Source organism: Melospiza melodia, unplaced genomic scaffold, assembly GCF_035770615.1.
Source record: "Melospiza melodia melodia isolate bMelMel2 unplaced genomic scaffold, bMelMel2.pri scaffold_54, whole genome shotgun sequence".
NCBI lineage: Eukaryota > Metazoa > Chordata > Aves > Passeriformes > Passerellidae > Melospiza > Melospiza melodia.
The window spans coordinates 1835331-1907030 of record NW_026948798.1 but is presented as its reverse complement, the minus strand read 5'-3'; the positions used below and the strand labels follow the sequence as shown (position 1 = coordinate 1907030).

The 71700-nt window shown below is 48.7% G+C and overlaps 1 protein-coding gene across 1 annotated transcript; it reads right to left on the bottom strand.

The window, feature by feature from the left end:
- Positions 1-43110: 43110 nt before the first annotated feature.
- LOC134413837 (serine/threonine-protein kinase pim-1-like) lies at positions 43111-67914 on the bottom strand. Its single transcript, XM_063147879.1, is given in 6 exon segments — positions 43111-43254; positions 43256-43395; positions 43679-43840; positions 44066-44429; positions 44674-44739; positions 67693-67914. Coding segments are annotated over 6 exon segments (1098 nt in total).
- Between the last annotated feature and the right edge of the window lie 3786 nt (positions 67915-71700).

Below are 71700 nucleotides of genomic sequence, written 5' to 3'. Positions count from 1 at the left end.
GAAGGAAGACAGGGCTGAGAGAGGGAGTTCCACCAAAAGGAAAGCAGCTCCAGTTGCCCATAACCAAACTGCCAGGTATGATGATGATGATGACATGTCTGACCCCCTTGAAGGAACATCTAAGACATATGCCCAGGGAAAGAAGGATAATCAGGCTTAGAGGGGCCCTGCCTCAAGCCAGGTAGAGGTTAGGGAAAATCGTGTTTTCTGGTCTGTGTGGATTCGTTGGCCTGGCACATCGGAACCACAAGAGTATAAAGCTTTGATTGATACTGGTGCAAAATATACATTAATCCCATTGAGGTATGTGGGGGACAGAGTCTGTTTCTATTGCTGGTGTGACAGGGGGATCCCAGGATTTCACTTTGCTGGAAGCTGACGTGAGCCTGACTGGAAATGAGTGGAAAAAACACTCTATTGTGACTGGCCCAGAGGCCCCATGTATTTTGGGCATAGACTACCTTCAAAGTGGCTATTTCAAAGACCCAAAGGACTCAGGTGGGCATTTGAGATAGCAGCTGTAGTGACAGAGGGCATCCAGCATTTGAACACCTTGCCTGGGCTGTCTGAGAATTCACCTGCATCCTACATGCCTGACGGGAGAAGAGCAACGAGTGCCAATACCCACTTCCACAGTGCATCGATGACAGTAGAGAACCACTCGAGATGCTGTGATCCCCATCCATAGGATGATCTGAGAGCTTGAGAGCCAAGGGGTGGTCAGCAAGACCCACTAACCCTTCAACAGCCCCATTTGGTCTGTGTGAAAATCTGAAGGAGAATGGAGATAGACTGTAGAGTATCGTACATTGAACGAAGTGACTCCACTACTGAGCGCCACCATGCCAGACATATTAGAGGTCCAGTATGAGCTTGAGTCCGAGGCAGCAAAGTGGTATGCCACTATAGATATTGCCAATGTGTTTTTGTCCTTTCCTGTGGCAGCAGAATGCAGGCCTGTCCTGGTTTAGGGCAAATTTGGTAAAGAATCTCAAAAGTAGGGCCCCTCCAGAAAGCAAACCCACACTGCCCCTCCCTGCAACCGGTTCGGGAAGGGTTTCTCGGAGGGAAGTGGAAAGAACCTGTTTATTTAACAGGCATAGCACCCCTCAGCACACAAAATGAACAACAGCAGATGACACCACTCTGAAAAAGATGACAAATTCAGAAAGTCTCTCTTGGGGGTTGTCGCTCTGTTATCAGTCCCTCCAGCACTGGGGCAGCTGCTGCAGGCCACAAGGCGCGAACTCCTGCAGTTTCCCAGGTCCCAGTCTGGAGCAGGTTTGACTAGTTCCAAAAAAGGGAAAGGAAAAACAGTCTAGGGAAAAATTCGGACTGTTTAGCTAAACTAACTAATGAGTAGAAGCAAAACCAAAGAGCAAAGCAGGAGCAAAGCAGAGCATGAGCAAGAGCAAAGCAAAAAGCCAAGCAAAAAGCAAAAGCAGCACTATGTACTGCCCTGTCTCTGTCTCCCACCAGCTGTGGGGGAGCAGGCTGATAGCAAAACAAAACTATCACTCTTCAGAGCCAGTCGTAAAGGCACAGAGCATAATATTCAGCATAAACCAAACACAGAAATGGGGATACAAGTATCATAACGTCACCCTAGGACATTCCACCCCATATCCCCATATCGTCAACATTCTACCACACATCATGCCTTTTATTCACTTAAAACTTCCATCTGTTCCCCCCAAAAATGACAAGCAATACCCATCATGCCCTCATCGCATCCCCACATCAGACCACTGAATCCAGGCCCCATACTATAGAGCTGCAGGATTCCCCCCTTTCACTTTACTCACTCAAAACACCATCTTTCACTTGCTCAGACTTTCGACACTTGCACATTTCCTTCTATCTCATGTCTGTATTGTTTAATGTACAGACAATGGCAATAACATCCAACGAACAGTGATATTGCATATCATTCTTACCCCACAATCAGATCTCCCGAGGTACACATCGTGTTGTTCCATCTCTTTGCATTATCCACCACGTGCAACCTGGTCCCTGAGCAAAGACAACCCCACAAATGGGTTTGTCTGTACTCAAGGCAGAATTGATCCACACAGTCTTCCCTAACAAGCCTCTGATATGTACCATTGGGACTTTATCTCCATCTATTACATTCAAGGACTCAGACTCGGCAGGACCTGCTCAGTTGGTGGAACCTCGGGTGTTAACTAACCAGGTGGCCTTTGCTAAATGCTGCTCCCAAATTTTGAAAGATCCCCCACCCGAAGATTTCCACAGGGTTTTTAGTAGTCCATTGTACCTCTCTACTTTTCCTGCAGCTGGTGCATGGTAGGGGATATGGTACACCCACTCAATGCCATGTTCCCTAGCCCACGTGCTGATAAGGCTGTTCTTGAAATGAGTCCCATTGTCTGACTCAATCCTCTCAGGGGTACCATGCCTCCAAAGGACCTCCAAAGGATCTCCAAAGGCCCAGGATGGTGTTTTGGGCCGTAGCATGAGACACAGGGTAGGTTTCCAGCCATCCAGTGGGGGCTTCCACCATGGTCAGCACGTAGCGCTTGCCCTGGAGTGTCTGGGGCAGTGTGATGGAGTCAATCTGCCAGGCCTCCCCATACTTTTACTTGGACCACTGTCCACCATACCACAGGGGCTTCACTCGCTTGGCCTGCTTGATGGCAGCACACGTCTCACAGTCATGGATAACCTGAGAAATACTCTCCATGGTTAAATCCACCCCTTGGTTTTGTGCCCACTTATAGGTGGCATCTCTGCCCTGATGGCCTGAGGCAATCATGGGCCCATTGAGCTAGGAATACCTCTCCCTTATGTTCCCAATCTAGGTCTATCTTGAACACCCCTATCTTTGCAGCCTGGTCTACCTGCTCATTGTTTTGGTGCTCCTCATTAGCTCTACTCTTCGGGACATGGGCATCTACATGGTGGACTTTCACAGAAAGCCTCCCTACCCTAATAGCAATGTCTTTCCACTCGTCGGCAGCCCAGATTGGTTTTTCTCTATGCTGCCAGTTAGCCTTTTTCCACCTCTCCAGTCATCCCCACAGAGCACTGGCTACCATCCATGAATCAGTATAAAGGTAGAGCTTTGGCCACTTCTCTCTTTCAGCAATGTCCAGGGCCAGTTGAATGGCTTTGAGTTCAGCAAGTTGACTTGATCGACCTTCCCCTTTGGTAACTTGTGCAACCTGTCGTGTGGGGCTCCATACGGCTGCTTTCCATTTCCAGTTCATCCCTACGATGCGCCAGGAACCGTCAGTGAAAAGAGTGTAGCGTGTTTCCTCTGGTGGCAGTTGGTTATAGGGAGGAGCCTCTTCAGCCCGTGTCACTGGTTCTTGTTCCTCTTCATCTGTGACACCAGAATTCTCACCTTCGGGCCAATTTGTAATTACCTTCAAAATCCCAGGGCAATTCAGTTTACCTATATGGGCGTGCTGAGTGATAAGAGTTATGCAATTGCTCCATGTAGCACTAGTGGCATGGTGGGTGGAAGGAGCCTTGCCTTTAAACATCCACCCCAGCACCGGTAGTCGGGGTGCCAGGAGGAGTTGTGCTTCCATGCCTATTACCTCCGAGGCAGCCTGGACTCCTTCATAGGCAGCCAAGATTTCCTTCTCTGTTGGAGTGTAGTTGGCTTCGGACCCTCTGTAGCTTCGACTCCAGAATCCCAGTGGTCGGCCTCGAGTCTCCTCAGTCACCTTCTGCCAAAGGCTCCAGGACAAACCATTGTTCCTGTATGCAGAGTAGAGGATCTAGTCCCGTCCTGACCTGGCCAAGGGCTACTGCATGAGCAATCATCTGCTTGATCTGGGCAAAAGATTGTTGCTGCTCAGGGCCCTACTGGAAGTTGTTCTTTTTGCAGGTGACCTGGTGAAGAGGGCTCACGATCCGACTGTACTCAGGAATATGCATCCTCCAAAAACCTATTGCACCTAGGAAAGCTTGTGTCTCTTATTGGTGGGTGGAGACATTGCTGTGATCATGTTGATGACATCTATAGGAATCTGGTGCTGTCCATCTTGCCCATTCACTCCCAGGAACTAAATCTCACGAGCTGGTCCCTTTATTTTGCTCTTTTTAATGACAAAACCAGCTCCCAGGAAGATTTGAATGATTTTCTTTCCTTTCTCAAACACCTCTGCAGCTGTGTTCCCCCGCACCATGACGTCATAAATATATTGCAGATGTTCTAGAGCCTCACCCTTTTCCAGTGCAGTGTGGATCAGTACATGGCAGATGGTGGGGCTGTGCTTCCACCCCTGGGGCAGTCGGTTCCAGGTGTACTGCACGCCCCTCCATGTGAAAGCAAACTGAGGCCTACATTCTGCGGCCAGAGGAATGGAGAAAAATGCATTGGCAATGTCAACAGTGGTGTACCACTCTGCTGCCTTGGACTCAAGCTCGTACTGGAGCTCTAATATGTCTGGCATGGTGGCGCTCAGTAGTGGAGTCACTTCATTCAATGTACGATACTCTACAGTCTATCTCCATTTTCCTTCAGATTTTCACACAGGCCAGATGAGGCTGTTGAAGGGTGAGGGGAGATGGTTTTGTCATTAAAAAGAGCAAAATAAAGGGGTCAGCTCATGGGATTCAGTTCCTAGGAGTGAAGTGGCAAGATGGATGGCATCAGATTCCTACAGATGTGAACTCTGTAACCTTTTAAAAAAATGGGCAACTTTTCTGCTCATAACAGTATAACATCACAGAGAGTGTTTTGTGACATCACTGAGAGAGTTGTGCTATCACACAGCTTCTGTGACATCATAGAGTAGGGTGTGTGGCCATAGAGGAGATCCTGCCATTAGGAGAGTGGCTCTGTGACATCAGAGACTGGGTTGTGACATCACTGGCTGGCTGTGTAACATCATAGAGCAGGTTGTGACATCACATTGTGGATTTCTGATATCATAGAGTCTTTTGTGACATCACAGTGCAACTGCATGTCATTCCAGGCTGACATCCCAGAGTTGGCTCTGTGACATCACAAGGGTGCTGTGTGACATTGCAAAAAAGCTGTGTGGCATTCCTGGGGCCTCTGTGAAATCACAGGATGCTGTGTGAGATCACAGGGGCTGTGTGAGGTGACTGAGGAGGTCACTCTGCCCTGGCCCTCCCCACAGTTCCCCCCAGAGCAGTCCAACCCTGCTCGTGCACAGCGGGGTCTCCTGTCCCCCCGGGTCCCCCCGCCCCCGGCCCCACAGCCTCCCCCAGAGGATGTTCCACGAGATCAACCCCAGAGCCTGACACGGGGATGGGAGCCGGGGTCCTGGGGGTGGCACAGGGGGACAGGGACCCCCCAGCAGCGTCTCCGTGTCCCCCAGGGCCAGAGCCTGGGCCTGGGCTCCTTCACCCTGTTACAAACAAGGCCTTGAGAGAGCAGAAAAGATCCCCAGCAAGGGATCAGCAAAAACCGGATTTAATATTAAGGGACAGCAGTACAAAGTTCCTTGGCAAGAGTCATTCTGCCCCTGGCTGGACACTTGAGGCACACCAAGGAAACCAAGCAACAACAAAACCAAACCAAATCCAGGCAATCAAATCAGAAATGAACTGAGAACTGTCCCTGTGTCTGTGTGAGACACAAGGACAGTGAGATCAAGGATAAAAGGAATACAGCCTAATAGGTTAACAGAGCTCAACCTTAGCAGGACTTAACCTTAACAGATACCTTCAATTTCACAATTTAGCCAAAAACAACAGCTAACAGTATTTAAGCTAACTTATAACCTATGACTTTGCAATTCAACAGAGAATTAACATTTAACAGTATTTAACTCAGCTTAAAACTTATATTAAATATATCAACTTAACAAAAGAACAACTCTTAGAAGTGTCTAACTTCACTTGGACTATGTGACTTAACCATACCAACAGGCAATGTTTCATCCTAGCCACACTTGGCATCAACAGCTTTCTTTGGCAGTGTGAGAACAGGGATGTTGTGCCACGGAGGGAACAAAAACAGTTCCCAGGGCTGCTCCTAGAGAAACCAGGAGCTGGTTGGGCAGCAGCAATGCCTGGAGCAGACAGTGTTTGTGATGAGCTGCAGAGGAGCTGAGCCCAGGGGCTGTTGGCCAAGGCCAAGGCCCAAGGAGCATTTCTCAGCTGGCAGGGCTGCCTGAGAAGGGCAGGGGGGAATGCAGCAGCACAGGGCCCATGGAACCAAGGGACAATTATGGCACTGTGGGGCCCTGTGACACCAAGGGACCAATGTGACACTGTGGGGCCCTGTTACACCAAGGGACCATTGTGACACTGTGGGGTCTCATGGAGTCATGGAGAGCACTGTGACATTGCTGGGCCTCATGGAACCAAGGGGACCGTACTGACACTGTGTGGCTCCATGGAATGCAGGGATCATTGTGACACCGAGATGCGCCATCAAGCCAAGGGACCATTGTGACACAGTGGGCCCTCATGGAACCTTGGAGACCACTGTGACACTTTGGGGTGTCATGGGACCAAGGGTGCATTGTGACAGTGCAAGACCCCATGGAGTCAAAGGTCTATTGTGACATTGCAGGGCCTCATGGAACCATGGAGACACCATTAGGACACTTTACATCTTCATGGACCCAAGGGGCCTTTGTGACACTTTGGGGCCTCATGGAACCAAGGAGATCTTTAACGTGAAAGGGACTAATGGAATCATGAAGACCCTTGTGAGACTTCGGGGCCTTGGGAAACCAAGACGATGTTCTGGGGCCCCACAGAAGCAGTGAGACCATTGTGAAACAATGAGGTCCAATGGCACCAAGTAGAGGATTCTGACACTGTGTGGCACCATGGAACCAATGATCCATTGTGACACCATGGGGCCTCATGGAACCCAGGGCACCACAGTGACACTCGGAGGCTCCGTGAGACCAAGGGCCCATTGAGACATTGTGGGGCCTGTGGAACGACAGAGACCATTGTGACACTGCAGGGCCCGATGGAACCAGGAGAACACAGGACAGGTCTGGCAGCGTTGGCATCCCAGGGGCTGCCTGAATGGTCCAGCTGACCTTGGCATGTGGAGGTCTCTTCTGATCTTCTTCTGAAACACTGGGTCTCTGTGTTTTCCTTCCTATAGAAAAGAACTGTCCTTCTCAGCCATGTGCTCATGGCTGGAATTCAGAGTTCCACCTCCCCCATTCCCGATTGTGATAGACTGGAGGAGATTCTTGGCTCAAAACATTTCATGTGTGGGGGAGGAAGGGGCAGGTCCAGCCTTGCCCTGCCCTGGAACTCCAGCCCTGCCCTGGATCCCCAATCCCCCCAGAGCCTCTATCCCAGCCCAGCATTGGCTGCCAGTCCCTGGCACAGCACAGGCAATGCTCCACAGCCACCTCTGCAGCCCCAGCCCAGCTCCTGAGTGACCAGATGAGCCCAAGTCTCACCTGGGGGAAGGGCCCAGGAAGACCCAGGGGTATTGAAGGCTGACCACAAGGCAAGCACACATCTCGACCCCACCTCCTCTTGGAATTACCATCTGAACACTGCTGAAATGCAGGAGTTGGTAGCTGTGTGTGCCTCTCTCTATCTTTTTTGTCTTTCTCTCTTTCTTCACCTTCTTTTTCTGTTTCTGTGCTCCTGAAAAATTTTATTAACATTAAATTGAACAGGCTTTGAGTCTACCAAGTTGAATGGGCCAAGTCAATGCTTTGTGAAGTGTTTTTTGTTGATGGAAAGTCTGTCATAGTTTGACATGAGAAGAATTTTCAAAAGTAATACAAAACTTTTTGTGTAACTGACAATCTGTTAAACCACTAAGATACTGAACACACCTCTGTGAAACAAATATATTAAGGATGAAAAAACCCAGGAACCTCCTCTTTCTTTTCCAGCCAACAAAGAAGTAGCGGGCCCTGGGCCCTGTGATGGTGTTCACAGGGGTCTTAGGATGAGGGAAGAGATGAGGATCTGACTCCATGTTTCAGAAGGCTTGATTTATTATTTTATGATATACATTTTATTGAAACTATACTAAAAGCCTACATCAGAAGGCTACCTAAGAGTAGAAAAAGAAAGAATGATAACAAAGGCTTGTGGCTTGGACTCTCTGTCCAAGACAGCTCACTGTGATTGGCAATATTTAGAAACAACCAACATGGGCCAATCAAAGATCCACCTGTTGCATTCTAGAGCAGCAGATAACCATTGTTTACATTTTGTTCCTAAGGCCTCTCAGCTTCTCAGGAGGAAAAATCCTAAGGAAAGGATTTTCATAGAAGATGTCTGTGACAGACCCTGGCCCCTTCTCAACTGAACAAACTCAACCAAACCAAACCAAACCAAGCAACCGTCCCATGGGCTGAGCCCCTTCCCCCCTCCCCAAGCTGCCTGCCCCCCTCAGCCCCATTCTAACCAAACCAAACCCTAACAACTACCAAACAGGAAAACAAAAGAGGCTACAAAACCCCAACCAGAATAAACCTAGCCACAGCTATTAAAATCTTACCATCAAGTCCCCTCATAAAGTCCCCTCCCCTCAACACAACTTAAACCTAAAACCCCTACAACCTACAATCCATACAAAATAACCCTATAACTAAAATTGAGCACCAAAAATACCCAAAACCAACCATAAAACTAATACTAACACAACCCAACCACAACTTCCACCAAAAGTTACTGGCAGGTCAAGTGTTAATCCTTTCAATACTTCAATCCTCCCCTAAGTAAAAGAAAAAAACAAAACACAAACATTTAAAAGAAACCATAAAACCACCAAAGACAGTAAAGAAGTTAAATCCCAAATAAAAAAGAAATAAAAAATGCTTAATCCTAAAATTAAATCCTCTAATAAACTATAAAGAAAAAACTCTTTTTCTTTATAACACATAAAAGTATAAAAAATTTAAATATTCAAAATAATGTCAAACAAAAACCTCCATACTAAAATAAACAAATGTTAAAATAACTGCAATTTCATCAAAATTTTAAACAGAAACAAAAAAAAGTCCCCTATCCCCAAGAGAAGATCTCTATTCTTAGAGATAAAAAATAATTCTAAAAGTAAACAATAAAAACTTTACTTTTAAAAAATTAATTTTTGAAACAATACTCCAAAAGTCAATGTGGCCTCTCAACAAGCTGTAAAAAAGCTTGTAGCAATAAAAACAACTTCATAATAACAAAGTTCTCCAGGCAATTGTTATCCATGACAAAATTAACAACCACACAAAACCTGTTTTTTCCTCTTGTAAAAAACATCTCCATAGCCTTAACAACAAAAGTTACTCTCCCTAAGTAAACTAAAAAAAAAAAAATATTCTAGAAATAGTAAACTAACTAGAAATTTTAAGTTTACTTTCTTTACATTGTCAGTTAAAAAAAGGTTGCAAAGGGAAAAAAAGTGTTCTAAAGAGTTTATTTTATTTCTTACCTCCTTTTATCTTTTATTTAGTTTTAATAAAGTTTGATTTATACTCTTTCAAAATTTTAAGCCTCCTTTACTTTTCTCGCAATACTATCTCACAACAAAATAAATACATAAATAATTAACCAACACTAAAACTCACCACACTCATCAATACATAAATTAAGAAATCTCAAGATTCAGATAATCTTAAATTAACAAAACAAAACCACTACAATATCATATTAAACCTTTTGCCAAAGTTTCTCTGATTTTCTAATGCTCCCAGTAAAGGCTGTTTTGTTCTTTTGAGTTCCTGAGAAGCTCTTGTTGCTATTTCCCCAGGGAGTCCAACTCAGGGTACAGAAACAACTGCAATTCCTTTTAAACGTCTTCTTGTTTGAGAGAATTGTTTGGGGGACGGGGGTCAGGGCTTTTGTGTCCTGCTTGGCACAGCCCAGGCAGGGCTTTCCCAGCCACATTCCACACTCCATTTCCCAGCTGGAGCCGCTGGTGCCTCTGAGTTGTGCTGCCCCAGCCCCAGGGACGCTCTCCTTGTCTGCCCATTCCCCCACGGTCTCTGGGCAGGGATGGCCTCAGTGGGGGCTGCTGACATCCTCAGCACCTTGGAGGCTGCTGCTGAATTTTCCTGCTCCAGAGGCTTGTTCAGCCTTCAGCTCTTCAGTGCAGGAATTAAGTGTCCCAGGGCTCATTAACATCCAGAACACCTTAACAAGCCAAGCCTGTGGGAACAATTTGATTTTAATTTTCAAATTTATTGTGGTTAATTTGACAGATTTCAGTAGTGTGTTCAAACTCAATAGATTCTCTCTAAAAAGAAAGAGTAGAATTTTTTTTGGTCCTGTTGAGGTTTTTTAATCTGTTCATAAAATGATATGTGCAGTTTCCAATTGACACTGAATCCAAGTACCTCCTCATGCAGTTGGAATAGATATGAAAATCAAGACCCTTCATGGCTGACAATCAATCAGACTCTGTCTCTACCCCCACCCCACCATTTCCCCCATCCCAGCCTGGCACTCAGAGCAGCCTTGTGCAAATCTGAGCTCCCTCCAGCCCAGGCTGCATCTGCAGCTTTCAGCTCCTTGGCTCCAACTCCCATCTGCTTTCCTTGGAGAAGGAGCTGCCCGAGGCACAGAGGGATGTTCATTTATTTTCAGCCAACAAAGCCAAATGCAAAAGTCATTATTCTCCCTGGCTCCACCTTGCCCCTTATCCCCACAGCCTGTCCTGTTTCCTTCATCCCTCCTTTGCCAGGGACTTTCTGGGACAAGAGAGCTCTGCTCTGGGGATGGAGGGAGATGCAAGTGCCACCACTGGGGTTGGAGCCACAACTCATCAGGTTTGTGTCCTTTGGGGGTCAGGAACTGATGGGACTCAGAGGCACAGAAAGTTTCTCTTCATGGCCAACAGGCTATAGTTGAACAGGACACAATTTAATAACAACCACATCTCTTCCCTGAGCAATGTGCAACATCCCAGTAGTCTGATGAGTCCACACTCTACAAGTGATTTCCATACTAAAACTACTTTCAGACAAACATGGTTCTATGATAGATATAAACACAATTAGTTCTTGTATCAGGATTCTCGTCCTAGAGTGGGGGCAAAACAGCTCCAACAATTCCTGATTTGCAAATCTATCAGTGGTGGATGGAGAAGGGAGGTCAGGCTGCTCTTGGTGTTGAGGAAATGCTGAAACTAGCCTGACTCACTTCATCTCCTGTCCTGGCTGATCTCCCCTCTTTCCCCTTTCATCCACTGGCTTTTGTCTCCCACCAAGCCCTGGTGAAGAGCTTGGCCCTGTGTTCTCCATCCCCTCCTGGCTGGCACTGCCAGGCTGGGATGAGGAGCCCCTCAGCCTTCCCTGCTCCAGATTGGACAAGCCCAGCTCCCTCAGCCTCTGCTCACAGCCCAGGGGCTCCAGCCCCACCTTGGAGGCCCTTCCCAGACCCTGCTCCAGCTGCCAGACATCTTTCCTGCCCTGGAAAACCCAAATCAGGCCACAGTGACCTGGGTAATCCCTGTCCTTGATGTCCTGGTCACACAGCCCTGGCCCCTTGTCCCCTGTCAGGCTCTGGGGTGGATCCTGTGGAACATCCTTTGGTGGAGGCTGTGGCTCCAGGTGGGCCAGGGGGATACCAGGGGATAGGGGACCCTGCTGGGCATGAACAGCATTGGACTTGTTGGGAGAAACTGTGAGGGGGAGCTGGGGCAGAGTGACCAACCCAGTGACCTGACACAGCCCTGCTGGGATGTCACACAGCCCCTCTGGGGGATGTCACAGCTGCTCTGTGGTGTCACAGCCCATTCTCTAATGTCACACAGCTGGTCTCTGATGTCACAGCCAAATCTGTGATGTCACAGTCGGCTCTGGAATGTCAGACCTCTGCCCTGTCACAGCTGGCTCTGTGATGTCATAGAGGCAGTCTATGATGTCATAGTTGCTCAATGACCCCACATTACCCACTCTGTGATGTCATAGCCCACTCTGTGACCTCATGTTACCAGATGATCAATTGTCTCCACCAGGTGAGCATACACAATGTTGGTTCTCCAAAACCCCAGGCCTATGGAAACCACACAATGCCCATTGTGTGAGAATGGGAACTGAAATTCACCAGCCTCAGTGTCCTGCCAGCTCAGCCAGGCCCACAGGAACATTGGGGTCCACAAGCACCAGGGACCACCAGAGACCCCCAGGACAGAAGAATGCATGGGTAAAGGGGAGGGGAAATATGTTAATGATTTTGGGGAAATGATTATCATATGTGTGTTTAGTCCAGGACAACCAATGAATATGTGTGCAAAATACAGAATATAAGCAGAAACTTTCCTGTACTCAGCATGCACAGCTTTGGGAGGAGTATCCTCCTGTGCATGTGGCCAAATAAAGAATGCTGCTTCTTAATGCTACATTGGGGTTATGGAGTTTTCTCTTTTACTGAATTTTTGGTAACAATCCCATTCCCAAACAAAGCTCTGTCTCTTGCTGGTCACAAACAGAGAAGGGCTGGTGGGAGATGTGGTGGTTGGAGGCTGCCTTGGGCACAGTGACCATGAAATTCTTGAGTTTCCAATACTCTGTAAAAGAAGGAGGGGCATCAACAAAACTTCTATGCTGGACTTGAAGAGAGTAGAGCTTGGCCTACTTATGATGCAGATTTGGGGAATATCGTATCAGGTACTGTTTTTTTTGAAGGGAAACAGCCCGTAAAAACAAAGGGATCAAGGAAGGATGGACACATCTTAAGAAAGTAATCTCAAAGGGGAAGGAGCAGCCTGTGCCTCTGTGACAAAAGATGAGAGCAGGAAAATGACTGGCCCAGCTGGGCATGGAGCTTTTGTGGGAACTTGGGGAAAAAAGAGAGTGCATCACCTTTGTACAGAATGTCGGGCAACTAAGGAAGTGTTTAAGGATGTTGTTAGGTCATGGAGAAAAAAAAGTAGAGTGATGAAAGCTCAATTAGGACTTGACCTGGCCACATCTCTGAAAAAGAAAGAAACTTCTTCAGAAATAAATTAATAGCGAAAGGAGGGATAAGGAGAATATCTGCTCTCTATTGGATGCAGTTGGGAATGAGAGTAACTAAATATAAGGAAAAGGCTGAGGTGCTTAACACCTTGTTTGTCCAATTTTCAACAATAAGACAGGTATTCCTCAAGTGCTCTCCTGAGCTGGTGGATGGCCACAGGGAGCAGAACAGCCCCCTGCAATCCAGGAGGAAGCAGCTGGTGACCTGCTGAGCCACTCAGATGATCACAGGTGGCTCTGGGAGCAGATGGGATAGATCCTAGGGGCTTGAGGGAGCTGGTGGATGAGCTCCCCAGGCTGCTCTCCATCATTTACCATCAGTCCTGGCTCAGCAGGGAGGTCCCAGAGGACTGGAGGTGCCAGTGTGAGCCCATCCCCAAGAAGGGCTGGAAGGAGGATCTGGGGAACTCCAGGCCTGTCAGCCTGAGCTGGGTGCCCAGCAAGGTTATGGAACAGATCACCTTGAATGCCATCGCAGGGCACCCACAGGATGGCCGAGGGATCAGAGCCAGCCAGCATGGATTTCAACATCTGCACGGATGATCTGCATGAGGAGATTGAGTCCAGCAACAGCAAATTTGCAGATGACACCAAGCTGGGTGTGAGTGTGGATCTGCTGGAGGGTAGGAGGGCTCGGCACAGGGCCTTGGACAGGCTGCATCCAGGGCCCAAATCCAGTAAGGTGAGGATGAACAAGACCAAATGCAGGGTCCTGCACTTTGGGCACAACAACCCCTGCAGTGCTACAGGCTGGGGACAGAGTGGCTGGACAGCAGCCTGGCAGAAAGGGACTTGCAGGGACTGATGTACAGCAGTCTGGACATGAGCCAGCAGTGTGCCCAGGTAGCCAAGAAGGCCAATGGCTCCTGGGCTGGATCAGGAATGGTGTGGCCAGCAGGAGCTGGGCAGTGATTCTTCCCCTGCACTCAGCACTGGTGAGGCCACACTTCAAGTACTGTGTCCAGTTCTGAGCCCCCAGTTGAGGAAGGCCATGAAGGGGCTGGAGCATGTCCAGAGAAGGGCAACAAGGCTGGGGAGGGGTCTGGAACACAAATCCTGTGAGGAGTGCCTGAGGGAGCTGGGGTGGTTTATCCTGGAGAAGAGGAGGCTCAGGTAGACAAGGCAACATCAGGGCACAGGTTGGACTTGATGATCTCCAAGATCTTTTCCAACCTTCCTGATTCTGAGATTCTCTGAAACCACCCTTGGAGCAGTTGCAGGATGTGCCCTGGGCCTCCTCTTCTGATGCTCCAGCAGCCCAGGTCCCTCAGCTTCTCCTGCCAGCCCCAAAGCCCATCCTGTCAGTCCTGCAGAGCCTCTGCAGCTCCTCCTCACTGCCCAGAACAGGGAGCACCAGAGCAAGACACAGCAGCCCAGATGTGCCCCCTTGACCTGGGGTGCCTCTGGCAAGGGAGCAGCACCAGCCACTGCAGGAGCCTGCAGACAATTCCTGCAGCACTTGCAGGATGATCCTGCTGCCCAAGGGACGTTCCCATGGTGCCAAGTCAGGAACTGCAATGGGGAGTGGGGCCAGAGAGGAAAGGGCAAACAGGGATGGGCTGTTTGCAGGGGAAGGAATAGGGATGGGCAATAGGAAGAAATCTGGATCAGGAAAGAGGAAAGAAAGCAAAGATAAGGCCAAGGAAATGCTGATGGCAGTTTGGGGGTGGCTGCCAGGCAGCCCTGGCTCTGAGCAACAGCATCTGCAGTGGGACAGGAAACTCCCATCTGATGGGAACAAACTTTCTGGCTGACTGCAGAGGCCAGGACAAAGCTGAGTGGTTTCCCTGGTGTCCTCCAGCCCTTGCTGGCCCCAGGGGTTGATGGCATTTGTGCTCCCTCAGGTTCATGTCCCGACAGCAACAGCATGGGGGTGCTCCTGCCTGCTGTGTGCAATGCAAACAGGGGCTGCTTAGCCAGTGCTGCCGTGTCTGTGCCTGCAAGGATGGGGCACCTGTGTGAGCTGGGGGAGAAGCCAGGCCTGCAGAGGGGGGATGTTGTTGGCAGCTCCATGAGGACGCTCTGGGACGCTGCCCTGGGCTGTGCAGCGCACTGGGGACGGATCAGCCCCTGCTCTGCTGCTCCTTCCCCTCTGCCCCAGGGCCCTTGCAGAGCCCCAGCCATGCTGTTTGCCCCCAGCCTGCCCACGGCCAGCCTGGGGCTGCTCACGGGGCTTTTCTGTGCTGAGCATTGGCCTAGGTGTGTTTTTGAGAGAGCCTTGGCAAGGAGCCTGAAGCCCCCAGGGCCTGGCCTGAGGCATCAGTGCTGCCCCAGCAGTGCCCATGGCCTGTCCCTGCTGCAGCCCTGGCACTGCCACCCCCAGGGCTGTGCCCGGCCCTGAGAGCACTCAGGACCTGCAGCAACACCAGGGCCACCAGGGCAGCAGGGCAGGGCCACAGCAGCAGCACTGGCAACACCAAGTGCTGCTGCTGCTGGGCACAGCTGCTGTGCCAGCACTGCTCTGCCCCCAGCTCTGCACATAGGCATTGCTGCTGCAGCTCCAGAGAAGGCAACACAAGGGCATCTCTGCAGAAAACTTTGCTGGCAGATCCTTTATTTCATTTAAAGTCACCGAGTGCACAGCTCCTCATTGACACAGCCTGCAACCACAGTGAAATTGGAGAGAAACAAAATGAGAAATGGCACAAACACTGACCTTCCTTTGTTTTAAATAATAAAAAAATAAAACAAAAGACAGAGAAGAATAAATCAACCACCAAAACCAAATACTATCAAGGATGACTTTTATTACAAGTGATTTGCAGAAATTGGCCAGCACTTTAATGTTCCTGAAAGCATCCTCTCCTCAGTGTCCACAGTGCAGCCTTGAGCTCCAGGTTCCGCGAGCTGTAGATGAGGGGGTTCAGGGCTGGAGGCACCACTGAGTACAGAACTGTAAGTGCAAGATCAAGGGATAGGGAGGACATGAAGGAGGGCTTCAGGTAGGAAAAAATGAGGTGCTGATAAACAGAGAGACCACAGCCAGGTGAGGGAGGCAGGTGGAAAAGGCTTTGTGCCTTCCCTGCTCAGATGGGATCCTCAGCACAGCCCTGAAGATCTGCACATAGGAGAAAACAAAGAACACAAAACAACCAAATCCCAAATATGCACTTAGAGCAATGAGCCCAAGTTCCCTGAGGTCTGAGTGTGAGCAGGAGAGCTTGAGGATCTGAGGGATTTCACAGAAGAACTGGCCCAGGGCATTGCCATGGCACAGGGGCAGGGAAAATGTATTGACTGTGTGTAGCAGAGCATTGAGAAAGGCACTGGCCCAGGCAGCTGCTACCATGTGGGCACGAGCTCTGCTGCTCAGGAGGGTCCCATAATGCAGGGGTTTGCAGATGGACATGTAGCAATCATAGCCCCTGATGGTCAGGAGGCAAAATTCTGCTGAGATGAAGAACATGAAGAAAAAGAGTTGTGCAACACATCCTGTGTAGGAGATGTTCCTGGTGTCCCAGAGGGAATTGTGCATGGCTTTGGGGACAGTGGTGCAGATGGAGCCCAGGTCGCTGAGGGCCAGGTTGAGCAGGAAGAAGAACATGGGCGTGTGTGGCCGCAGGCTACGGCACTGATGATGAGGCCGTTGGCCAGGAGGGCAGCCAGGGAGATGCCCAGCAAGAGGCAGAAGTGCAGGAGCTGCAGCTGCCGCGTGTCTGCCAATGCCAGCAGGAGGAAGTGGCTGATGGAGCTGCTGTTGGACATTTCTGCTGTCTTGGCATGGGAATCTGTAAAAAAAGTAATCATGGAATACTTGGGTTTGGCGAGGACTTGAAATATCCCAGCACAGCCTGGGAGCACTTTCCCCCTGTCACAGACATTTCTTCACAGAAATCCTTTCTTTCAGATTTCTGCATCTTCTGGAGGCCAGAGGCCCCAGAAGACAAGGTAAACAATTATTATCAGCTGCTGTGGAATGTAATGGGACGCACCTTGATTGGCTCATTTTCTATGTTTATAATTAAGGGCCAATCACAAAGTGTAAGCCAGGGACTCAATCCTTGGACAAAACTTTGTTATAGATTCTTTCTATCTATCCTAGTCTAGCCTAGCTGCTCTGCAAACCTCCCTTTATCCTTATTAGTATAGTCATAATGTAATATATATCATATATAATAAATTCAGCCTTCCGATTCAAGAAACAAGATTCACTGTCTCTCTCTCACCAGCTGCGACCCACTCAGGCGCGGTAATATCTGGTGACCCGACGTGTCAGAGCAGAAATTAATCTGATAAGACAAGAGGAGCAAAATTGCTGCACTGGGTAAAAATCCTGTATGTGTAGCATTTGATGGTTTCTTTGAAGTGACCACAGAAGTGGATTCAAGCCAGGAGCTGAAGAACTGAAGATCCTGATTTGGACAGAGTTCACAGCCAAGGCTGACCACAAAGAGAACCTTCTGGAAAACCTTCAGGAAAGATGATGGAAAAGAGCAGCAGACCTGTGGAGCTGGCCAGAGCAAGCTGGACTCTTTCAAAAGGTACTGTTCAATTTTCCATCCCTGAGGATTCAGCCCTTCGTAGTCTGTGGCTGTTCGTATGGCAGACACATGCCTTGCTAGAACAGATTCAATTCTCCCCTTCAGCTAGAAGAGAATCAATTCTCCTCTTCAGAGGAGAACCTTATTGCCCTCTGGAAACACTGGTCTAGAGAAGATGGGGTTTTTTTGTCAGAAACAGATCTCTATAAATTCTTTAGATGGGCAAAGCTTTTTGGGTTTTTTACTGATGTCCTGTACGCTTTAGATGTTTTTGTCTGGGAGTGCATGGACTCGATTATCCAGTGTGTCTACAGTCAGGGACGTGTGTTGCCTTCTATCTACCCAGCATATATAAAGCTTTTCCCAGTTTTGAGACGCAGAGCAGCTCTTTTCCAATGCATCTCTAATTGTTATGGTCAGGCTCCATTTCCCCCCCCCTTGGCAGAAGACCCCGTGGGTGATGACTTTGGGCTTTCCCCCCCCCCCTGCTTCGCGGCGGGGGGGGCTGAAATTTCGCCGGGCGAAGAAGTTTTTTTTTACTCTTGCTCCGGAGCATGCTCAGATGGAGTTTTCTCCTTCCCCCCCTTCTCTCTCTCCGAGGGGATGGGAGTGGCCGCTCAAGCCAGCGCCGGCCTCTCAGACTCCGCCTTCAGACATGGAGGCGGCACCGGTCTCTGAGGTTTCCTCCACGCCCCTGCCAGAGCCGTAAATCCAGGAGATCCCGTCTCCGCCTCTCCAGGCGGTCCCGCCTGCGGTTTCACCGGCCTCCCTGCCCCCGCAAGAGCCTGTGTCGGAGAAGGCAGAAGAGACAGCACTTCCGGTGATTGACCTGTTGCTAAGCAACAGCGACGCTCCGCCGCTTCTCCCTGCTCCACTGCTGCCTGTTTGCGCTGTGATGGAGACTGCGACTGCGCCTCCGCAGCGGACCCCAGAGTCAGTGGCGGGGGACAGCGCCGGCCCCGTGCCGTGCCTGCCGCCGCTTTCAGGGCCAGGGGATGCGGCGGCAGCGTGTGCCCGCGCGTCCCTGCCACCTCAAGCCAAGACAGTCCGAGAGTCAGCGGCAGAAAACGGCATTGAGCCCACGGGACTCTCGGAGCAGCCCACGGCTGATCTTACAATCAGCGTGGTTCCCTCCCCAGTTCTGGCTTCCCCCCCGCTGCTTCCACCGGACGTCCCAGTGGCTTTGCCATTGTCAGAGACTGCCATGGCACTGGCGGCTTGTTCGAGCTCAGGCCGTCCCGGGCCGGCTGCCCCAGCAGCCACCCCGGCGGGGGTTCTCTCCTTCAGTGGAGCGGGGGCTGCCCGCCAGCTGACTCTTGCGGCAGTCCAGCTGCCAGTTTTTAAGATCAGCAGCGGTTTGGGGGGTGGTGTTTCGGTTGCTGTCCCATGGCGGCTCCCATCTCTGCCACCTCTCCTGCATCCTAGTGGCATGGGGGGGCAGGTGGATCCCGAGAGCCCTGCCTGTGGTCCCCAGCCCGGTGGGGGTGGTGCCGTGTTGCTGTGGGAAACAAACATTCCCAGACCCGAGATGAAGATTCTCGGGGCAGCTTCTATTTCCTCACTGCTGGCATGCCTCAGTGGTTTTGGGGAAAGGAAGCGTCTCACTACCCGTGCTGCCATTGTGCTGGCAGCAGGGTTCAGGCCTGTGGATATGCAGAGCCCTCCGTATGGGTTTGGCCTGGGTCGTTGGGCTCAGAAAATTCCTGGGCTGGGCCCACTGCATGGCCTCCTGATGTTTTTGGGGACTCTGATTTCTCCTACCGGTCCTGGTCCCCCTTTGTGAGCCAGTTTTTTGGGGTTCCTGGTCCAGCATGGGCCAGGGCCCCCAGGGCCTTTCCTTCTCTGGCACTGCTCTGCTCGGCTGCTGCTCTTTTGCTTTCAATCAAAAAAAAAAAAAATTAAAATTAAATAAAAAAGATTGAAAATAGTGGGCAGCAGCTATGAAGCATTAAAGGGCCAGAAAAGGACATTTCAAAATTGTACAAATTGTTTAAAATTGTATTAAGACTGTCAATGGTTTTTGATAACTATTGATGGAACTCTGTTGCAGAAGTCTGTTTCAGGACCAAAAGGACTCTCAGATATTCCGAGAAACAACTTCAGGTCTTGGACTGTTCCTGAAACTCAGCTGCATGGACTCAAATTCTCTTTACATTGTATTTTGCATTTTTCTTATATTGTAGCATTGTTTTAGTGATTTTTAGTATTGTATATTCTGTAGGTGAAGAAATTTCCTTTTCATTCCACATCAGCATTTTTTTTTATTTTATACAATTTAGAAAGGTGAGATGCCGCAGACATTTCTTCACAGAAATCCTTTCTTTCGGATTTCTGCGTCTTCTGGAGGCCAGAGGCCCCAGAAGACAAGGTAAACAATTATTATCAGCTGCTGTGGAATGTAATGGGATGCACCTTGATTGGCTCATTTCCTATGTTTATAATTAAGGGCCAATCACAAAGTGTAAGCCAGGGACTCAGTCCTTGGACCAAACTTTGTTATAGATTCTTTCTATCTATCCTAGTCTAGCCTAGCTGCTCTGCAAACCTCCCTTTATCCTTATTAGTGTAGTCATAATGTAATATATATCATATATAATAAATTCAGCCTTCCAATTCAAGAAACAAGATTCACTGTCTCTCTCTCATCAGCTGCGACCCACTCAGGCGCGGTAATACCCCCCACTGCCTGCCCAGGGCTCTGCTGCCTGGAGCTGTCCCTGCCAGCAGCTGCTTCCCTGTGCCCAGGGCTGGGCCCTGCCAGTGCTGCCAGAGCCCAGCCCAGCCCTGGGGGCTCAGCTCTGCCCTGCAGAGCCCTCCCAGCTCTGGCACTGCCCAGGGGCAGCTCTGGCTCTGCAGGCTCTGATGCAACCCTGAGGAGGCTGGAAAACGGACATTGATTCTTCCTGTGAGGGGCCCTGTGCTAATTTCTGTCACTGCCTGGTTTCTTCAGATTTGAGAGATTTTTTTTTAATTCTCCACTTCAACAGAGAGATGAATATCTATGTTCAATTTCCCATCCAGGCAACCCAAAGCAGAAGATTAATGAAGATATTTTCCTTTTATGAAACCCCCAACTCACTGTGCTCCCTATGTAATCTACTTGGAAATGTTCTGCAGGGAAATGTCATGCTGGCAGCAGTCCTGAACAATGCAGCATCTCACCACACAAGGAGCACACTTCCAAGCCATACCAGCTGCCTCCTCCCACCCAGACCTTGTCCCCCAGCACTGGGAGCAGCTGCCAGGGCTGGCTGAGAGCTCTCCCTGGCAGGCAGCAGAGTCCCTGCCCAGCACAGCGCCCTCGGCTGCAGGACCCTGCTCTGCAGGACAGCCCTGGGCACCCCTGGCTGCTCTGCACAAGAGGCAATCAGAGAATGCACTCACAGGGTCTGTAGGCATTGGGGTGTTCCAGCTGTAGGAGATGGCTCCAGGAGCTGCAGCTGCATTGTCCTGCAGCCAGAGGTTCCTGTGCTAAGGGCTGGCAGTGATTCTGCCCCAGGAACTTCTCAGCACCTTCCCAGCCCTGACTGATTGAAACTCTCTGTGCCTCTGTGCTGTGCTCAGGGTGGCTACAGGCAGTGCCTCAGCCCTACTGGGATGGCAGAAGAGCTGCTCATCAAGAGAAATGTGCTTTTGAAGCTCTTCTTGGTTACCAGGAGCTGCCTTTGTGCCAGGAGCCCAGCACAGCTCAGCAGCACAGACACAGCACAAGGACATGAATGAGCCTCTGGGGCTTTGTGCTCAGGCCCTGAAGATCAGTCCCTGAGAGGGAGCTGAAGAAACCTCTCCAGAGCTCCAAGTCAGAATCCAACTCTAAAGTTTCTTGGACTTTTAATGGGTCCCACCGAGGGACACGACTGAGAAAGTGTCCCCCGCCCCAGGTAGAGCAGAGAACTGGAGGCAGTGATGACAGGTGGGGACAAAGAGAAGCCAAGTCTTGGTTCCCTGGGCCACAGCAGCAGGGTCTGTGCCAGCAAGGGCTGTGAGGAGACACCTTGTCCTGAGGCACTGGGGCCTCCTGGCACAGCCCCAGCCAGGCTGGGCACATTCAGCCTCTTGTCCTACCCTCAGCATCGTGCCCTAGCCCACATCCCAGTGGCCTCAAGGATCTGCTGGAAGGAGTCCCTGGGGAGCCTTGCTCAGGAATGGCCCTGGGGCTCCTTAATGCTCCCTGCAGGGACTGCAGGTTTTTCAAAGGACTTTGGGTTTGGCTTTTTCCTTGGAGTCTCTGAGATTTTTGTGCAATGATGGCCTCCAATTATCTGCTGTAATTAGTCCCTGGAGAGGCTTTGTCAGTAACAACACTCAGTGGGGCTCATTAATGCTACAAGGTACTTCAGTTATTTTAAGGTACTTGGTGTTTCACTTTTCATACCAACTATGAGATGTTTGTGCAGTCCTGGCCCCCGTTACCTGATTTATTGAGTCCCTTGAGATCTTTGTACTCACACTCTGTGGGGCTCATCAATGATTTGAGATACTCAAGGTTTTTAAGGTACTTTGGAATTTCCTTTCCACACTGAGTCTCTGAGGGCATTTAGTGCCATCCTGGCCTCCAATTCACTCCTCCAAGGAGTCCATGAGGAGCCTGTGTTGGGGATGGACCTCAGTGGGACCCATTCATGCTTTGAGACACTTTGAGTGTTTCCTCTGACTTGGACTCCTGGAAAGGTTTGTGCAATCTCCTCTCAGGCCCTGAGGTTCCAGGTCTCAGCTCCAAATGCACCACAGGGCTCATTAGGATCAGGCAAGTCCTGACAAACCCTGGCTCTGCCTTGATTTCCCTCTGGTCTAATGCATTTTTTCATGAAGTTTTCTGTAGTGGTTTTGGTTCATCACTTTGAGATTTCTCTGCCAATGTATCAAATACTGTGGTGAATTGTTGGCTAGTTACCAGTGCGCTCACTAGAATATACTTACTCATTTCCTACCGTGAGGTAGGATTAGGAGTAAGGCAACATAGGCTCAGAACTTTAGGAGGATATAAAGAAAAGTTTTTAATAGTAACTAGAAGAAAGGGTAATAAGAATCAGAACAAAACTTTCAGAACACTTTTCCTCTCCCTATAACCCTTTCTGTCTTACTGACAATGTAAAGAGAGAAAATCTAAACTTTTCAGTCATTTTACCACCTCTAGAATAGTCTTTCTTCAGTTCATTCTGGGAGAGAAGTCTCTCTTCCATGATGTGGATATTTCTCCATAAGAAAAGAGTTCTCTCATGGCTCTCAATTTCTCTGAATAGCAGCCGCCCAGAAAAATCTGCAATTGTGAAGTCCTTCCCATTTGTTCACAGCTTTTCCCACAGCTGTGTTTATGGGCCACGTTAGCTTATGGGGTGTTTGTTTAAAGATGAGCTGTTCAAGAGCAAATGAGCTCTTCATCTATTTCTGAAATCATCTTCATCATTGGGAACAGAGTTCTTCTTCTTTCCCTGAGGGCACAGTGTCTCATCACTCTCTTTCAATGTTCAAACCTCTCATGGGATCACAGCTACTTCAATATTTCCTTTCTTTAGCATGGAGGCCTTTGCTGAACAAGTCATCTTCCCATACTTTCCAATGCATTATAGGAAAAAGAGAGTCTGATTTATCAATTACATCCTTCTCCATAGCTTTACAACAGGATTTCAGCCCCAAGATCAAGGCATCTTCTCATCCCTCCCATCTGGGACTCAACTTCCTCTTCACTAACCTCAGTGTCTTCATATTGCTCCTCTGTGTACCTGCACTTCGTCCTTTTCTCTCACTGGAGGGAGGATGGAAGCACTGAAAGGGTTCATATCCCACCTGGAGCCTGTAGATGGTTCCATGGCCCCGGCTGGGCTCGGTGCTTGGGCCGGAGCTGTTTTACGATGGAGGTTTCTGCAGCGGCTGCGCTGGGGCTGTGTCAGGATGGGCTGCGCTGGGGCAGGGCCAGGATCTCAGCAGCCAGGCCAGAACACAGCAGCAGCATGGCCGGGAGCCGATGGCTTCTCCTCCCCCTCCTCGGGGGTAGCAAGGCAAACCCCAGCGGTTTTTTGATCTTTTACATGTGTCTTCACAGAGGCGTGCACAGTTTCCTTAGTGGTTTAACAGATTGTCAATTCACAAAGCTAATTACTGATTGATTTTTTTTCAGGCACAGAGGAAACTGCTAAAGCTTTTCTTGGAACATCACTTGATGCAAAACCACCACAACAGCACAGAGCACAGAGCTCCTTTGTCCATGTTATAAATGACCAAATCGGTAGCCACATTTATGAAAAATTTAACAAAGATTTATTAGATCGATAACAAAAAAAAAAAAATAGAAATTTCAAAAAACCACCACAGCCAAGACCGCGTCAGCCCCGGGTGCAGGCACTGGGTGACCTGGGGTTCCAGCTGACAGAATGACAGCGTTCCCCCAGAGGTTCACCTCGAGTGCTTCCAGTGGCCAGCTTATATACAGTTCATTCTGCCTGAGGCAGGGATGACCACATGTATCTTTGTGTCCCTTCACATGTAGAGTTGGATCCATACCATGTGCAGGAACAGACAAAGACGGATCTGGAGACTCAGACAAATGTCTGAGTATCCAGGCAGAAGCTGTATTAACATGTATTCGAATGATGCAAGTTCCTGAGTACCACAGAACCATGCCCAGGTGCAGGTCTTGTGAGCTCCTTGAGACATTCCATTAATCATGGTCCAGGAAAGTCCAGATGCCATCTCCCAGGTGTAGATGCAAGAGGAAATCCTCTGTGATGGCCCTGTACTGTCCCATTCATATGGTAGCAGACTTGATATTATATTAAAGCTGTTCAGGAACTGGTTACAATGAAAATAGAACTCTGTTCCCAGCCAGAGTGGTCAAAGGCATAACTTTGGATCTTCACAATATTTGACACACATATATCTACCTCTATAGCATGAATTTTCTCTACCATATATTACAGTCCATATGTGGTGGTCATGTGCCCAAGGCCTCAAAACCCCACCTTGGGAGATCTCTGGGCCCTCTCCAAGGTTTTTCCAAATGAAAACATTCAGCTCATAGTCTAAGAAACTCACCAGAGGAACAGGGCCAGCCTGACCTGTCAGTCCTGGCTACTTTTGTCTGGGAGCAATCCTTGAATATATGGAATTTGGGAGACCAAATTCTAATTTTGTCCATAGTCTCTGGACATGAAAGCCACTTCTTTTCCACATGAATGAAGGAACAGAGAGCCCCAGGGTTTCAGGGGCAGATGAGAGATGAACACCAGAGGCCAAGGCCAGTCAGAGCTGGCAGGTTTTTTTCTGAGAGAGACCCTTGCATAGAGGAAATTTTTTAAGGAGAGTACCAATTTTGGCAATGGGCATCTGAAAAGACAGGTGGTTCTTTTCCATAGCAAGGAAAGCACGGAGCCCCAGTGCTCCAGGAGCTGATGAGAGCTAGCCCTTGACATTCCAACATCAGTCAGACCTGTCAGGTGGCCCTGGGAGGCCAAGCCAGACAGAGCTGTTCCATGATCCCTGGGTTCCATGGGGCCCCACAGTGTCCCAATGGTCTCTTGCTTCCATGAGGCCTAGAGGTGTCATAATGTCCCCTTGGTGACACAAGGCCCTGAAGGTTGGAATGGTCTCGAAGGTTCCATCAGGCCCGACAGAATTATAATGATCTCTGGGTTCCATGAAGCCCTGCTGTGTCACCATGGCCTCTTGGTTCCATGGGCTCCAGTGGTGCCACAATGATCCCCTTGGTTCCATGAGGTCCCCAGAGTGTCCCAGTGATCTCCATGGGAAGGAAAGAACTTCGCCCAAGTGTTGCAGGGGCAGCCACCAGAGGCCAAGGCCAGGCAGACTTGATGGTACTGGACGATTTTGCCTGGGAGCAACCCTTGGATATACTGAATTTTAGAGATGGAACCCCAATTTCAGACATGGACACTTGGAGGAAAAGGATAGTTCTTTTCCATAGGAAGGAAAGCACAGAACACCAGTATTTGAGAGACAGATGAAAGGCGACCATGACAGGCCTAGGCCAGCCAGACCTCTCTGTTCTGGTAGCATTTGTCTGAAATTAACCCTTGGATATAGGGAATTGGAGAGTTGGAACACCATCTTTGGCCATTTTTGTGGAGATAAAAAGGATGGTTCTTTTCCATAGAAAGGAAAGCACAAAGCCCCAGTGTTTCAAAGGCAGATAAGTGTCAGCCCTCAGGCAGCCAAGGCCAGCCAGGCTTGTCAGTCCTGGCTGCTTTTGTCTGGGAGCTATCCTTGGATGTAGGGAATTCTGGAGGCAGATGCCCAATTTTGGCCATGGGTGCCTGGTCATGATTGATGTTTTTTCCCATAAGAAAGAAAAGCACATGGTCCCAGTGTTTCAAAGGCAGATGAGGAGCGACCAGTGGAGGAGGACAGTTCTCTGCCACAGGAAGGAAAGCCCAGAGCCCCAGGGCTTCGGGGGCAGATAAGAAGTAGCCCTCAACATGTCAAGGTCACCTGGACCTGTCAGGTGGTCCCCAGGAGGCCCAGCCAGCCAGACCTGTTCCATGTTCTCTTGGTTTCGTGGGACCTCAGTGTCCCAATGGTCTCCTTGGTTCCATGACGCCCTGGAGTGTCTCAATGTTCCCCTTGCTTCTGCAGTGTCACAATGACCCTGTGCTCCCATGAGGCCTTGAAATGTCACAATGGCTTCATGGTTCCACAAAGCCCTGATGTGTAACCATGGTCTCTCGGCTCCATGCGCCCTCGCTGTGTCATAGGGGCTCCTCCGTGACACTATGGGCTGCACAAGGTCACCATGGACCCTTGGTTCCTTGGGCCCCCAAGTTTCACAATGGTCTCCTTGATTCCATGAGGCACCACAGTGTCACCATGGCCCCTTGGTTCCATGAGGTTCCGCAGTGTCACCGTGGTATCCTTGGACCCGCATTGTCACAACTGACCCATGGTTCCATGAGGTTCCATAGTGTCACCATGGTCTCTGTCAGAGGTTGGATGAGATCAATGTCCCGAGACACCTTGGGATGCTCGGAATGCCCCTGTGTGGCTAGGACAGGCCTTAGTTTGTGGTGGGACAGAGCCCTACCCCCAGCCCTGGCCGGGCAGAGCTGTCAATCACCCAGCAGGGGGCTGTCCTAACCCAGCTCTGATTGGCTGAGCTGCCAATCAATCACACACTAGCAGCTGATGCTACCCTGACTCTGATTGGGCAAACAACTGGCAGTCCCACTCCAGGGGCAGGCCATGAGGGCCCAGGGCATTAAAAGCCAGAGCACAAGGCCATCCCAAGGTCTGGATCCTGCCTTCTCCTGTGGTTCCTCTGTTGGTGATGCTGGAACCTGACCAGTTGTTACCTATGTGTGTGTCTTTCTATAGATCTTGCGTCTTTCTGTTCTCTATTTCTTCTCCTTCTAATCTTACTTACCTAGAACATTTTTGAATCACTTAACATTTTAAGGGGTAAAGGTTTTGGAGTTAAATGGGCTAAGTTAATTAAGTTAATGCTATGATAAGAGTTTTATGTTGAAGTGGACGTTTAATTAAGTGCTTTGCCCAAGTTCCTTGATTGTGTATATTTTGCCAGTAAAATTTTTTGTCATTTTGACCTCTTAGCTCATTGGTCAGAGTATGGTGCTGATATCATTGAGGCTGTGGGTTCAATCTTTGTGTGGGCCATTCATTTAAGAGCTAGACTTGATCATCCTTGTGGGTCCCTTCCTACCAAGAGTATACTTTAGCATCTGTCCATGTTGAGAATATCTGGTTGGTGTTTCTCCTGTGCACCAAACTCAAGTCAAAGAACCTTTGGTTATCCCCAGCATTTCTGCATTCTGGGGTGCTACAGCCCTGCAGGCTCACAATGGCCTCTTGTTTCCATGAGGCTCCACAGTGTCACACTGGCCCCTTGGTTCCATGGGCCCCAACAGTGCCACAATGACCCCCTTGGTTCCAAAACTTCCCACAGTGTCCCACTGGCCCCTTGGTTCCATGAAGATCTGGAGTGTCACACAGGTTTATGACATTTGTCCTTGCTGCCCCTCACATCCCACTGCCCCACAAACAGCCCCGAGCCCCCTGTGAGGGACAGGCCCTGCTGGCCCAGGCTGGTCTCGGGGCTTGGCCTTTCTGCTTCCCCCAACCAGCCCAGGCCTTGCTCAGCATTGCAGTTCCCTGCTCAGAGCCTTTGGCTCCCTGCAATCCTGGCCTCAAGGATCTGCTCTCACCAGTCCCTGGGGTCACTCCCTGCCCTCAGTGGGACCCAGTGATGCTCCCAAAGCACTTGGAGTTTTGCTTCTGATTCCTTGAGCAGCTTCTTGAGCCTTCTCTCAGTGCCTTAGGATCCTGGAACCAGCCCCTAAACCACTGTGGGGATCAATATAATAGAGAAAGCCCTTGGGGGCTCTTTCCCTTCCTTCAGTGGTATTCAAGTCTCCATCCAGGGCTTGTGCAAATGATTGGAGTCAGTTTGTTGTCCTGTTGAGGAGGAAGATTTCAAAATACATCTCATGACTTTTTTTTTAACCAAGTGAGTATTTTTTTTTTTCCATATCAGAGAAGAGCTGATAGAAGCATTCCCCAGGTGACTTTGATGCTGAATGTCTCCATAGGAGGTCTGGGTGCAGAGAAGAATGAGCCCCTTGAGGGCTGACCCTGTTTGGACAAGCTGCTCCTCACCCACAGCCTCACCATGTCTGACGTGGCCCACCTGGCACTGATATCCCTGTGCCCTGCAGCAGAACCTTGTCCCCTGAGCTCTGCAGCTCCATGTCCCAGCCCATTGCAACATGTCCCACCTGCTCTCCTCAGGGCTCTGCCTGCACACAGGCCCAGGAGAGATTTTCTTGTTGGGAAGGAAAGAATGGACAAGCCTGAGCACGTTTCCTGAACTACTAACCCCACTCAGGAGCCACCTGCTCAGTCCAGGCTGCCTGGAATGGTGTCACCTTTCTACAAGAGACAGTGTAAGCAGAAATGATCTCTGGAAGCAGAATTCTCTGAGTCTTGCAGCTGAATTCTCTGTCCCTGTCCTTTCCCCGTATCTCTGTTGCAGATGGAAGCTGCTGGTACCATCCTGACCTTTAACCTCTCTTTGGAATTCAAACAGACATTCCCAGGTGTGTTAAGCAGGATTTGCTCAATGTTTCTACAAAACTTTTGTGTTCTTCATGGAATGAAGGGGCCATTTTGGCACTGAGGGGGCGACGTGGAAGCAAGGAGTCAATTGTGATCCTGGGGTGCCAGGATTCAAGGGGCCATGGTGACACAGCAGGGCCATGTGGATCCAGTGGTCCGTTGTGACTCGATGGATCCAAGGAGGCCATGGAGACACCCCCAGAACCTCATGGAACCAAAGAGTCCATGGTGACTCAGCGGGGCTGCATGGAGCCAATGGTCCATGGTGACACTGCCCATCCAAGGAGGCCATTCTGATACTGTGGAAGCTCATTGAGTGAGGGAGGCCATTGTGACACTGAAGAACTTCATGGCACGAAATATCCATGGTGACACAGCAGGGCATCATGGCAACCAAGGAACCGCTGTTGGCAGTAGGGAAACTCATGGAACCAGGGGCCATTGTGGCACTGCAGAACCAACAGAGCTGCTGGACCTTGTGCCCTGGCCCTGCACAGCTCCTTGGGAGGCACGGCAGGAGCAGCACCCTGGGAGCCTCGGGAATGCCCCTCTGGCATCCATGGCACACACCTCCAGGGGCTGGAATTCCAGTTCCCAGCCAGGAAAAGATTTTCCTGCCCTTGAAGGCAAAGCTCTCAAGAAGGAGCCAAAATCCAAGTGCAGCAAGATCTTACAGTGACATTTCAGTGCCAGCCTTCATACTTCACCCATGGTTGTTGTAGCTCCTGGATTGGGAATTAAATCAGGGCAGAGTCTTTGGTGGGAGCTGCCCTGGGTCAAGAGAGACACTGAGAGAGAAACAGAGCTGGCAGAGAGAGGCAGGAGAGAAAGGAGAACACAAATAAAATCAGCTGAGAAGGTGGCACTCTGAAAAAAACCAGAATTGACTGAAAAGAAGTGTAACAGAAATCAATAATTTTGCAACTTTTATCTCCTATCAAAATACATTTTCCTCCCTTTTTCACAAACCTCCTACTGGTGTCATTCAGCAGTGCTGTTGGAAAGTTCTTTCTTCTGGGTGGATGTTCCAGGCAGCAGCCACAAGGAAAAAGGGAAAGGAGATTTTCCTGCTCCTGGTGAGTTTGACATCCTCAGCTGATGAGCAGAGGAGGCACCAGGACAAAAGGGCAGCTGGGCTTCACTGTTTTGCAGGAATTGGGCGGGGTGGAAGGTAATCTCTTGTACTGTCTTCGGGTTCTCCCACAGGGATGTGAGGGCTGATCCCAGAGCCCTAAGGGTCACAGTCAGGGCTGCCCTCAGGGAATGCTTGCCTGATATTGAGGGGCAGCGTGGGAGCAACTGGATCTTGCAGCAATCAGCTGCCCCCCATGTTTGGAGGTGCCTGAGGAGGGTAGCGACGATGCCAGGCACATCCTGCACGAGGCGAAGGGAGACGACCCATCCTTTGATCAGCATCGAACTCCAATTTATTGATCCAACATGCACATTTTATAACCATGTTCATTAAGTTCATACATATTGCAAAACCCAAGCTCATCATTGGCTACAGATTACACACCAACCCCTCCTTTTGTTTTCAATAACTGTAGTTTGTTATTGAGACCAAGACTTGTTTTTCTCATGCTGTTATGAACGGTTCTCAAGTCCTCCATGTTTGTCACTTTGCTTTCCCATACTATTCAAGGACAAGGTATTTACTTGTTATTAAAAAACAAGCCTGAGAACTCTGCTGTTTACAGGAACGTGCTTGAGAATTTGCTGCTTACAGCTGCCTTTTACTTTTCAATCAGCTGTATATGATTATGGCATGTCTGAACAAAACTCTATAAGCCATGTCTGAGCAAAATTCTCCAACAAATTCCCCCTTTTTTCTTTTTTGCACAAGGAGATTAGTCTGCCAGGGTTTTTCTATCATTCTACTGACCATATCTTGAATACAATTAAAAATACAAGGAAAAATAAGTAAAAGCATTTAAAAGCACACTTAGTATCTCTATAGGGTTCCCCAGCCACAGTCCTAGCAATGGCTTTTACCCCAAAGGGTTAAAACCACCCCCAACTGAGCCATAATGTCCGGCCTTATCAGGCATTGCACGGTAGGTGGTGATTGGACTAAGAAAAGAAGGCTGTTAGCTGTTTTAATTCATGCGAACAAGGAGAGGAGGCAAACAGCTAGGGCTAATAATGCTGGAATCGACCCCAGTGTCCAACAAGCCTGAAAATGATCCTTTCTATCCTTGAAATTCTACTTCAACCCTTTTCTTGGGTCTCTCAGAAAGATTCAAAGTCAGTAAGGTAAGTCCTCCAGTGGATTCAAAACCATTTCCCCCCTCTCTTGTCCTTTTACAGTCTGTAATCCCTTAGTCATTTGTTTCAGTGGCACCAGCTGAGCAATTCTCAGCCCTTTGTTAATTTGGAGTGGTGGGAAAGAAGTATGCACCATAACATATAGTCCACACCAATGACACCAAGCAAAACAAATAATCCCAAAAAATGCAGATGATCTTCCGAATAACAAAGCAGAGCACCCAGCTTTACTCTGTAACACTAGGTCCATGAATCCCTGTCGGAATTTTCAGTGGGTGTGGGGTTATCAGCATATCTCCTTACGGCGGCTGGTTCCAAGCCAAAGCTCCCTGTGGTGTCGGGTTGGAGACAGGAGAGGGTGCTGATGCTGCAGCGACGACTTCTGTTGGTACATGGTCACTGCGGTTCTGGCACCCACTAGGCGTCGGAGGCAGTGCTGCTGATGTTTGAAGAGATGCAAGAGCAGCTAACACCTGATTCTGAGAGGTCTTTGCCTGTTCTTGTAAGCCTAGCCCTAACTGTTTGATTGCATCTACTACAAAGGCTTGCGGTCCTGTTGGCATCAAGCCATTCTCTCTAATGCCTCCTCTATAGTCCAATTGGCACCCAGAGTATTAAGCACGCTTCTAGTAGTGGAATTACAATTTTGAAGAGTGCACTCCTTGAGTAATGCTCCCCTAAGATATTCTGGTACTCCAGCCCTTTCGATTGCGGCAGCAGCTTTATCAATAAATGACCCGAATGACTCTTCTGGCCCTTGCTTAATTCCCATATACATGGGTATCCCTCCTGGCTCTTTTACCCTCTCTATAGCAAGCCTGACCAACCTCATAGCCTCCCTGCACTTCTCCTGGCCCAATAAAGCTTGTGCTTCAGTATGAAGAAAAGGTCCCAGGCCCATAAGCTCGTTCACAGTTATACCATGGAGAGGGTCTCCGGGCTGCCTCTGCACCGCCACACACTCGTTCACAAGCCCCTGCCAATGAGCATTAAATAACAACTGCTGATGTTGAGTAAAAATCAATTTAGCTATATCACGACAATCATTCACCAAAAGAAGACTGGTATCAAAAATATAGTCTAACATCTGTTTAGCTGGCTCACTTTTCGCTCCAAATTGACTAACAGTAGACCTCAGCTGAGACAGCAATTTTCAATCAAGGGCTGTAATGGTAGCCTGCATGACCCCTCCCTGCTGCGGATTGAATACAACAGGACAAGCCAGCTCGGTAGCAGCGCTGATAACTTCCTCATCCCCCTTTTCCATAGCTTCTCTGGCAAGCGCAGCCCAGGCCAACCTCCGCTCCCTTGCAATAGCCCCCGCTAGGTCGTTTTTCACCCCAGGGATCGGCTCATTGATTTTCTGGAGATTATCGGGTGGTCTTGGCCACGGCTCCTGTTGTTCAGGGGGTGTGGAATCCTCAGAAGCGCTCTGTGTAGCCTGGCTTGAAGCAGGAGATGGCGGCGAAGCGGGTAATAAGACCGTCCTCATTGCAGGAGCTAATGGTGTATCTCTCTCCTGATCCTAATCTTTATTACGCCCATGAGCAGCTGTTGCCTGCTCGGCAGCTTTTTTCTCGGCCTGATGTTGTAAGAGCTCATTGTGAACCACCTTCCATAGTTTACCTAACTTCTTGTCAGTTTTATCATCCTCTAAAGTAGCCTCCCACAATAAATCACCGAATTTACGCCACTCCGTTAACTCGTGAACCGTATGGGGGTTAATAAAAACTCCCCTATCGTTGCCATAAGTCAAAAGCCCTGGTAAATCCTTTTGCAAATCTATCCCCTTAACCTGCCGTTTTTGTAAAAAGGCAGTAAATAAATCATATGCTGCTTGCCTTTCCATACCTAAATCGTCAGCACTGTTGCAGCTCTTCAAGGTCGCGGCAGCAGTATCAGCCGGGCTCGTCTATATGACACCCGAGGCACGGTGCCTCTCAGCTTCTTTTTTTTCTTCTCCTTTTTTCTCCGGGCTTTTCTGCCATCCCGGCTGCTTCTCAGGACCCGACCCGTGTCTTCACTCCTCCGTGGTGCGTTGCCGGATCATGATCGGGTGTCACCATTTGAGGAAGTGAAGGGAGACGAGCACACATCCGATTGATGAGCATCGAACTCCGATTTATTGATCCAGCTTACACACTTTTATAGTAGTGTTAATTAAGCTCATACATATTGCAAAAACCGAGCTCATCATTGGTTACAGATAAAACACCAACCCCTCCTTTGTTGTCAATACATGTGGTTCCTTGTTGAGGCTAATACTTGTTTATCTCATCCTGCTGTTGACTTGTTATTGAACATTCTCAAGTCCTCCATATTTTCCACCATGTTTTTCTCATCCCTTCACTCAAGGACATGGTGCTTATTGTTTAAGGAAAAAGCCTGAGAACTTGCTGCTTACAGCTGCCTTTTACTTTTTAACCAGCTGTATGTGCTCATGGCCTTTCTATAAGCCATGTCTGAACAAAATTCTCCAACACAAGGTCTCCTCAGCTGGTCTGGAAAAGCACACCATGGTGTGCGCTCTGCGCAGTCCAGACCCACTGCCCAGCATTGCTGCATCACAGGGAGCTCTGGAACTTGATTGCACTGCTGGGCTTTAAACTGCTTTTTATGAGAAAATAATCTAATTACCCCTGAGTAATGAAATGCGAGACTTGAGGAGACTGAAACCACTCACATGTGCTTGCTCTGTCTCTGTTTGCTGGACTGGCAATGCATCCACTCGAGCTTTGTGCAGGATCTGTAAGCAGAGATTATGAGAATTCACTGGATAAATTGGCCCTGCCGCCCTCATGAGTGTGATGACTCTTTGACACTGGCTTTGGAGATCTATTAACTCACTAAGTTAGAACACTCCAGGGTTGTCCCTCTGTTCCTTCTTGTATTTTGCTGAGTTTTTCTTTCTGTTACTCTTCTTTTTATTTGGAAGGGGAAGTATCATGTTGGTGTTTAAAAAAAAACCAAACTCCACTTCCAAACCAGTTCCTTAATAAACACAACAGTTACCAGCTGTATTTCAGAATGTTTCTGTAGTTTATGCACTTTTGAGTGATGAGTTAATAATGGGGAAGGCTTGATTTTGGCTATGGTGGTGCATGCTCTTGGGGTGACACTTATGTCTCTGATGGAAACATCCACAGTAATCTAACCAGCTGAGTATTGTGGACAGAAATCTTTGAAGACACAAAATTCAAAGAGCAAAAGACCAAATTGAAGCCACTTTTGCTACTCATTGCACAGGAACCTTCTTCATTTAAATATTTTGACACATAGGGAAGCTTCCTAACACAAAAGCAAGTCCTGTGGTGTGTCCAAGTACTGCCCAATGTGTCTGTTAGACTCTTCACTTTGATTTAGATTCAAATGGTTAGTGAAGAAAAATTTCCTTAGGAATTAGCCTGGCAGACTTGGGCAGGTGTTGACAAATCCTCCACAGCTGTAACTGCCAAGAGATGTGTAATGCCTCAGTGTCAGCAATGGGACTTTAACTTTGAAACTTAATAATGACTTTACATCTTCTGTTAACCACTGTGGTAGAAGTATCCAGTTTGTCCTGAAGTTGCAGCCTGAATTTCTTTTCCACGTCAGAAGGTTTTGCTTCTTTGCTTCCTTTTTCCTTACCAGCTGCGATATTTCATTGATTTTTTTTCTAGGGCTTTCTGCCTTTTCAGTGGAAGGTTATGCAGCAGAATGAAGGTAAAGCTCCAAGGTAATGTACCTTTGCATTTATTACCAGGTTATTTAATATAAAGTACTGATTGTGCTGTTTGTTTCCATATTTCATAGAATTAAAAAGGGACGTTTGCAGCTCAGCACCTCCCACCTGTGCAGCAGCTGAGCAGGTGTCACATAGTGGGTCCTGTTGTGTTTGATGTCAGGTTCTTGGCTCAGCTCAAGATCTACCACTGTTCACAGCAAAACTTTAGCTTGATTATACATGGGAGACTAATTGGTGTCACTAATAGATAGTTTTCACTTCATTCCTCAAAGAAATCTTCAGATAAAGGAACCCATGTGCCTCCTGCCTCCAAGGGATGTGTTCTGTGATATGTGTGTGTTTGTAATTCTAGGATGGCTGGGCCCTGAGTGAGAATTCTCCAAACTCCCCTCTGCAGGAAGCTCCAGTTTGGTTTTAGGTTTGCAAAGGCCTTTGATGGGGCCCCTTAGCAACAGCTCAGCCTTATCTGAAGGCTGTGCAGCTTCTCAGAAAGGAAAGATCTTTGCATGAAAGGAATCCTGGCTGGCTGTGGGTGAGTGATCTGCAGAGGGAGGCCACCAGTGATGCTCTGTGGGGACCATGCTGTTCAGCACCATCTGAAGTGACCTGGAGAGAGGTCAGACAGCAAAGTGACAAAGCTGTTCCAGAGACTATCATGCATTAAGTTTCCACAATCATTTTCTAGTCCCCATTTTAAAGTTACCAGCTCCAGTCTCCCCTGTTCATCATCCTGCTTTTCCTGTGGGTATGGGGATGCTCCTGCTGTAGGGTGGTTTAATATCCATTTAAACTGCACCACTTATGCACATCTTTATGTTGTGTGACAGTTCTGCTTAGGCAGTTATGGTAATTGGGAACATCCAGTTATTCTGCTGTTTAGTGCTAGCAGTCAGTGGAATTTGTACCTCTGGCATAATGGTAGAAGTATTTTGAGCAGAGGTCTGTTATATGGGAAGAGTAAATGGTTGGTGAAATGAAAAGTACCAGCCTTAACTAAAAAGTTAATTAAAAGACACTTGCCTGGAAGGTTGACTTGCATATAAAGTGCTTGGATGTGTAAAAGGAGTAATTAAAATGCATGATGATTTCTGGGAAAAGTGTGTAGAACTTGCCTCAAAAAAACTTCCACAACTCCTGTGCAAGGTACAGGAAACCCCATGGAGCTTAATTTAACCCAGAGATCAGCACTTCTGCACTTCACATTATTCACATAAAGGTCTGGAAATCTCTCCCACGCCCTGACCCTCTCACAGTGTCAGTCAGAGTGGGTGATATCCTAAAACAGACACAGCCAGTCATGACGTGTAGCTGACATGGGGCAGATAGACCTGCTCTGCAGCATTAGGGAGGGTTTGAAGTGTCTGCTTTCAGCAGAAGTAATTTTTCTTTGGCCAGAGGGGTCAGAATATGTTAGCTCATTTGGATCTGTGGAGGCCATGGAAGACACAATTCCTTTGGCACTATGTTCACAGAGCACCATTGCCGGGGCTTTACAGGAAGCCCTTGGACACGAGCTGGAGGACACAGGGCTGGAGCCCTGAGCTAGGCAGAGGATCCTGATTTGATCACTGGATGGTATTTGTCAACAACGGAACATAGTAATACCCTTTGCTTTTTGTTGCTTTTCCTGTTGCTTCCCTGTATCACTTCTGCCGAACTCATTTCCATCACCGAAACAAGTTCTCAAAACTAAGGTAGAATAGATGCAGCCCTGAAGATTCCAGGCCCTCACTGACCTGGAATCACCAGACAATCCTTGGCAATTGGTACTGTTCTCTTACTTTGTTAACAAAGATGTTGATGGTAAATTTGTTAACCTTTGCTACCAAAGGTTTTGATGGTAAATATGTCTGTGGTTGAGAAGTGTGGATACAGCACTGTGGAGAAAGGAAAAGCTGCTGCTGTACAATCTGTGCCCCCCTGCACACCATCCTCCTCCTCTTCCACTGCTTGTCTTCTCTGAAACAGGAATCTCCCATGTAAACAGGGAGCACCAAGCAATCCATCATTTGTCAGTTAACCCCAGCAAAGGGCACTGCTATCTCTGGAGGAGGCAGCTTTTATTCCAAGTGAGGCTTCATCTGCCTCTGACCTTGTGGAGTTTCTGTTGGAACAAGTTGCTCCCACTGCACTTTTCCTCCTTCCAGACCGAAACTGAGCAGGGGCTGAGCTCTCACCAACAGAACAGCAAAGAGCTTTTTTTTTTTTTTTTTTTTTTTTTTTTTGCTAGGATAACCATCTGGAAGTAGAAAGGAGAATGATGTCCTTTTTTTGAATGATTTCAGCTGTCGGATGCTTTGAGCAGTAAAATTGCTGTGGGCCTGTGCAAGGTTAGAGCCATCTTCAAAGAGCAGGCCCTTTAACCAGCTAATACAGGTCTCTGCACCAGAGTGCAGCCCACTTGTAAATTCCTTGTAGGATGTGCTGCTGAACCGCCCCTGCTCTGTGGGAATGTTGTTTTCCAGAGTGTGCTCAATGTGCTACTGAAGTTCATGTAATGGCTTTCTTGTTTATCTGCTTGAAGAAATCATGAGAGCAATAAATTCCTTTTCTCATTAAGGGATCTATTTAAATTCTTGTTCCAGTGCTTTCCACCTGAGAGCAGGAGAAGTGATTTATTTTGTTTCTTTTCAAGCTTCCTGCACACATCCTGTTGGCTGCAAGGGATTCTTAGGGAATGGCTCAGTGACTTCCGTGGTTTCTGGTTTCCAGGGATGAGGCATCCTCTCTGGAGAACCTGTGCCAGCATTTCACCACCCTCAAAAAAAAAGAAAAAAAACCAACATTTTTTCCTTAGAGCTAGTATATGGGAAAAGCAGGGCACTGACACCACACTGCCTCAGCTACTGGCACCAGGTCCAGAAGACTGGGGTTGTTTTTCACCTGGTACAGTCTTTTAGACTGTACATGGCATTCATAACTAGATAAGAGAGTATTTATCTCTAATTTAGTCAATTGAGGTGTAATAGCAGCTCTAAAACAGCTACAGCACAGGGGAGTTCATGTAAACATAAATAATATTCCCAGGTTTACCTACATAATTTCCTTCTCTGTTTGCAGACAGTGACACAGCATCCAGCCTGTACTGATCACACAGTGATTACTGAAAGAGTGAAAAATACAGCTGGGTTCCCCCATCCTTGGCAGCTACAATACTGTAACAATAAAAGCACAATTATTAGAAGCACATTTCTATATTATCTGTCATAGATATATCCACATGCCTTCAATACACTGTGTGGCCAGATGATCAGAGACTGGGGCTTGGCTCTTCATCAGGTTTTGACCATGCGAAGGGCAGAATAAGAAATGCACAAGAAACATCTGAGCAATGTGGAATATCCTCCCAAAGTGCAGGGGGCAGTGCTGGCAGCAGAGCCCTTGTAAAGGTCTGAGCCACCAAAGCACAAGGGGAAAAAGCCCTTCCTCTGCTCTGTCCCCAAACTGGAATCAGGTGCTAGGAAAGACCTTTCAAGCCAATGTAATAAAACCAGAAAAGGAACCTCTGAGCACTTCATGGGAATCACTTGAGCAGGGAGGTCTTGCTGGCAAAATGTTGTTGGTCACCAAGTGAGGCTGGAAAAACCAGGTACCAAGCACTAAATCTCTCTCTCCAGGGGTTTGGAAAACATCTGGCTTCTGGCATTTGGGCATGCATCAATAACTAGAAACTAACTACATGAAAGAAAGGGGGTAAAAAAGCCAAAACTTCTTCTTGCCCTTTTATTCCTTGCAGCAGATAGGTGAAAAGAGTATTTTGCCAGCAGTAGCTCTGAATTATTTCACAACTGCACATCCCTCTTGTGCCTGCAAGTTAGAAATGACAGTTTAATTCTTTTTTAATTGCCTCATCTCTAAAGTACCTGAAAGAAGCCGTTTTTGCCAATTGTTCCTGGGCTCTGAAAGCAGATGATTGCTGGAAAAGCAGTCAGTGCTCCTCTGCTTTGGAAAGGGGCTCTGCAGAGAGGAGAGTGAGGGGAGCAAATATTTTTGAAATGACCCCGTAGTTCCCTCATCCAGTGTGCTCTGTGTTTGTGTGGGCTGTGTGTTTTGCAGTGCTCATCTGGCTGGTGGAACGGGAGGCTTTGGGATTTTGTTTGTATGCAATTGAGGCTCTTTAGGCTTCCCAGGCTCCTCACCTGCAAGAGGGCAGAGGCTCCCAAGAGGATCTGATCCCCAGCTCTGCCCCTGGTGGACAGAGCTGTGCATATCCTCCTCCTCTGAGTCGCCCTGGGAGAGACGACGGACGCTGCAGACCCGTCGAGCCTCCCAATCCTGAGCTCCCAGGGCCATTCCTGCAGGGACCTGGATTTTTGAGCAGCAGGGGATATCAGGTGTGAGGAGCACAGCAGCTGGCAACTGTTTCTGCATAGAGGTGTGTTTGTCCTTGCTCACATCAATTCATGCTTAGATCTGACCTCCTTTCTCCTTTTTCTCATAGCTAAAATGTTCATTTGAAAGCACAGATTTTTATTTTCTGCACTCTGTTATCGCTTCTCCTGCTCTTACAGAACAACCAGGAAACACAGTGCAGATGTTATGAATTACAGAGGTGCTGGGGCTGTGCCAGCTCTCAGATCTGTTTCTGCTGGTGGCTGAGGAGCTCCCATTTGCAAAGCCAGACAAGCACTCCTTCCCTCAGAGATCCTCCAGAATGATCTCTGCACCAAGGCAGCACACCAGGAGGAGAACTGGGGACAAAAGAATGGGGTCCTGCATCCAACAAATGCCTTCTGCTGCAAGGCACAAGGACTTGGTGTCCCCTCATCCCTCCCAGCCCAGGCAGCGCCTTTCTCCTCTGCCCACATCACACACACTGCACCATCCTGGGGATCAAAAGGCTTTGGGATCCAGGATTTCCCGCCAAAACAATGACTACCGGGCAAGGAAAATAAAAACCACTTCAGATTCATTCATTCTGTCCTTTTATTTAAACAAAAATCTATCAAAACAATTCTAACTTACCAAAAGCTACAATCCGACAGACTAAGGAACATATTCCAGACTAGTGTTGAATATTATCTGTCAAAATCAAAAAGGGCTTCCTAACAAATTTCATTAAAAGAGGTTACCTCTAGTTCAAGCCTTTAGGATTTTTAATGAAAATCCCTTGGCTTTTTAATATCACTTCCTATGTTGAAGCCCAATGTGTATTTCATTATTAAACAGGCATAGATGACATGAGATGGTCTCCATCCTGTTATCTTTATTTCTAGCAGGGAGAATTACTAAGTTCTAAAACTTAGAAATTAGAGTAGAATTTCTATAGAGTCTTCTGGCCATGCTGCAGACAGCACTGGGTACACTCCAGACAGTCCTGGGTCCCTTGGAGCCAGAGCCCTCCTCAGGCGTTGACAGTGACAGGCGTGGCTCAGCTTCTGTCCCTGAAGAGGCTTACCCTAACACTAACCCTAACAACTAAGCCTTACTCAAACATGAAAAAAACGATGATGCCTAAGGCTAAAACTAAGCCTAACGCTAATGCTAACCCTAAGCGTAAACCTAACCCTAAGCGTAACCGTAACCTTAGACTGCAGGCTTGGGGAGGGGCTGTGGGGGCAACGCTCTGGAACCAGGCCTGGAGTCGAGGCCTCTGCCCCGCTGTGAGGGGCTCTGCTGGGCAGGGCTGGACCTTGGCCTGTGGTGAGCCTGGGAGCTGCCAGGGCTCGAGATGTGCTGGGCAGGTCCCCACACGCCTCTTCTTCCCGCGGCGTGTCGGGCTGCCCCAGGAGCTGTGGGTAGTGGGGGTTCACCCAGATGGTGCGGATAGTGATGGCCCTGCTGCCCTGCTCGTCTAACAGCTCCTCGCTCGTCCCGGCATCCCCTTTGGCAGCTGCTTGATCTCTGGTTTGGGGAGTAAGCTCTAAGTGTCCTGTGCCTTTGCATGGCACCAGAGGTTCTGGTTCCTCCTCACAGGACACATAGGTGCTCTCCTCCCCACCGCTGCTGCTGCTGCCACCCTGGACATCCTCTGAGCTGTCCCCCTCCTCGCTGGGCAGCCCTGCCAGGAGGATCTTTGCTGCTGCCATTGCCCACTGCCTGCGAGCGTCCACCTGGCTTGGGGAGGGGCTGGGGGGCAAGAAACCCAGAATTGTTTCTCAACTGGAGTCCTCTGTCCAGCTGTGAGAGGCTCTGCTGGGCAGAGCTGAGGCTTGGCCTGAGGCTGTGCACGGGGGAACGTTGCTGCGCTCTACCCCGGCCTCGCCTGGCCTCACAGAGGGCCTCACTTCTCCACCTCTGCAGCTCTGGTCGGGGTCCTGTTCCCCCTGGGACAGCTCTTTGGGGCTGCTCGCTTCCCAGGCCTCCTCCTCACCATCTGGTGTTGTCAGAACAGCCCCCAGTGCTGCCCCTGCCCCCTGCCCACCCAGAGCTTCCAGCGAGGTGGGCGAGGCTGTGGTGGGGCAGCTGGGGCCGTGCGGGGAAGCCGCCCAGCTCTGTGCCCCTGCTGCAGGGGCTGTCGCTGCCGCCACTGCCTCCATGCCCTGATCCCCGTGCCGCTGTGTCCCTGGCTGGCGGCTGCATCGCCGGAGCACAGCCGCCACCCTGCCGAGGATGGCACGGGAGCCGCAGCGCAGCGAGCCCAGCAGAGCCCGGCCGTGGGCCCTGCGGCTGTGCGGGGCCGCTGCCTGGCTCTCTGCTGCCGCTGCCTGCGCACCAGGGCCAGCACAGGAATCACGCTGCTCCTCGGCCTCCAGAGGTGCTGCCTCATCCCTCATCCCCTGCCTCCGGCAAAACACCAGCCACTTCTGCTTGGGCTTCGCGTCGGTGCTTGTCCGTGGACATCTTGGAGATGCTCCGACACTGCCGTCCCCCAGGAAGATGCTGGCTCCTGATGGAGCCGCTCTCCTGGGAGTGGCACCCCCGGGCTCTTTACCCCTTTTTATACTGTCCTGGTCAGGGCGCAGCCCCAAACGTCACAATGGGCTCTGGGCACACGCAAGCCTCACGTCACAAAGGGGAACGGTCTGGGACGGGGGGGGTGGGAGTCCCAAGTGTCTCTAAGGGCTCTGGGCACAGACAAGGAGTACAAGGAGTCCATCTTTCTCACTTTATCACACAGAGTAATACAAGAGGGAACTCACAAGGTTCATGAGGCAAAGGAAAAGAATCTGCTCATGAGCTATTGGAACAGAATTTTGAAACAAAAGAGACCAAAGACGCATGATGGCCTGGACTGCTTCAGTGTCTCTTTGGCTTTAGTTGAATTCAAAAGATTTCCTTCCTAATGTGATTGGAAGTCCTACACTGCAAACCCTTTCAAGTCGGCCTTTGCCTTGTTGTATCTTTCTCTAAGAATACCACATTTGATTCATCTCATGAGAGGTACAATCTGCGCAAATGCTGCTCTGAATTGCTGTGACGTCTGGGCTGTAGCTGGGGTTAGATGTGATTCTGGTCAGGATCCCCTGAGGCTCAGTTTTGTCGTGATATGAACTGATGCAGTAAGCTTGACTTAAGAGTGGCACGGGCTAAAGGAGTCAGTCTTTGAATGCTTCTGAATATATGATCTCCCTGTCTGCTGCTTTTCTGGGTATAGCTGCAGTTGCAGGGCCTTGAGGCAAAGCCCAGTGTGCAAATTGATGCTGCCATTCTTGCCTTCCTGCAGGACACTGACAGAATGTGCTTTCTGTTACAAGCTGGTTTCTCCAGGCTGGACTCCCTGGGCTTGGGTTAGAAGGAAATATATGGATGATTGTAGCCCCTGGACATTAAGAAATAAAGACAAATGAAACCAAGCCCTGCTGCCCCCCACACTCTCCTCAGGCCCCTCCGTTCCTGCCTCCTGCCCTGAGGGCCTTGGGCGGGGGGGGGGGGGGGGGGGGGAATGGCGTCCTGAGGGCGGCGCCGGGATTGTTTGGTCAGAGCCTGGATCCTGTGGTCAGAGCCTGGATCCTGTGGGCAGCGCTGGGATCCTGACTGCATTGCCCGGATCAGGTGGGCCAAGTTTGGATCCTGCGGGCTGCTCCTGGGTGCTGTGGGAAGAGCCTGAGTCGTGTGGGCTGCACCTGGATCCCGTAGGTTTCACCAGAGTCCTGAGGGCAGTGCCCAGATCAACCAGGCAGCACCCAGATCCTGAGGGCAGCTTTTGGATCGTGTGGGCAGTGCCTGGAAACTGAGGGCAGCTCTTAGATCCTGAGGGTAGCGCTTGGATCCTGACGGCAGCACCCGGATCCTGTGGGCAGCTCCCGTTTCCCTCCCAAAACTAACCCTCTATCCACAGTTCTGGAACACAGTGACTTCTCCAATCTATAAAACTGATGAGAAACCACATAACGGCATGTGATTGTCTAAAGTTCAAATTCCTGCCAGAGCAGATGAATGGCAAAAACATCACCCACCTTCTCTCAGCCCAGGCCAGGGCCGGCATCCTGCGGTAGCCAGAGCAGATGAATGGCAAAAGCATCACCCACCTTCCCTCAGCCCAGGCCAGAGCCGACATCCTGGGGTACCCAGCCAGCCTCCTGAGGGGGTGTTCCCAACTCAGGAAGGGGTCATGCTCCAGAAGCACACACCAGCTGTGCCTCGGCTTGAGGGGACATCACGATGCCATTGAGCTGCAGGGGGATGTTTCCACTGTCCCAGTCTGTGGCACCTTCACCACACTGCCACCACTTCTCCAATGGGACGGGCAGCATGCATCCGCTCCCTCCACAGTTCATGGGGACCAGCGGAAGCATCTCCTCGGCTGCGCTCTCTCCTCCATGCTGCGCTCACAGGGAAACGCTCCAGGATTTTCTTCCAGCGCCACGAGACGCGTGCTGGTGCTACTTGCTGGCTCCTGGATCCTACTGTGCACAGGGATGCATCTCTGCTGTCTCCTGGGCCAGGCAGGGCTCCTGCAGCCAAGAATGCTCAAAAAGGTCCTCCAGTGATGGCCTGTCTGTGGGGTCCATGCATAAACACCACCTGATGAAGTGCTGGCACTCTGCGGAGAGAAACCAGAAACCGCCGTTCAGCAGGACAAGGCTCCTGTCCATGCTCTCCCACCTTCCACAATGCCCAGGCCACCAGGAGTGCTCAGAGCTATAGCCAAAAGCTTCCTATCAATCCTGTCTTGAGGAGGACACCAGCACAGAGGCACAGGTGCCACCTCCTCCAGCTGAGCCCAGGAGATCCACCTCCTCACCAGCTGCAAGAGCAGTACACTTATGTGCCAGTTGCCCCTCCCAATCCCGTTCTTCCCCTCATGCCTTGAAGGCACATCCCCACCTTGAGACACCCGGGCAGGAAGAAGAGCTGGCTCCAGACAATGTCCTTGTTGGTGTGGAAAGGAAGGTGCTCGCAGACCAGCTCATAGAGCAGGATGCCCAGGGACCAGATGGTGGCTGGCTGGCCATGGTAGCAGCCAAAGAGGATCCACTCTGGTGGGCTGTACTCCGGTGTTCCTATGGGACATGGGCGCAGCTCATCAGGCCCATGCTGCTCCCTCCCTCCCAGCCAGCTCCCGTTCCACAACAGCCAGCCCCTGCCCTGCCAAAAAGCAACTTGGCTGCAGCTGGCTGAAGAAGGATTCTCCCTCCTTCCCTCCCTCCTTCCTTCCCTCCTTCTTCCCCCTCTGCCAGCCAAGGGGGAAACTTTGCTGCCCTGCTGGGCCCCGGCTTTGGACTTACCTGACATCCTGGTGTAGAACGTGTCCTGGAGGATTGTGCCGCACCCGAAGTTGATGAGTTTCACCTCGCCCGTGGCCAGGTCAACAAGAATGTTCTCGGCCTTGATGTGGCGGTGCAGGACACCCCTGCTGCTGCAGCACCGCACGGCCTCCAGCACCTGGCGGAACAGCCCCCGCGCCACGGGCTCCATCAGGAACTGCCGCTCATGCAGGAAGTACCAGAGGTGCTGACAGCGCTGCGGACGCTCCATGAGCAGCGTGAAGCCCTCGGGCACCTCGAACCAGTCCAGGAACTGCACGATGCCGCGGAAGCCAGGCTGCCACACCTTCCACAGCAGCGCCGGCTCTGGGGGCACAAGGGCGCCCTTGTGCTGCTGGGGGACCACGATGCCGTCAGTGGGGCCGATGCTGCGCTGTGCCTAGGGCAGCCCCTGCCTGGCCCCGCCGCAGCTCACCATGGCCCGGCCCAGGGCGCTGCACGGCCCCCACTCACTCCATGATCGCTGCCCTCACAGCGTTCTGGCTGTCGCCCTGCCGGGCCTCGCCTCAGCCCTGCCCGGCACGGCCCGCTGGCTCCTCCCGCTGGCCCTGCTCACTCCCCAGCCGCACCCACTCCGAGATGCGCTCCCGGGACACTCGCTTGATGGCCACCTGTGAGCCAAGGTCAGTGGTGGACTTAAGATCACGTTTGGTTGAGTGTATAAGCTGGACAACACGCAGAATAAAAAAATGTTTTTCTTCTTGGACCCTGATGACATGTGTATGTCACGTCCAGCCTAATGGTGACAGTTGCCCCATCTCTGGGTCAAGAAACAAGTATTGTCTGACAGGTAACTTGTCAACAAACTGAGAAAGAAATTAGTACCTGGGCATGCAGATTTCTGAAGGGAGGAAAGAAAAGTGTTGACAAGAATAAGCCTAAGTTTTAAACGACTGAAACACTCAAAAATAACATGTTTTGGGATATTGTACCGTATGTTACACAGAGTTCAAACAAACCACTACTCATTAGTATCTGGACTTCATTGCCCACTATGCTTAGAAATGTTGCTTGAAGGCACTTTATGTCAAAGATCCAGTTCCTGTAGGTGTAGATCAAAATCCTACCAAAAAATCCATATCCAAACCAGCAAGAGCGAGACTTTTGTCCTTGGCAGTAGCTTCCAGGTGCTCCTGGAAACTACCAGGCCTAGACACAAAGATGTGTATTCAACAGTGGGAGAGAAGCACCATGCTTAGCTCTAACTGTGACCTTTGCTAGCAGATCTTACTAGCAGGTAATAAATTCCATTTTTTCTGCTCTTAGCCAGAGCCAAGATGGGAATCAAAGTCTAGATGACAGGAGCCTCAACTTTTCCAGAAGAGGAAAAATACAAAGGATGGTAAATTTGCATTGGGTTTACAGGGTTTTGTTACAGATGGATAGACAAGTGATGAACCTTAAAAGATGACAGCAAAGGAAAATCAACAGATATGCTGAAAGTGAGTGAAGAGGAAGGAGACTTCAGATTCACTGCAAAGCTGCACAGAAAGCTTCTCTACTTTTTGCAGTTGCTTCAAGTTTGAAATGACAAACTCTAGCAGCACTTCCAACTTATCTTTATTAATTCTAGAGCAAAGACAATCAAAACTGTGTACTGCTGCTTACAGTATGCAGTAAAGCACAGGAAGCCATTAGAGTAAGAACAATTGTGTTTAGAAGGCTGAGGCAGCCTTAGGGGTAGGAGGAATGGGGAGGCGTGGAAATCAGGCCTGTGGGCACCATTCAAGGAGCATCCAGGCCCTGAGCAGTCCCTCACAGTGGGTATCCCAGCGGATGGAGTCCAAATGGAGCCACAGCTGGGTGGGAAAAGTGCCGGGCTGGTGAGCCGTGGTTAGCAGGGGCTTCGGCATCAAATTGCTCCCTGACAGGTGTGGTATGCTGTGTGTGTGTGTGTGTCCAACACCTGGCAACAGCAGGCTGGCCCAGATGTGGGAAAAGGCCAAGGAGGCAGCAGAGTGGGAATGGGGCTCTGCAGGAGGCCCTGGTGGTTGCACACACCCGTGGGGGATGAGGCTGGCCCAGATGGTCCTTGGGGCTCTGGGCTGAAAAGGGGGGAAAAGAGAAGCAGGGAGGAAGGGCCAGATGCCGCTATGACAATGCCATTCCATCCCACAGGTGACATAGTGAGAGGAGGGTGGGAACTAAATGGTGATTGCTGCTGATCACCCTGACATCTCCAAGACAAGAGGCCCAGAAAGGACTGCACATCTGCCTCCTAGTGTTGTCCTGAATGTGAGCTCATCTCCTGGTGTTCATTACCTGCAAGTCTCTCAGCTTCCCTCGCTACTTCTCCATCTTCATCCTTCTGTCCTGCAGGTGGCCTGTTCAGGCTGACAGCTTGGAGCGCCTGCAGGCTCCAGTTGGGCCGCAGCCCAGCTTTTCCTCTAACAGCTTAATTCTTATTGTGACAATTCTTTCATTTCTACTTCAAATGAGAGCTTCCCTAAATTAACAACGCTCTATTCTAAGCTAAACAATCCTCTATTATCTAAGCTATCTGCAGAATTACAGAATCACAGAATTTCTAGGTTGGAAGAGACCTTTAAGATCATCGAGTCCAACCCATGTTCTAACACCTCAAGTAGATCATGGCACCAAGTGCCACATCCAGTCTGTTTTGCGGAGAAAAGAAGAAACCTCACAACTTTATAAGAGTTGTAAAGCTCGGTATGTTTATTTATGGCACCGGACACATGCGGAGAAAATTCTCCTCAAAAAGGCATGCGTACGTCTGAGAACTTCAGATCTCCTTTTATCCCCCTCTCAAATACATATGCATACAGTTTCACAATAGGTTCATACATATTCATTTTATGGTTTCGCGTGACTTTTACCACTAGTTCCTTTTTATCAGAAAGAATTCTGAGGTCAGGCTGACTTGCCCTTACAGCAGTCCCTGTCTCTCTCTATCATCTTCTGTCTCCTCCCCTTTATCTCTGTCCTTCGCTGAAGTAACTTCACTGAGCTTAGGCCTTGCAGTCTGGCTAAATAACAACGATTTCTAACCACAGACTCAACTCAAAAATGTACATTTCACTTAAATTAAAATGAATTTCTATCCTGGAAAATTTTCACTTTGCTTCATTCCCCCCTTTCCTAAAAGGAGGAAGTAAATTCTTTTACTTCGTGCAAATTCCTATGACAACAAGTGTACTTTAGTGCTTTACCATGTAGGTTTGATAATGGATAATCCTGAACTTATTCTAACTAATATTAACAAAACTACAGCAGGATGAGACAACTTATTAAACATTATATTTGCAGTTGGTGACCACCTAAAGACTACATCCCACCAGTGAAGATCTGCATTTTGTTCTATTCTTTGCATAATTCTAGTTATTTCTTTTGTATCATGTTGGACAGTAATTAAGGTTTTCTTTCCACTTTCTTGGATTTCTTTCAAGATTTCCAGTTAGTCTTAGTGCTTAATTAATTGTTTCACTAATGTAAGGTCCATACCAATAGGGGTAGGTAATAATCTTTGTTGCATTGTGTAATTGGTTTTAACCAGCTGGTGGGATGTCACTGGGGCTAAGTACAAAAAATCACACCCGATAATCTTACTTCTAGGGCTTTCTTCACTCCAGAGTTATGGATCCAGGCATTCTGCTCCTTGATTTTGATGGCAGTGAAGGTGGTGAGAAGTACTTGCAGTGGTCTCACCCACTGTGGTTCCAAAGTCTTCTCTGTAAGAGACTTAACATATACATCATCCCCAGGCTATCTAACTCCCTGCTCCGAGTTCCAGCCACATGTTTCTCAATTTCTCTGAGCTGTTTGCTTAAAGCCACCATGTAGGTGGATGTTCTGGACATTCCCTTTGTATTCTATATGGGCTTCTATAAGGCATTCCAAAAGGACTCAGCATTCCTTTAGCTCAAGGTTTAGTTCGGATTTGCAATAGTGCTAGTGGAAGAGCTTGGGGCTAGGGTAGATTAACTTCCTGCCCCAGTCTTACAATCTGCTGCTTAATCAAATGATTCATTTTCTCTAGTTACTTGATTGGGGCAGTATGGAGTGTGAAGTTCTTAATCTATGCCCAGGTGGCCACTAATCTGTTGTACTGCTCTGGAAATGAAATATGATTCTTTATCTGAGGATATTGTGGCTGGAACTCTGAAGGTATTATTTCTTGTAAAAATAATCTGGTCACCTCTTGAGCTTTGACAGTTCTGGTGGGGAATGTTTCTGGCCACCCTGAAAATGTATCTATCAATACCAGTAAATACTGATACCCCCCTTTCCTTGGGAGTTCTGAAAAGTCAATTTTCCACAGCTGTACAGGCCCATGGCCTCTCCCAGTCTGACCGAGTTTTGGCCTGTGGGTTTTTTGGGGTTAGTCTGGAGGCAAGGATCACATTGTTGGCTTACCTGAGTGATAGTGGCATGTAAATTCCTGACAACGATTCTTTCAATCAGATGTATGTTCTAGAAAGCCTGTGGAAATTACTACTTCAAAGTCAACACTTCATTTCAATGCACTCTGTATCACTGGCAGCCTTGGTCATTTAGGGAAAGGAGCCACACTCTATAAAAAGCTTTTAAGTAGTTAGGCCCTAGTGTGTTTTCTAGTGCTCTTCCATGAAAATGGAAAGGGATTACTAGCTGTCTTTCAATGGTAGCCCACCCCTTGTAGTTGTATGTCTCTTTTGATTCGTATTATTGTATTCTGTCTTACCTTCAAGGAAAATCTGTACCTCACCCTTTGCTGCTTTCTTTGCCTCTCCATCTGCCAGCTCATTTCTTTCCTCCAATTTTAAGCTCACTCTCTGGTGTGCCTTAATATGCTTTTTCAGGTAGCTGAACTGCTTCCAGCAGCTGGATTGTCTCTTCTTTCCCTGTGAGGTCAGCAGTCGCCTCTCCTTCCAGATGGCTCCATGTGCACGCACAACTCTGAATGCCTTTTGCTGTTTCTAAGGCATGGGTCAATGCATTTATCTCAGCCTTCTGTGCAGAGGTACCTTTGGTAAGGGTCCAGACTCTATTACCTCTCTGCAGGTAGTCACTGTGTACTTTGCATGTTGCTTTCCACTGGCAATGTAGCTGCTCCTGTCAGTGAACCAAGTCTCTGCATTGTGCAAAGGAGTGTCCTTTAAGTCTGGGTGGCTGGAGTAGGTAGCTTCAATGGTCTCTAGGAAACTATGGTGTACTGCTTCGTCTTGATTTCCACTGAGAAAAGAGGCTGAGTTGACAATATTAGTCACCACGATCTCTACATCATCTTGCTCTACCATGATGGCCTGGTATTTCAGACACCTCTGTGGTGAAAGCCAGTGACCACCCTTTACTTCCAGTACTGTGGGACACTGTGTGGGACACTAGCACAGTCATTTTTGTCCGAGGGTAGACTTGGGTGCCTCTTGAATATTCAGCACAACTGCTGCTACAGCTCTGAGGCAACCTGGCCATCCTTTGGCTGTTGCATCTAGTTGCTTAGAGAAGTAAGCAACTGCCCTTCAATATGGGCCCAAGTCCTGAGCCAATATTCCCCCGGCAATACCTTGCATGGAAAAATAGAAAGAATGGTTCACTTACATCTGGAAGTCTCAATGCTGGAGCTGACATGAGGGCACTCTAGCTGGTGAAGGGCCCGTGTGGTGTCTTTTGTCCACTGGAGATCTCTGTTTCCATTGGCAAATAAGAGCACAGCGGGGTCTGACGAGCAGTCCATAATTATAAACCCACAGCTGGCACTACCCTGCCATGCCTAAGAGGGTTCGGAGTTCCTTCATTGTCTGGGGTTTTGGGGTTTGGCATAGGGCTTCCCTGCCCTAAAGTCTGCTGCTTAGCATTCACTTCTTACCCCACGTAGACTACCTTCTGTTTCACTACCTGTGCCTTTTCTTTGAGACTCTGCATCCTTGGAGTCCTAGGAAATTCAAAAGGCTTACCGTCCAGGCTTCTCTCGCTTCCCTCGTCTGAGTGGCTACTAGAAGATGGTCCACGTACTGCAACAGCCTCCTTTCCTCTTGTGGAGCTTCCCGGGACTCTGGGTCTTTGCAAGCTGTTCTCCAATCAGAGTGGGGAATTTTGAAGCCTTCAGGCACATGGACTATGTGAGCTTGTGTTTGAATGCAAAAATTTTCTGTCTGGCTTCGTGGATAGGGAGGCAAAAGAAGGCATCTCTTAGGCCTAAAACAGCGAACCAGGTTAGCTCAGGTGTTACACAAGTTAGTAAAGTTCATGGATTTGCTACCACAGGGTATAAATTCTGTGTTGTCTTATTAACAGCCCTTAATCCAGTACTATCAGTTATTGGGCTGATTCCTTCCTTATCTTTCTTTTGAGGGTACTACTCAGCTCTCACTGGTTATGTTCTTTCCTTAAGCTTGATTGCCATGGGGGGGCATTTTTCACTCTCCCTGGTACAGCAGAGGCCCATACCCTTGAAAACACTTATTTACTTATTCTAATATCTCCTTACTAATGTCTTTCTTAATTTCAGTGTCTGTTAATGTTAAGCCTAACATCTTCATTTGCCTCCAGAGTAACCTTTCTCATTTGAGAATGTTTAGCGAATTGAGCAAATTGTACAAAAGCTTCTAAGTACACATAGTACACATGTTACTTTAAAGGTTTGCAAATTATGCCTTCTCAGACTGGCCAGTTGTTCAGTTGTTCCCCACACTACAACATAAACATTCTCCACAGGTACTAAAGCTTTATTTAAAACTGAATATATGGCCCTTGTGTCGACTAAAATTCTTCCCTTTTGGGGAGGTCATCTTTACCCTTCCTCCCTTACCTTGGGAGGAGCCTTTAACAAATCATATGTACTCATTTTGCGAACTGTGACTGCTTTGCATTTCAGCATGATAATCTTTGTTTGACTTCATACGTTGCTATCTTATGCTGTATGCTGAACAACACGTTTGATTTGCTTTCTCTTTGCCTTGTTCTCCCTTTCAAGGGCCAAGACCAGAGGGCGGTCTGATCTCACAGTCTCTTTGCCATTCTGGGTGATTTCTTAAAACAAAAAGACATATTAGCATGCAAAAAACTCTATCCCATTTATCTTCCTATTTTAAAACAGTACTAACAGCAATGAAGTATTATAAATCTTTTTATTTTCTGAGCTGTTCTTACTGGCAACCCTCTCCCAGTGAGCCCCTCCTAAAAGTGGCTAATTTAGGAACCTCTTTGCTCTGGTCAGTTCTCATTATCTCTTTCTCCTTGCCCTATATTGCTTCCACGCAAACTTCTCTTTACAAAGCTTCACAGTAGTGAAGCTTCTCAGTCTTCCTCCTACACACACACAGCTCCAGGTGGCAGGTATCAGGTGTGATTCCCACACACAAGCTTTAAGATCTTAGGTTCTGAATCAGCTTGATCAGAACCTTTAATTTACACTCGGAGCATGTGCCCTGACGCTTTTTAGAACAGCAATACCAGTGTTTCTCACAAACACCGCACTGCAATAATACCTCCATATCCAGCTTTTGCTCACAGGTCATTCCCGTGTTCCCTGGGGAGACAGGGCAGCCAGAGCTGTCCCTGTGCCCAGGGGACAGCCATTGTCACCTCACGCAGCATGCCAGCCTCTTGATGCACCAAAGGCTCTGAGGAATTGCCTGCAGAGGCAGGCTATTCTGTTTATTACAGAGAACTCTAAATCCCTACAGCAGACTGTTCCCAGTCCAGACTTGCTATGGTACCAGCTGAAGTCTCATTAACTAATTCATCTCATTCATCTATTCTATCTAAACTCTGTTTTACAAAATATCAGTCTTTTCTAGTTCTCTTCTTGCATAATCTAATTAAGCACTGTGTCTACTTACACTTGTTTTACTGCCTTGCAAAAAGGCTGTGCATGTCACAGCTGAAACTCTGATACGCCCACAGACACAGACACACATGCCCCCCCCCTTTATCTCAAATTCACTAGAGCCAAGGCTTGAATTGCTGTGAGGGGGAGAATTCTTTGAATTCCTTTAGCTCGCTTTATCGTAGTTAAGCATAAATCACCATACTATAGTTCTCCTGTGTAAAATGCTGCTCATGTTGCAAACAAAATCTTAAAATCTCCACAAACACCACTATACAACCTGAGAATCAAATTACCACAATGCAGTGGAAGAAAATCACCACACAAAATCACAGGGCATATGTCTCAGAGTGCCCACTCTTCTCAACATAACACAGCATACCATAATTCAGCATTTACTCACATCAGTTTTTCCTGGACACAATCAAAAAAACAGCACACAGTCTAGAGATCAAGTCCAAACATCCAGGGCAAAGGAACTCTCTGAGCTCAGGATCTTCCACAGATGCTCAGGATTGTGCTGGATCTTGCTCTGGAAATGCCAGTGGTTCAGCTGAGATCTGTGGGGATGACTTACACTGCACTGAGAGAGGCCACAGTCCTGCAAGGGTCTTTTATCAGGAGCAAACAGCAGACTGGAGGGTGGGGAATGCTGGGTCTGAACCACTGCTCATCCTTCACCTTAATGTGGAGCTGCCCCCAAAGTTGCCATGTATCACTTCTTATTTTTCTCCTGTTGGGTATATTTTGGAGCAGCTGTTTTATGTGGCTTTTTACGGTGATCCTGTGGGAAGCAGCCATTTGCCTGCTGTGATATCCTCACAACTAACACTAATTCCTCATTCCCTTTGGTTTTATTTGGGGTTTTTTATTTGTTTGGTTGGTTTGCGTGGGCTTGTTTATTTGGGTTTTTGTCTGTTTTGGTTTGAGCTTTTTATTTGCTTTTTTATAAATGACTGGTTAAGTTGGCATAGCCAAACTCAAGAAAATGTAAACCAGGCTTGACTTTCCAGAAATTACTTTTGGCTGGGTTTAGCTGCATCCCTAGGCTCAGGATCACCAGTATATTTGCAGGTTTTGCTCTGCATCATCAGCCCGCCCAGACTCTGCTTGGTGTTTCACAAATGGAGAAGACAGTGGACATTGTGCCAAGCTTCCTTTCAAACAGAAAAACCGTCAGCATGACAGAAAAGAAGAAAAAAATAAAATTCACCAGTTAGAACAAGTGTCCCACCATCTTTCCCTCCACTGTTATTAATTTTGTACATTTAGAGGCAAAATTGGGTCTAAAACTTCCATCTCTCAGTTCCTGATGCTATTTGCTACCCTTCAGCCTTGACATCCCCTGATCTGACTGACTGCTGTCCAAGTGGCACTGGGGATGCTCAGCCTGAAAAGAGGAGACACTGGGAGGCCCCACTGTGGCTATGCAGGACTGGGAGGGTCCCACAGGAAAGAAGAGGACAGAGTGTTCAACAGGGCCTGTGGTGACAGGACAAGGGGGATGGCTTTCAGCTGCCGATTGACTGAAGCTGGATCTAAGGAAGCTGCTGTTTTACACTGAGGACAGTGAGGCACTGGCCCAGGCTGGGCACAGAGGCTGTGCATGCCCCATCCTTGGGAACAGGGCTCCCCCAAGGTCTGGGGGAAGATTGCTCAGCTTGGAACCAGATGATCTTCAGGGTCTGTTTCAAGCCAAACCATTCAGGGATCCCCAGTGACCACTTCTGTTGACCCTGGAATCTTGGGATCTGTGTGATGTCACTTCCCATGTTCCAACTGGAACTGCCACCACCCAGCACAGAGAACAACTCAACCACTGGCCCTTGTGTCAGCCGACCATTCGGTGCGCTCCTGCTCACCCTCGTCACCGTTCTTGCCGCCCTTCTTGTCACCTGTCCGCTGCTACTCCCATCAGTCCTGAGAGCTCCCTAGTGCCTGGATTTTGTCATCCATCACTTCAGGATGCTCACGTTTATCCTTTGTCTCATTTGTCAACTGAGGGAGGTATGGTGCCATTCCATGGAGGTGGACACCTCCAGCTGCCCGAGTGGGCTGCAGCTCTGTGGGGATGGTGTGGGACAGGGACCCCACTCTGAGGTTTTGCCACCTCTGCAGGCTGTCATGGACAGAGAGGAAGAGATGGAGGTGGATGTCCAGACTCCTGCAGTGGAGGACGTGGAAATGGAGGAAGAAGAGACTGAAGAGGAAGAGATGGATATGGATATGGATATGGATATGGATATGGATATGGATATGGATATGGATATGGATATGGATATGGATATGGATATGGATATGGATATGGAAGAAGAGATGGAGGTGGATGTGGATGTGGAAGAGGAAATGGAAGTGGATGTTTATGAGGAAGAGGAGGAGATGGAAGTGGAAATGGAAGAATACATTGAGGACATGGACATTGATATAAAAGATGAGGAAGAGGAGATGATTTTGGGATGAAGACCAATGCCAGCAGCAGGACAGGCACGTGATCCCCACAGGCAGAGTGGGTCCCCTGCTGCCAGGCTGGAGCTAGGCTGGTCCCTGTGCAGAGACATGGCACCTCGCAAACTGGAGTCTGGTGGCCACACACTGCCTGTCCTGTGCTCACTTTGGGCCACTCAAGCTCTATCCCACAGCCAGCCAGGCTCAGCTCTGGTAGCAGAGTCCTGCTTTGCCCACATGTGCCAACCTGGGGACCCATGGAAGAGCCCTCTGTGCCTGACTGCAGTGACCACGGCACCTGCTTTTCTTCCAGCACTGATGAACATTCCGGACAGAGATGCCACCTTTTTGTGCATATGTTCTACAGTTTTTTGTCTTTAGGAATAGGATTTAGGACTTAAGACTTCTAGAATTTTTTTATCTTCTACAAATGCATTTCATATATTTTAGATAGATAGGTTCTTATGTATATACGTTCTACGGATTGTTGTTGTTACAAATGTTCTTACATTGTTAAAGTGTTCTGTATTGCTGTTGATGTTCTTCTGTAATAAACAATTTTTTTTTTCACAACCCCATTCTCTTACCATTTGCATTGGGCACAGGCAGCATTTGCAAAGTTGTGGTTTCCACTTGCTCCAGGTTCTCAGGGCTGGAGGTCCCTGGGGGAGCTGGCACAGCCACCCCAGGAGTGGGGGCACCTGTGCAGAGAGGGGTCCCACTGACAGAGGTCACCCCCTCCCTGCAGTTTCTCTGGACACACCTGGTAGCTGCAGGGGCAAATCCCAGCGTGCCCTGTCCCATGGGATCCCATGTTGGAGCAGGGCTGAGCCTGCCTGCTCCTGCAGAGCCTCAGCCATGGCTCTGCCCTTGGGAGCCCCAGGGCTAAGGAGGGTGCCCTGGGCTGTGGGGAACCCCTGTTCCTGAGCACCCTGAGGGGCTGGACCAGCCTGGAGGGAGCCCCAGCCCTACATGGACCAAGATTTCCCTTGGAAACCCCGTCTGTGCCCAGACTCCGGTACAAGCACAACAGGAATTGATCCTCCTAGTTAAAGGTGTTAATTGGCACAAATTTATCCCTTGGACTTTCTAGTACAGTAAATGTCAGCACTTGTAATCCCTGTTCTGCACTCCCTGGTCAGGCACCAAAACATCTGAACCTGACAGAACATCTTTAATTAGCACCAACCTGCAGAGAGCTATGGGGGAGAACCTACCCCCAACAGCCAGAGAAACACTTGACATTGATGGTCTGGGGCAGAGCTGAAACTAAAGCATTTTAATGCCAAGACAGAAGATTTTTTTATTGAACGATAATGAAAGCTTTTGGTCTCCTCACCTGCCACAGATGTGTATTGCCATGGTTTGCTTCTGGGTTATGACTGATTTTTATTAATCTGTTCAGAACTCTGCTGCTGTTCCTGGCTAAGGTGCAGAGATGATATTTCAGAGCCAGATGAGCTCAGCACAGCTTGTGCAACACACAGTTTCCACACCCAGACATTCAGGCCATGCAAACTGATACTTTTTCATCTCTCTGCAAAGATCACTGTTAGGACATCACTGACGTACCACACAATTCTCAGAGCTGTCCCTTTCATCCAGCTCTCCCAGTCACTTCACAGATTTCACTCCAAGCAGTTTATCTCTGATAGAGTTCAGAGGCACATGGTATTTAATCCTGGTTTTTCTTCATCTTCTCCTGAGCTGTCTCCAGACACAGTGTGTGGGCATTGTCTGACAGCAGCAGCATTAACGTGTCACCTCCCTGACACTGAGGTTCATGTCACAACTTTTCATCAAAAACAGCAAATAAATGATTCCCACTGTGTCCCACACAGCTCTATGGGGAGTTTGTGTGGCTGCAGTTCCAGCACCAGCCCTGGTGCACAGGAATTTCAGGAGGAGATACAGAAGGAATCAGCCATTCACAGAGAAAAACATCACTTTGCACGGCCCAGATCCCCACAACACTGCAGACTCTGGTGACCCAGACTCTGCATTTACACTTTGGCCTCTGTGCCTTCCTTTTCTTCTCACTAAACTCCTCCCAGTTTCCCTCATGCTCAGGTTCCCAAGATAATTAAAAGCAGCATTAGGAGCAGAGATAGATTACGGGAACTGTCCCAAGGCTTGATAAAATTTATCTTTTCAGAGAATTCCAGCCAAAGAGAGAGGAAAAGCCTGCGTGAAAGAGGTGTGAAATCAAAGCAGTAATCAAATTTCAGTATAATGAGAGAAGCTGAAGAGGTTTTCAATGTTCAGAACAAGATTAGCAGCTCCAGACACAGGAGGGATGGGACAATTTCCCTGCTGTAACAACTCTGTGATGCAAATTGCATCTCAAATCATTCTTCCCAGCTCTGGGACCTGTTCAGCCACAAATGTGGTGCTGAATTTTTTAAAGCAAAGTGGAAGCTGGTCAGGGAGGTGGTTTGCAAATAAAAACCACAGAGGACAGCTGGGAAGCACCAGCTGGAGTAGAGAGGGGCAGAGCCTGGCCCTGAGGTGCAGCACAGCCTGAAACTCTAACAAATTAAAGAACTTACCACTTGGGGTTTTTTTCCCCCAGGAGCTACAGAAGCTGTTTTATGGAATCCCTGCTTCCTTCACACCGCATCAGCCTGCAGGAGAGCCCAAGGATGAAGATTACAGCCCCTTCAGCTGCTGCTTCCATCTCCTGACTCAAATCTCACCAAAATCTGTCACCACTGGGCCTTCCCAAAGCCTCAGATTCGCTCGGTCTGTGCAGGATTTCAGTTCTGAGGAGCATGAAGGGAGATAAAGGCACTTGCAGACACCAGAGAAGCAATTGCTGCCTGAGGTGCATTTCACTGCCCAGGTTAGTGCCTCTAAAACCATCAAAATCAGCCCCTTTGAGAGCACCAAGCCAACAGCAGGACATCAGGGCCTGCAAGTGGTTGGAAATGCCATTTTTTAATATTCCTCTCCCCGTCTCTCATTTCATGGTGCCATTGCAGGAGTTAATCCCATCACTTGGCAATCAGCTTCAGATGGATTTTTAGTGCTGAGCAAATAAGAGGCAATTTTACTTTGTCTCCAATGAATGAAATTTCACCTAAATCAGACAAACTCTGTGTTCTGAGGCTGGCCAGACACTAACCACTGCCAGGTCCCCAACCTGGATGTCAAACTGCTCTAATATTGAAAAGTTAAATTTATTTGGCTTTGTGTACAAGATTATTCTCTCTCAAAAGAATTGGAATCCATCTAATTGCATTTCCAAGCACTAAACTCAGACCAGCCACAAAGAGCACAGGAGACAAGAAAAGAAAAAGAGATTTCTAAGGAGATGGAAATTGAATGCTGAGTTTTTTCCCAATATAGAAAGTTTCATAAATTATCACCTGCCAGCTCCTTGCCTTCACTTGTGTGGCCACCACTGAATACATTCACAGATAATGTGAAAATGATTGTCCTACTGAAAAGTGGGACTAGAAGTAGAAAAAGGCTCAGATATCTGAATTAAAAGACAACATAATGAAAAGAGCTGCCTTATAATAGCAAGATATGATGGACAGCAGGAATGGCTGAAGCCAGCAGAGATAAGTCCATGAACTATTCATGCTACAAAGATTTCTGACAAAACCCCCAATAACCCAAATACAACGTTTTGTCTGGCAGAGCTGACAGGAACCCTGTGCATTTAATTCAGTCATTGGCAGCAAATAGAGATCAGCTTGAAGCTCCTTTGGTCCACTACTACTTTTTTTTTTTCACCCAAAAAATGGAATTACATCTACTCTTTGGGAAGAAATTACTGCTTTGAGTGGTTCAATGCAAAGAGTTTCTTCCCATACCCACTCATAATCAGTCACCAAGAGAAATATTTTCTAAAAAGATCTCTTCAAAATTTTGGAGTGACTTTCAACATAAATAACTGGGTTATTTTGCTCAGAATCATAACGGAATTGAATTGGGCTCCCTCATCCTAAAAAGAAGTGTTTCTTCCTGGTTCTTCACAAAGAGGAACAAAACACTTTGTTGCAGCAGACTGAAGGGAGGAAGAGGTTTCTTTCCCCCTGAGCTGCACAATAGGAGAAAATTTTGTTGCCAAGAGGCAACAAAACTCAGCCAATTTCCAGTTCTTTTAGTGTAAGGGAAAAGCTCTGAGGATCACAGCATTGGGAGACACAAAGTGGCAGGAGAAGGGGAACTGCTGGGGGGTTTTGGGGTGGGGGACAGATTAAAGAAATACTCAAGCAAAACCTGAGAGAGGTCAAGACTCCATCCCTCAGAGGAGAAACTCGATTTGACCCAAATGCCATTCAAATCCAACCAACACTGAGGCATTTCCCCAAGCTCTGCTGAGCCATCAGGTACAACCCAAATCACTCTGTGGGACCAGGGCAGCAGATCCCAGGCATGGGACAGGGATGCTCCCCTGGGAAGTCACCTCCATTGCCCATGGGACTCACAAAATCTGCTTCTAAAGACCCCAACATCCAAAAAACTCCACATTAAAAGCCTTTAATTTGGGGTTTCCTTTCTCCACCTGTCTGCTGTCACTAGGCAGCTGCTCCACTTCAACACTCTTCTGATGAGTATAAATTTTCTCCTGATTCCCAGCTTAAACAGGAAGTTATTTCCATTTATTCTTCTGCAAGTACTGGGAGCTTGTACCTGCTTTCCTCTTTCTCTCCTGGTGTGCACATAAAATGCCAAAGCCAAGAGCATTTCCTTGTTTAAATCATGTCATTTGTCCTGATTATTTCTTTCCCATAAAATTGCATGGATTTGGTGCTGGCTCAACACTCAGAATATTGACAGCACAAAGTCCAGTTCTTACACTGACCTCTCCAAGTTTTGGACCAAGCCTGCAAAGAAGGAAATACAGCAAAGAAATTCCAAACAGGGGCCCTAATAAAGGTAATAAAATGCCACCTGTGTTTGCTGCGGGGAAGAATAGCGCTGCTTATTAAATCATTACAAACAATTAAAGCAGCAGAGGGGAGGAAGACAGCGCTATCGTTTCCATCTCCCCAGCCCTCTGCCACTGGCAGGAATTTCATAAAGCACAAATCTCCCAGCAGAAATCCCTCAGCAACTGATTTGCTGCTCGTGAACACAGCAGGCACACACCCTGGTTTTCCTGACCAGAAAAGGAGAATTTGCCTCGATGTCTTTCCCTCGATGTCAAATCCCCTCCCTGCCCTGAAGTGACATGTTTCTGTAGGGTGACAGCCCTCTGGAGAGGCACAGAGAGCTTTGTGTCAGTGTAAGGGATCCCCACAAGGGCAGATCCCTAATTCAGGCTCCATCTCTGCTTACATGCAGTTCCTAGCAGAAAATTCATTGCATTTCCCCAGAACAGGTAATTTCAAGCACAGAGCTGTTCTGCCTTCCACAAAAGCAGCGTGCCAGGGATTGCTTTGGAGACCAGCATCAGGAAACAAAGCAACACCTAACAGCCAAGACCATCCAAACCCACTTGTCAGCTCACCCCCACATCTCCTGGACTCACTTGAACGCCCAGGAGAGTCTGAAGAGCCAACTGTTTTCTAAGAAATGGTTGTGCAATCAAAAGGTAAATGACAGGGACAAACAGCCCCACACAGGTGCCCCAGGCAGGAGAAAGAGCAGGAGGGATCCATCCCTTACTGACAGAGGTGCAGCTCAAGTGATGCTCTCTCACTCTTTGGGTTGTTTTTGTTACTTTTACATTAAAAACACATCCTCTCAGGAGACAGTCTCATTTAAATCTTCTACCTCTTCAGCTTTGTACACTCAGCCCATTACATTGAAAGATTTTACCTTAATTTCTTCTCCAGGAAAGAAGTAATTGATCTTTTATTTGTTGCACTTTTAATTGACATGTTGACTACAAAAATCCACTGCTCATCACATCAAAAGTTGATCCAATAGTGCCAATTACTCCAGTAATGGAGATCTTTAGAGGGATGGGTGGAAAGGAACAGGATCAAAATGGATGGGTCTTCTCAGAGGAAGAAGCAGCATCTAGGAAGACAGCACAGCTTTAAATTAGGATATCTGCTGTGCATGGCAAGACAAAACACAGCGCATTCCTCATCCTGGCTCTGGATGTGATTCAACCCACTCGTCCCCAGCTCTGGAGGTGTGGTGGAGTCTGATCCTCATTCCCCTGGCAAATGACAGAGCTGAGCTGATCTCAGCCTGGAATCCCTGAGGGTTGACAGCAAGGACTCCTACCAGATGTAACTCGTGTTTGCAACAAGCACAGCATCTACTGGCAGGGAATAATTTGCTCTTCATCCTTCCCACTTCCAGATATTTCTCTAGGAAAATCCACTCTCCAGTGCGGACAAAGCAGTAGATATGGAAGGTTCTGTGTGCCCCAAAAAGCCACCAGCCTGTTCACCCCACAGCTCTGCCACTGACAGCCACCAGCTCTGCACAGAGCAGGCAGCAAACTGGTGACTACTGGCACTGCCTGTGGTCTGAACTGGGAACTGTGGATCACCATCAAGCCGCAAGTGTTTTCTAGTGGGAAGCATTTTGCCCAGTTTTATTCAAGAGAACATTGCGGTTTTTATAGAGTGAGATGATTTATTCTATTTGATTGGCTGGTTAACAAAAACACATTACACTGTCCTTGAGAAGAACAGAAAGACGAAGTAGAAGAACACCACCTGCAGATTGTTTATACTTAACAAGTTATCACATCCCTACAATACTCTAAAAATTCTCACACACTGCTGTGGGAAACACTTGCTGTTTCTCTCTCTCTCTGGAGATCAAGGATCTGATCAGAGAGGAGAGGAGGGAGATGAAGGAGGAGGTAAAGAGAAACAGTTCCTATATGGCACCAGTGCGAGTCACAGGCCCCAAAGTCAGAGCCCAATATCCCCCAGCCAGAGAGAGAGGGTACACCCCACGGGCTGACCTGTGGTTCTTCTTGTGTGACCATGGGGAAGACATATGAGGGTGGGATGGGAAGCCCACTTCTGTCCGGGCAGCACAAGTGCATCAACTCAAAGAGGGAAACCAAAGAGTTCCACCAAAATGAAGGTAGCCTCAGCCTCCCATGACCGAGCTACCAGGTGTGATCTGTCAGATTCCCTTGAAAGTACCCCTAGTATGTATGCCCAGGAAAGAAATAATAACCAGGGTTAGAGGGGCCCTGCCTCTAGCCAGGAAGGAAGAGGCATGGGGAAAACTGGATCTTCTGGACGGTGTGGATCAAATGGCCTGGCACATCAGAGCCACAAAAATACAACGCCTTTGTTGATACAGGTGTGCAGTGTACCCTGATACCAACAGGACATGTGGGGGCAGAACCTGTTTCCATTGCTGGGGTGACAGGGGGATCACAGCAATTGACCCTGTTGGGAGCTGAGGTGAGCCTGACTGGGAAGGAGTGGCAGAAACATCCTATTGTGACTGGCCCAGAGGCCCCATGGATTCTGGGCATAGACTTCCTCTGGAACAGCTTTACAAAGACCCAAAGGGACTCAGGTGGGCCTTTGGAATAGCTGCTGTAGAGGTATAGGACATTAATCAATTAAACACCTTGCCTGTACTATCAGAAAACCCATCTGCAGTAGGACTCCTGAGGGTGGAAGAGCAGCAAGTGCCAATTGTCACCTCGACTGTGCACCACTGGCAATATTGAACAAATTGAGATGCCGTGATCCCCATCCACAGAATGATCCGTGAGCTGGAGAGCCAAGGGATGGTCAGCAAGACCCACTCACACTTCAACAGTCCCATCTGGCCTGTGCACAAGTCTGACAGAGAATGGAGATTGACTGTGGACTATCGTGCCTTGAATGAAGTGACTCCACTGTTGAGCACTGCTGTGCCAGACATGCTGGAACTCCAGTATGAGCTGGAGTCCAAGTCAGGAAAGTGCTTTGCCACTCTTGACATTGCCAATGCATTTTTCTCCATTCCTCTGGATGCAGAATGCAGGCCTCAGTTTGCTTTCACCTGGAGGGGCATGCAGTACACCTGGAACCAACTGCCCCAGGGGTGGAAGCACAGCCCCACCATCTGCCATGGACTGATCCAGGCTGCACTGGAAAAGGGTGAGGCTCCAGAACATCTGCAGTACATTGATTACATCATTTTTGGGGGGAACACAACAATGGAAGTGTTTGAGAAAGGAGACTGGATCATCCAGATTCTGCTGGAAACCGGCTTCACCTTCAAGATGAGCAAAATGAAAGGACCTGACCTACTCCTGGGAGTAAAGCTGGTGTCAGATTCCCACTGAGGTCATCAGTAAGATCACCACGATGTCTCCATCAACCAGCAAAAAGGAAACACAAGCTTTTCAAGGTGCCATGGCTTTTGGCGAATGCACATTCCCGAGTACAGCTAGATTGTGAACCCTCTATACCTGGTCACCTGTAAGAAGAACACTTTCCACTGGGGCCCTGAGCAGCAACAAGCCTTTGTCCAGATCAAGCAGGAGTTTGCTCATGCAGTAATCCTTTGCCCAGTCAGGACAGGACCAGAGGTGAAGAACGCGCTGTACTCTGTAGCTGGGAGCCATGGCTTGTCCTGGAGCCTTTGGCAGAAGGTGCCTGGGGAGACTCGGGATCGACCACTGGGATTCTGGAGCTGAAGCTACAGCGGGTCTGAAGCCAACTACACTCCCACAGAGAAGGAAATCTTGGCCACCTATGAAGCAGTTCAAGGGACCTCAGATGTCACAGACATCTTTTCATTAAAATCCTTTCTTAGGAATTTTTCCTGCTGAAGCTGAGAAGTTTCAGCAACAAAGTGTAAACAAGGGTTATCTGCTGCTGTGGAATGCAACAGGTGGATTTGTGATTGATCTTCTGTGGATGTTTGGATTTACTGACCACTCACGGCAGAGATGCTCTCGCTCTCCGCCGGGACACAGATCTTTGTTATTCATTCTTTCCTGTTCTTAGCTTAGCTAGCTTTCTGAGAACTTTTCCTTCTATTTCTTTTTAGTATAGTCATAATGTTATATATATATCATAAAATAATAAATCAAGCCTTCTGAACATGAGGTCAACATTCTCACCTCTCTCTTCCTGCCTTGTGACCACCGTCACAATTGGTGACCCCTCGTCTGAAGAGGACAAATCATCACTTGATGAGATCCCAGAGGAGCATTTGCTGCACTGGGTAAACCCCGAATGTGTGGCATTGATGGTTGCTTCACAAGTGACCACAAAAGTGAATTGTAGCCAGGAGCTGAAGAACTGAAGATCCTGATTTGGTCAGAGTTCACAGCAAGGCTTACCACAAAGAGAACCTTCTGAAAAGCCTCCAGGAAGATGTTCGGAGAGCCTAGCAGCACAATGCAGATGGCCAGGGAGTGCTGGACCCTGGTACAAGGTACTGTTGGTTTTTCCCTTCCTGAAAATGCAGCCATTCACAGTTTGTGGCTGCTGATGTGGAGAACTTCCCCCATAGAGAAGGAGGTTTGATTCTCCCTTTCAGAGGAGAACCTTATTTCCCTCTGGCAAAAATGGAATGAAGAGGATGGAATTCTCCTTTTGGAGACAGATTTCTATGAGTTTTTTCGATGGGCAAAGCTCTTTGGGTTCTTTACGAATGTGCTGTATGCACTCGATGTGTTCGTATGGGAGTGCATGGACTCCATTTTCCAATTCGTTTTCGACCGTGGGTTTGGATACCTCTGGATTTATCCAGCATTTAGGATGCTGTTTCCAGTTTTGAAACAGAGGACAGCTGTTTTTCCCTAGATTGCTAGCTGCAATAGGCCCGCCCCATTTCCCCCGACTCCAGCAGGAGAAGACCCTTTGGAGGGGGACGATCTGCTGCTTCCCAGCTCCCCTGCATCCCAGCGGTGGAGGGGAGACCTTGTCCAGGGCCAAAGTTTTTTTCTCTGCGTTTTTGGAGCATGCTCAGATGGAGCCATCTTTTCCCCCCACTTCTCTCTCTCTGGGGTGATGGGAGTGGGCGGTGCCTCCCTGGCTGGTGCCGCAAGCACCCCCCCTGGCAGCCCTGCAGGCCCCGCCACGGCCGGCCTCCTGGACCCCGCCCCACTCAGAGATGGGGGCGGCACCGGTCTCTGAGGCCCTGCCTGCTGGGCCAGCGGGGCTGCCTCCCTGGCCCGCCCCACAGCCACCTCCCCAGGCGGTCCTGCCTCCACTGGCTTCCATGCCTGTGCCAGAGAGCTCAGAAACACCGCTCCCTGCGGCTGCGCTGCTGTTGCTAAGCAACGGCAATCCGGCGTCGCTTCTGCCGCGTCCCACAGATGTGCCAATGTTGCTAGGCAACAGCGATCCTCCACCGCCCCCCCCCCGGCTATTTCACTGCTGCCCACCAACCCTGTGCTGTGCCCGCCAGCCTCTCCCACAGAGGCAGAGCGCGCACCTATGCCGCCGCTGTCAGAGCCAAGCGACACAACAGTGGCGTGTTCCCAGGCACCCCGGCCGCCTTCCACCGAGCCAGTCCCAGTTCAGGATGCTGCTGACAATGACACCGAGCCCGCGGGACCCTCAGAGCTGCCTGCGCTCCCAGTGCTCCTGGTGGCAGCTGCCATGGCAGCTCCTGCACCCAGCGTGCCTTCCCCCCCCCGAATTTTGCAGGTTGTCCCAGGGCTGCCCCTGCGGGGGGAGCTGGGACAGGGGAAGAGGGCTTCAGTCTCTCCTTCCGTGGAGGAGGTGTGGCTCGCCAGCTGGCTGTGAGTGCAGCCCTGCAGCCTGCATTAAAAATCAGCATTCTCAGCGGGTTGGGGGGTGTTTGTTCGGGGATAGTCCCTTGGAGGTTGCCATCTCTGCTGCCCCTTGCGTGCCCCAGCGGCGAGGGGCAGGTGGGTCCTGAAAGTTCTGGCCCCAGTCCCCAGGCCGGAGAAGGTTGGGGTGGTGCCGTGAGGCAGATGGGAGACCCATCTTCTGCATTTACATTGCAGAGGCAGAGGGCACAGCGGGAAACGATCATGGCTTGCTTGCTTTGGGGAAAAATCATTCCCTGACCCAAGATGGAGTTTATGGGGACAGCTTCTGTCTCCCCACTGCCAGCATGCCTCGGTGATTTTGGTGAAAGGAAGCGTTTTGTCACCTGTTCTGCCGTTGTTCTGGCAGTGTGGGGCCAGGCTGTGGGAATGCAGAGCCTGCCTGGCTGGTGGGGCCTGGGCTGTTGGGCTCGGGTCCCTGGGCCAGGGCCACCTCCCGGCTTCCTAATGGGTTTGGGGGTTTTGCTGCCCCTTTCTGGTCCTGGGCCACCTTTCTGTGGGCCAGGGCCCCCCAGGGCCTCTCTTGGGTCTTGGGCTGCTCTGATGCTGCTGCTCTTTCTGACAAAAAGAAAAAAAAGAAAAAAAAGAAAAAAAACCAATTAAATAAAAAGAGTTGAAATAGCTGGCAGCAGCCCTGAAGTATTGACGGGCCAAAAATTTGCTTCAGCCCAAGTTATTCAATAAAGGGCTGTGGCCCAGACATTCCAGAAGTTGTCTCAAAATTGTTTGAAATTTTTTTATGACTGTCAATGCACTTTTGATAACTATTGATGGACTTTCCTGCAGCAAGCCTGTTTCAGGACCAAAAAGGACTTTCAGAGACGGCAAAGAGGAACATCTTCAGCCCATGGACTTTTCCTGAAATTCAGCTGCTTGGACTTGAATTTTCTTTGCACTGTTTTTGTGTTTTCTTATATTGTAAGACTGTTTTAGTGATTTGATAGAATTCTATGTTCTACAGGTGAAGAAATTCCCTGTTCATTCCACACCAGCACTTGAGTGAGGTTTTGATTGGCAACAGATAACCTGCAAGGTGTTTGTTCTTTCCTCTGCATGTGCACAGCAGAGAAAATTACAAACACTCTTCTTTTTAATTTAATTAAATAAAGAAAGGTGACATGTCACAGACATCTTTTCATTAAAATCCTTTCTTAGGATGTTTTCCTGCTGAAGCTGAGAAGTTTCATCAACAAAGTGTAAACAAGGGTTATCTGCTACTGTGGAATGCAACAGGTGGATCTGTGATTGGTCTCCAGTGGATGTTTGGATTTACTGACCACTCACGGCAGAGCTGGGTCTTGCTCTTGTTATTCATTCTTTTCTGTTCTTAGCTTAGCTAGCTTTCTGAGAACTTTTCATTCTATTTCTTTTTAGTATAGTCATAATGTTATATATATATCATAAAATAATAAATCAAGCCTTCTGAACATGAGGTCAACATTCTCTCCTCTCTTTTCACCTGCAACCTTTGTGACCACGGTCACACTCAGAGTTAACTGGTACAGAAGCACAAGTCCTCCCTGGCACTCTGAATACCAGTGCTGGGGTGGATGTTTAAAGGAAAGGTTCCCACTAACAACCACGCCATTGACCCCAGATGGAGCAAATGGATTGCCCTCATCACACAGCATGCCTGTATTGGGAAGCTGAATCACCCTGGGGTTTTAGAGATAATTACAAACTTTCTGGAAGGTGAGAACTTTGGTCTCACTGATGAAGAGAATCCGGAGTAAGTGACAAGGCTAAAGAAGCTCCACCGTACAATTAGCTACCAGCAGAGGAAGCACACCATGCTCTTTTCACTGATGGTTCCTATCACATCGTAGGGATGAACTGGAAGTGGAAAGCAGCCATATGGAGCCCCAAACGACAGGTTGCACAAGCTACTGAAGGAGAAGGTGGATCAAGTCAACTTGAGGAACTCAAGGCCGTTCAGCTGTCCCTGGACATTGCTGAAAGAGAGAAGTGGCCAAAGCTCTACCTTTATACTGATTTGTGGATGGTTGCCAATGCTCTGTTAGGTTGGCTGGAAAGGTGGAAAAAGGCCAACTGGCAGCATAGGGGAAAACCAGTCTGGGATGCTGATGAAAGACATTGCCTCTTGGGTAGAAAATCTAGCTGTGAATGTCCACCATGTAGATGCCCATGTCCCCAAGAGTAGAGCCAATAAGGAGCACCAAAACAATGAGCAGGTAGGTCAGGCTGCAAAGATAGAGGTGCCAAAGATAGACTTAGATTGGCAACATAAGGGGGAGTTGTTCCCAGCTCAATGGGCCCATGATGCCTCAGGTCATCAAGGCAGAGATGCCACCTGTAAGTGGGCACAAGACCGAGGGGTGGATTTAACCATGGAGAGTATTTCTCAGGTTATCCATGACTGTGAGACGTGTGCTGCCATCAAGCAGGCCAAGCAAGTGAAGCCCCTGTGGTATGGTGGGCGGTGGTCCAAGTACAAGTATGGGGAGGCCTGTCAGATTGACTCCATCCCACTGCCCCAGACACGCCAAGGAATGCACTACGTGCTGACCATGGTGGAAGCCACCACTGGATGGCTGGAGACCCACCCTGTGCCTCATGCCACTGCCCGTAACACCATCCTGGGCCTGGAAAAGCAAATTCTGTGGAGACATGGTGTGGGAGGATCGTCGTCCATTTGTCCCAGGTGTCCAAGGGGTTGGGTTTCATACCTACGTACGGGCAGTCATTTGGTGACAGGGAGACTCCCACCAGGCATGTTAAGAGCGGATCGTCTACACTTTCCATGGCCATGCAAAGATTGTCTTGCTTTAATGACTTCACCAATGTGACCCAGATGTTTTGTTTTGGCTGAGGGATGATCCAGCTGGTGGTCACTTGGATACGGATGAGGGCGCTGATAAAGACTGGTAACAATAAAGATGGCAACGGTGGCATCGGTACTCCTGCAGGGTGCCCTGGAGGGTATGGCCGAAAGCATCATACTTCTTCTTTCCCACTGGTTAGTTTTCACTTGTGGATGGTAAAAACACACATTAGTTGACTTATTTTAAGACATCCTTAAATATTAAGTTCCCCCTATAGTTCTTACCAACTCCTCCCATTCACTCCTTTCTCTTTTTTAAGGAAAGTTTGAGGGAGGGTAAAAGGAGTAGTTTCAAGAGGGGAAAGAGAGAGGGGTAGGGATAAATGGTCACTGGTAGAGAGATGGAAAAGGGAGGGGTGTGTCTGCATTTGAGATTGACATGGATGTTATCAGTGGGATATGTCTACATGCGATGAGTGTCATTGTCACAATGTTTGGATATATGAATTTCTTTTTTCTTCATCTCCAAGAGAAAGCTGCTTCTGTGGCATGGTGGGAGAGGGAGCTGACTTTGTGTTCATTTGAGGGGTCGTCTTCAGATCTGTGTTCTATGTAGGGACTGATAAATCTTCTGGGAATCCACCGGGGTCCAGTATCTCTAGAAACACAAGCATATTCTGTCCTCCACATAATGAGAGGCTATGTCCTTTCAATAATTTTAGATTCATGGTTCTGGTCAAGTACTGGAGGTCTTTCTTTGAGGAGTGTGTACATGGTGTTATGAAAGTGCCTTAAGATAGCGGGATTTGGCTCTTTTTGAGAGCAATTAATGAAATATATATCATATTAGAATTCATGAAATTCAAATAACGTAAAGTACTTTGCACAGTCTCTCCTTTGAAGGGAGAGAGCCGGGGGCTATTTACAAACCACAAACAGGACAGGACTGCTGTGGAATGTGTCTTGAGCGGCTTTATTTTTCAGCATCAGTCTCATTACATGGTTGTGACAATGGGAAGATGCCAGCAGCTTGTATCCCAAGCAGCAAACCAAGAACTTAATAGTACAACTTAATTTATAAGTTTTTTGACCAATCACACAAAGCAAAAGCATATTGACAGCAGTTCTATCCAACCACTATAAGCACACATACCTTTGGTTAAAACAATGCTTGCTTATTTTGAATAAAATACCTGCTTGTAAGCCTTAAAACACAATGCACAGAACTCCATTTTTAAGCTTCAAACTTCCTAATACCTTGCTAGAAAAACTTTTCCGTATCTTAGGGCGTTATTCTACACAAGTGTTAATACACAGACAATTGTTCTATTTGTCCTTGCTTTTCTACTTTTTAAATAATTTTTCTGCTGATCTATCTCATGGCTACTGCTTGGCTCTAATCACAGTTCTGCTTTCTCTGAGGCCCGCCTTTTGCAGCCTTCCCAAAACCCTCTGATTTTGTGGATTCCCACAGTGGAAACAAGTTCAGCTATTTTAAATCAAATGCTCACTGATTTAGATAATATTAGACATGGCACACTGCAAAATAGAGCTGCTATAGATTTTTTGCTGTTAGCACATGGGCACAGGTGTGAGAATTATGAAGGAATGTGTTTTATGAACATCTCTTCCATTCACAGGAAACTCAAATGACTAGAAGACAACATGAAGAAATTGACTATGAATGATTTGGGCTTGGATGAATGGTTTGAGGAATGGGTAATAACTGGATGATTGAAAGATATCTTAAAGGGAGCTTTGTTATTACTAGTAGTTATTTTTATATTGCTTTGTGCTATTCCATGCATAGTGAAATTGGTGACCCGCTCTGTAGAGAATACAGTGAAAAGAGTTTGGCTGGTGCAAGTAGAAGAAGGGGGAATTGTAGCAATGTATATGAACAACTTGGGCGACATTGTGCACCAGCCCTATTGCTTGTAGTTGTTCTTATCAGAGCCCTCTGGAATTCATCAAGGTTACTAAGACATAAACTGTGCTAAATGAAGAAAGAAAAGGCTGAGAAACAAAATACCAGGACTGCAAGAACTCAATAACAGAGGGCTGTGAACCACCTGAACTGTAACCAGTCACATACTCTGAGAAGTGCATGCAGAACACAAGGACATGAGAGAGGCACCAATGAAGAAGAGCGTGATCAGTGTATGCAGTAGGGTTAGAATGAATGAATAAGTGCATTATGTAAACAATAAATGGCTTCTGCTTAACCATACTGGTTAGTTGTATGGGAGTCTTGTTTTCTCACAATGGGTGCCTGGGAAGGAGAGAGGATTGTTTTCCATAAAAAGGAAAGCACTGATGCAGGAGCAGGAGACAAGTGACCCTTGCAGGGCTGGGGCCTCATTGCCTCCTTGTCCCTGCTCAGCAGCCTGGCAGGGGCCGCCCCATGCTCCTGCCCTGGGCATTGTACATCCCCACATGCCAGTGCCCATCCCGGGAAGAGCCCTGAGCAAGGAGGGAGGGACAGGATCTGCCTGGCCAGGGGCTGGGGCTCAGGCCTTGGCCCTTTGCATTCCTCAAACACATCCAGCTTTGCTCAGCACCACAGAGACACCTTTGCCTTGTTTGTCCCCCACTGTCATCACTGCCTCCAGTGTTCTGCTCTACCTGGAACCTGGGGACACTTTCTCAGAGAGACTTATTAAACTTTTAGAAACTTTTGAATTTCAATTTAACTTTGAGTTTTTGAGAAGTTATTTAAAACACTCTCTCAGGGACTGAGTCTGATGTAAACAACACCAAATCCCTGAGGGGCTCTTTGAAGACCTTGTGCTGGGTCTGTACTGCTGAGCTTTAAAGGAACAGCTCTTCCCAGGGCCAGCTCCTCTCCCAGCCCAGCAGGGCTGAGGGCTCTGCCTGCAGGCACTGAGGGGACAGGAGCCAGGCAGAGACAGGCTGAAGGCAATCAGGATTGGGAAGACATTGAGCTGAGACTTCACTTGGGGAAACATCTTCACAGCCCTGTGCATGGTGAGTGTGTGGGTGCAGGGCAATGTCCCCTGTGCTCCTGGAGGGATCCCCTGAAGCCAGCGCACCCCACAGCCTGGGGGATGTGTCAGGAGGACTCTCCCAGTTTCTCTGTGACACAGGAGCAGGAGGAGGAGGAGGAGGAGGAGAAGGAGGGGGATGTGTTGCAGAACGGGGCTGCCCTGGGCACCATCACAGGGACAGGGCAGGATGGCTTCTGCTGCCAGGGACGGCTGCAGGGAGTGAAGCTGGGGCTGCAGCCAGGGCTGCCCAGGGCTGTCCTGCACAGCAGCTCCTGCAGCCCTCAGGGCTCTTGGCCAGTCCAGGGCATGTGCCACCTGCCAGGGGCAGCTCTCAGCCATCCTGGCAGCTCCCCATGGACACTGCAGGGGAGGAGTTGGAGGTGGAAGAAGCCACCCCCATCAGGGCAGATTCCTCCTGCTCTGGAGATGGTGCTGCATGGCCAGGGCTGCTCTCAGCTTTCTCCTAAAGGGAAGGGAAAGGGGCTGTCAGCTTTGGCTGTGTCACTGAGACTCCTGTACTGTAACCCTGGGCATCAGCAGATGGGCCTCAGATCTCCCTCAGAAAGTGCGTCCTCACTCTCCTCTCCCTAAAGACAGCAGCAGCAGCACCTTGGCTTGCAGCATCTCTGTTTGTCTGCCCTACCCTTAAGGCCTTGCTGCCAGGGAGATGCCCCGGGCAGTGCCCTGTGCTGGGAGGGGTGTGCAGGGCAGAGCTGAGCCCCCAGGGCTGGGCTGGGGTCTGGCAGCACTGGCAGGGACAAGGCTAGGATAGAGAGAAACAGCTCCCAGTAGGCACAACTCCAGGCAGCAGAGAGCCAGACCAACCCTTGGTATCCCATCCTGTTAAGCTTCAAAGGGAAAGAGAGAAGGGTTTGGATAAAATTAATATTAAACTGGAGAATTCCAAGA